This window comes from Pleurodeles waltl, chromosome 8, assembly GCF_031143425.1.
Source record: "Pleurodeles waltl isolate 20211129_DDA chromosome 8, aPleWal1.hap1.20221129, whole genome shotgun sequence".
NCBI classification, from domain to species: Eukaryota; Metazoa; Chordata; class Amphibia; order Caudata; family Salamandridae; genus Pleurodeles; species Pleurodeles waltl.
In genome coordinates this window covers 1,473,611,458-1,473,683,546 of record NC_090447.1, presented here as the reverse complement: position 1 = coordinate 1,473,683,546, position 72,089 = coordinate 1,473,611,458, and positions in this window count along the sequence as shown.

Sequence of the window (72,089 nt, the reverse complement as noted above, 5' to 3'; positions counted from 1 at the left end):
CAGCCATCCCTGGCGGATCTGAAAACTGCCACATGGCTGTGGAGGTCCCACAAGCCTACGAGCTATGACCAACCTGTCCTCACTCATAAACTGGTATTGCCTCCCCTCCAGCCCAGCATGTGCCTCTGCTCAAGCACAGTCCTAAGTAGTCCGGCCATTGATATCCCAATGCTATGTTCTCGGATTCCCGTGGTTTGGAAAACTCTCTCTCTCCCACCACCCAGCATTATGGCTTGTCACATTCCTTTCCCATTGAACTACATCATGCCACTTCCCAGTTTTTTGCTGTCAAAAGCTTCAGACTGTTGAGTATCATGCCAAGTTGCAGCTTTTTCTGGGCTGTCCATCACTTGCATTGGCTTTTCACCCCTACTACTGCTGCCCTCCTCTCAGTCTTATGATGGTTCAATGACTTTGATATTCCACTCTCCATTTTTGCCTGACCCTGTACTTGACACTTACTAACCCTATCACCAGCCACCGCAATTTACTCTAACCCTAACCTTAAACCTAAAACTAATCCCGTCCCTAACATTAACCCCAACATTGACCCTTATATTCACCTTGCTTTTAATTTTATGCCTCATCCTTCTCTAAGCACTACATTTAACCATAACCATGTACCTAAACCTAAAGACCTTACTCTAATGTTTAGCCAAACACAAATCATAAGCATAAACCAGATTCTTAGCTGTACCCTAACTCTCACCACATTCTCAAGCAGAAAACTAAATCATAAAACAAAAACTTACCTCAACATTAAATCTAATGCTAAACCTTACCCCAACTACATCAATACTTATGCATACCCTAAATATAGCCATAATCTCAATGCTAAGTTTTAGGCCGAGCGCAATGGAGCCCTAGTTAGATACACTAAGCGGTAGGCCGCAGTCAAAATTTTACCTTCAGACATAGGGCCTGATTACGACCTTGGCAGATTGGAAACTCCGAAAACAAGAGTGACGGATATCACGCCCGCCATTTTACAAGTTCCATGGTATATAATGAAACTTGTAATATGGCAAACATGATATCCATCACCTCTGTGACAGAGTAGCCCATATGCAAAGGTCATAATCAATCCCATAGTATTTTTTCTGGAGCTTTTTCTTTAGTCGCCAATCAAGGCTTCTCTTAAACCAGCTTGTGATGCAATGTTTTCGAATTGGCTCAGTGCAAGATCCTGGTCAACTCCTGGAAGTCTTGTCAATGGGGAAATCTCCGGAGCTTTAGTGGGACAAACCTGAAATTCAGGTTGGGTAGTGGTTTGAGGTTGCCATCTTGACTCTTGTTGACGAGTCGGTCACCTTCTTAAGCTCTTTTCCAAAGTTGCTCCCGACCTCTTCAAACTTCTGGGTCTTTTTCCTTTTTGGGGTCTTGCAGTATCCACAAACTTGATCCATGGTTACAGAAGCTCTGAGTTGCTCTTGGGAGTTGAGTCTACAATTCCCATAAAGCACCTGGTCAGAATCCTCAAGCGGCAACTAGACGCTGTACAGCTGGGCTGTTCTTGCAGGACTTGATGCAGGGGGCTCTTGGTAGATTCTTTGTACCTGTGACTTACAGGGAGTTCACTCCTGAAGCTTGAGAAGCAAGGCAGCGTCCTTTCTGTGGTAAGTCTCAGAGTGTGCAGCTGGTGCAAATCTTGTGAGTGCAGTCCTTCAGGTGTAGACCAGGGGAATCAGCAGGGCAGTCCTTTTTCTTCTGATCGTCTTCCAGCAGGGATCTGAATTGCTGGGCAGCTCTCCCATATTTATCCGTGCTCCTGGGTTGGCAAGCAGGGGGACACCCCTGACCAATGGGCTGCAGGGTGCCACCCTTTGGAATGACCACTTCCTGTGAAGTGTGGCAAAAATCAATCCCAGGAATCCACATTCTTCAAAAATCCAAGCTGGAGAAAGTCTCTCCTGTGAGTTTAGATCTGGCTGAGGCCACCCACTGGTGTGGCTAGGTTTTCCTAACACACCCCCTTCAGCTCCTCTCTTAATCTAATTACTGGGGCTCCCATCTGGCTGGGGGAGCAGGAAATGGTGGAGGTGTAATTTCTGCCCCAGGTGGCTTTCTCTCCTTTGAAAACCAGTTTGGCCACCCTACCCCCTTCTTATTCTGCCATCTAGAACAGCAATTACCCTCCCACCAGCTGCTTCCTTTGTTTCAGCCCAGGCCACTTCACACCTCATTAAAGTAGCTTGGTCCAGGCTGCCAGAGGCTGACCAATAAGGAAAGGGCACTACAGGGCTGATTATGGTAATTTTCAGAAAGAGTTCTAAGAACTGTAATAGTTATACTAAAGCTAACATTGGTAAGTGGTTGGATGCATTCTAGCTATTCATTTGATATCAAATATGACATATTTAGCTCTTTCCCAGTGAAAATGAGACTTTATTATTTTGAAATAAATCGTCCCAATGTTAACCAATGGAGTTAATGCACTACAATATGGTAGAGGTTTTCCCCCAACAGGGTTTATAAATCGTCTTTTATAAAGTCCCTGCTTATATTTGCACTGCACCCAACCCTTGGGGCACCTAGGGCACACTTTAGGGGTGACATATATTGAAAAATAAGGTAGTTTAAGGCTTTGGGAGTAATTTTAATTTCAAAGTCGAATTTGGGAGGGATTATTCGCACATAGTATGATGTTTATTCTGTGACCACTTGGCTCATAGCAAGTATTGTTGGGTTAATTGTAATATAAAATCAGCCACCAAGGCAGGTCTGCCTTTAAAATGACATCAGACACCAGAGCAGTACACCCATGGGTGCTCTAACTCCGTTGGGCTCCTTAAACCTACATACCATACCTAATACTAGGGATTTACAGGTAGGTTATCAGAGCCAATTTTAATTCTGCCTAACTTGCATATACCTTTTAAACAGAGCACTGGCCCAGAATCTGGTTAGCAGTGCCCAGGGCACAGCCAGAGTCAATAACCAACAGCATCAAACAAAAAATTGGGGTGATCAGCATACACAATTTGACAAATAAGGAACCTGAAGCCCTCCAGAATAATTGATTTGCAAAGGATCGTACAATGCTAACCCTCAAATGGTTCCCCACTGAAGCGTGGGCCCATCTCAAAATCCCTTGCATGACCCATAGAGCCATGCACTCCCCCTCACTCACCTATCTAAACAAGAAACTGAAAATCTCTGGAGCAAATAGAGGTTCCAGAAATGCCCAATACCCAATCCTGAAATCCCCCCACCTTCAGACAAGAACGATACATGAACCAGTCCTTCTCTAATAGCGCCACTAGAATCTGGAACTATCTGCCTCCCTCACTCCATCTAACCATCTGCCTAGAAAACTTCAAAAGGACCTCCAGCTCCTCCTATTTGATAGACATCTTGTTTAGTTCACCCTTGACCAGACTGGTTTGCTTTCTCCACTGCACCCTGATCTGCCTTCATTTAACTGTTCATGTCCTCTACACCTTTGTTGTAACTGTCTCGTGTGGTACCTCCTATATACATACACTGATGTAAACACCCAAGTTTAACTACCATTAATTTAATCCTTTCCAACCCTGTATCCTGTGTGTTGTAAAGCCTTTAAAGCCTTTTGGCTATGTCCACACCATATAAATGTGTTAAAATAAAAATGTAGAAAATGGGGTTGCATCAATTAAAATGTGGCATCTCTGTAAATTCATGTCTTAGCTTAGACCTTCAGGAACATGTGACTCAAAAACGATGAGTTGAAGAATATTTTCAAGTATTGCCAACTATTTTTCAAAAATAAACTTTTGATCAATATCTTACCCGACCCCAACAGTATTCCACTGTGCTCACAAATGAATGCATGAAAACCTGACAGAAAGACTGCTTCGAGAAAGAAGTGACACAAAGAAATGGAACATTAACTAACGAACATATCTGGGAGGGATTAATCCCAAATGGAATGATGTTTATCCTATGACCGCCTGACTCAGAGCAAATATTGTTGAGTGGTTGAGTGGTAAGAAAACCTAATTTTGCCTTAAAGATGGTGCATAAGAAGGGTATGACAAAATGTTGTTGACACTATTTTAGCAGAAATCCCATTATCTCTATAAATCAGTAAACTCTGTATTTCTTGGCCATTTAACACGCATGAAAGAGGTACTACAAAATTACATCAGGTATGAGCGAACATATAAAAATGAGTGAGTCGGTTTAGGTATAAGAGTTTGGCATATATGATCTAAAATGTATCTTTTCCATGCAAATATTTTGTATGATGAATACAATAGTTTTGGCTAAACATTTGGCGATAAAATGAGAAAAATAGAAAAGTGAAAGTGAAAGAACGGACTTGCTTGGTCTCTTATCAATTGATTGGGGTCAAAAGTGAACCAAAGTAAAAATAATAATGCAAACATTTACTAAACTATTCACAAATCTTAGGATATGAGAGAAAAGTGGATATACTGATTATAACCCACTTGAATGAGCTCAAGGATGTTAAAAACAAGACAGGGACATCACTTTATTTTTAACTATAGAAGTAGTGTCTTTTATGTAACTTTACATTTATGGAGTGAATTCAGTGTAGTTGGGTATGGCAGGTAAAGGCAGGGAGTTCTACAGCAAAGCTTTTGGGAAGCAGTCCACTGATCTGGTATTTATATTTAAGGATGGAAGATGCTTTGAATCTCTAGTAGGTGCATGGATGTATGGCGAGTTGCAGTTCAGGCCACAATTCTTGTTTTTGATGAAATAATGTGTGGGCAAATACGGACAGGAGAATATTCGTAGGTGTTAGAAATGGGGTCTTTGGTTGACAGTCAGGGTACCCCCTGTTCACGCAAGGACCCTCACTCTAGTCAGGGTAAAAGAGAATCACCCTCAGCAAACCCTTGCTTACCCCCTTGGTAGCTTGGCAGAGCAGTAGGCTTAACTTCAGAGTGCTAGGTGTAAAGTATTTGTACCAACACACATAGGTGGTCATTACAACCCTGGCGGACGGTGTTAAAATGGCGGTAAGACCGCCAACAGGCCGGCGGTAAAAATTTTGGAATTACGACCGTGGCGGAAACCACCAACAAAGACAGCCACTTTAACACTCCGACCGCCACGGCGGTACAAACAAACAGTGAGGCCGTCACCGCCAACAGACAGGCGGGAGACAATGTACCGCCCACACTTTTATGACAGGCCAATCCGCCACCTTTTCCGGGGCGGATTCACCGCGGATAAAAACACGGCGGAAACAGGCATTTCGAAGGGAAAACGCTCACCTCTACACACTCCACGAGGAACGACGACACCATGGAGCCGGAACTCCATATTCTTCCTGCGCTAGTCTTCCTGCTCCTATACCAGGAGCACCAACGCCGGCGGCGAAGACCACGGTGAGTACTGCACCTACAACATAGGTGAGGGGGGAGGCAAAAAACAGGGGGACATACACGCAACACCCCAACCCCCACCCTCACCCACTACAACACACACACTAATGCATATCCAAACATTACAGTAACACCCCCCAATCCCCCCGGAAGAATGCAAAGACAAAAGGAAATGAGTGTAACCATTGTAATATATCAAAATTCAATAAGCAAATATATACATATATACACTATTAACATAATATACACCACGAATAGTAGTCCAGGTATTGCACCATTCATAGTCCGTGGACCACTGGGCCCAAAATGCATGGGCGAGGCCCACACAAGATACCAGAACATGACGGAGAGAACACTGCAGGGGCATCAGATAGAAATACAACAGGCACCTCAGGGGGAAGGGGGGGCACCTCAGCCGGATGAGTGCACGACGCCAGCTCCACGAGGGGGCTCCATGCCCATTGATGTATCCTGGGGAGTGCAAAGCCATAGTCTCTCAAGTCTCTACAGTGGGTGGTTTGCCCACTGTTCAATCCTGGAGAGTGCAAAGCCACAGTCTCTCAAGTCTCTACAGTGGGTGGGTTGCCCACTGTACCATCTTGTGGAGTACAAAGCCACAGTCTCTCAAGTCTCTACAGTGGGTGGTTTGCCCACTGTTCAATCCTGGGGAGTGCAAAGCCACAGTCTCTCAAGTCTCTACAGTGGATGGGTTGCCCACTGTACCATCCTGGGGAGTGCAAAGCCACAGTCTCTCAAGTCTCTACAGTGGGTGGTTTGCCCACTGTTCCATCCTGGGGAGTGCAAAGCCACAGTCTCTCAAGTCGATAACAGTCTCCACTGGTTCTGGAGGGGGACTGGTGCCCAGAGTGCTTCATCCTGTGCAGGACAGACGGAGTGGATGCAAGTCTCCACTGGTTCTGGAGGGGGACAGGTGCCCAGAGTGCTTCATCATGTGCAGGACAGACGGAGTGGATGCAAGTCTCCACTGGTTCTGGAGGGGGACTGGTGCCCAGAGTGCATCACTCACCCCGTGACGGTCCCTGTTGCGTCACTGCCCCTGCCGCTCATGGGCTAGCGCTGCTTGAGTTGGTGGTGCTTGCCCTGTTCAGCGGTGCTTGCCCTGTTCAGCGGTGCCTGACTTGGCGGTCCTTGCCCTGTTCAGCGGTCCTTGCCCTGTTCAGCGGTGCTTGACTTGGCGGTCCTTCATTGCCCAGCTGGGCTGGGGCTGGCGGTCCTTCATTGGTGAGCTGGGCTGTGGCTGGCGGGTCCTCCTGGTCAGCTGGGCTGTGGCTGGCGGGCCCCCCTGGGCAGCTGGGCTGTGGCTGGCGGGGCCCTCCTCGGCAGCTGGGCTGTGGCTGGCAGGGCCCTCCTGTGCAGCTGGGCTGTGACTGGTGGGTCCCTCGTGGGCAGCTGGGCTGTGGCTGGCGGGGCCCTCCTGGGCAGCTGGGCTGTGGCTGGCGGGGTCCTCCTGGGCAGTGACGATGGGGCTGGCAGTGGCATCCTGGCCTGCGGGGATGATGGCGGTCTTCTCCGCCGTGCTGCTCCTCCCAGACACTGGGACAGGTAGCTGGAGGGGGATTGGGAGTGGAGGAAGAGGTGGTGGTTGTAGGAGGTGTAACTTTTGTGGCTTTGGGTGCAGGTGCATGCGCTGGAGTCTGTCGTGAGGTGGATGTATGTTGGGTGGGTGTGTGCCTGCGTTTGTGTATCTTGGGAGGGGGCGTCACAGACACACTGGGAGACGACACAGGGGACGTGTGAATGGTAGTCGGGGTGGTGACTGCACGTGAGCGGGGTGTGGTGGTGGGTGTGCTGGTGAGGGACGTAGCGGCTGTAGTGGTAGTGCATGCAGGTGTGAGTGTAGACGAGACTGGGAGGGAGGAGGGAGACGAGGAGGGGGACACAGTGGAGGCAGTGGATGTTGGTGTGTCTGTATGTGTGTGATGCTTGCGTGAGCGCCTGTGGGATGTGTGGTGCTTATGTTTGCCTGAGCTTCCCTTGTGTGGTGAGGTGTGTGCAGGCTGGTCTGATGGTGTGCTTGGGATAGGCAAAGGTACAGGGGATTAGGTCTGGGTGGAGGAAGTTGGAGGGGGGAGGCTAGACACAGTGACAATGGCTGCCATCAGTGCTGAGGCCAGAGTTTGAACGGTTCGATGAAGGGCAGCCTGACCAGAATGAATGCCCTCCAGCAATGCATTTGTTTGTTGCAACTCCCTTTCTACACCCTGGATGGCATTCAAAATGGTAGACTGCCCAACAGTGAGGGACCTGAGGAGGTCAATGGCCTCCTCACTGAGGGCAGCAGAGGTGACAGGGGCAGGGGCTGAGGTGCCTGGGGCGAAGGTGATGGCCACCCTCCTGGGTTAGCGGGCACGGGGCACACGCTGAGGGGCTGCTGGGAGGGCGGTGCTGGTAGGGGGGGGTGGCGGCTGTACCTGTAGTAGTGGGGGGCACAGTTGTTGCCGCCACCACAAGGGAGCTCCCATCGGAGGACGAGTCCGTGTCGCTGGTTTCAGCACCTGTCACTGCTGTGGTGCTCCCCTCGCCCTCCGTCCCACTGGTGTATTCAGAGTCCGTAGTGTGGCCCTCCATGGCCATGTGGGACGCAGCTCCCTCGTGCTCCGGTGCCACTGCTCCTCTGCCTGATGATGCTAATGTACACAAGAACAGGGAGACCGCAAAAAAGGTGGGGGGGAAAGAGAAAAAAGACAGGTTGAGTGCATGGCTTACCGCTACCGTTGGCGGACAAGACAGACACAGCAGCCCCCTGCACTACGTTGCATGGTTGGGCTCTACAGTGCAATTCCTGGGAAATGGCCTACAAGGCTATGGACGACATCTGCACACATAGATGACACAGGTGCATGAATACCTGTACTTGGCACTCTACAGAGGTGGGGTGGGGGGCCACAGGGCCATGCCTTACGAAGGGGCCTAGCCTACGGAACTCGCCCTGGCCTATGGAAACCCAGAGCCCTCCTCCCCCACCCAGACCCCTCCACTGCACGCAAAGTCAGCTGAATGAGAGTGTACTCACCCCCTTGTGTCTGCTGTGATGCCCTCAAGCGCCCATCCAACTCCGGGTAGGCCACTGCCAGGATCCGGAACATCAGGGGGGTCATGGTTCGACGGGCACCCCTCCCACGTTGTCAGGCCATCCCCAGCTGAGCCTCCGCCGTCTTCTTGCTCCAGCGGCGAATGTCCTCCCATCTCTTCTGGCAGTGGGTGCTCCGTCTGTGGTGGACCCCCAGGGTCCGGACGTCCTTGGCGATGGCACGCCAAATATCCTTCTTCTGGTGGGCGCTGACCTACATGAAATGTACAGGGGAAGAAGAGAAGTCATTACCAACTGCGCCGTCAAAGTGAGTGGCCCCCATCCCTACCCTTGCCATATTGCACATGCACCCACCGTCTTTCATGCACTCAGAACTCTGCCCCCTTCCTTCTTACAACCAGCCCTCTCCACACAGGCATAGCCCATGCAACATGCCCCCTGTGTACTTACCTGTTGGTCTGAATGACCGTAGAGTAGCGTGTACTGGGGGAGGACCCCGTCGACAAGCTTCTCCAACTCCTCCGATGTGAAGGCAGGGGCCCTTTCTCCAGATGCACGAGCCATTGTCTCTCCCAGACCGAGGTCACAGCAGCACTTGCAGTGTAGGTCCTCTCCTGTCGAAGATCAGGTATTGAGTGATTCAACAGCTAGAAAATGGCGGTCACGTCCACGGCGGTCACGACCGAGGCTGTGCGTACCATCACCGCCGGCGTACATCGTCATTGGCTCCTGGGACCCATAGGGTCCAATGTTAACCAATGCAGCATTGCGCCGCGGTCTTCGACCACCTACCACGACGGTGTACAACGCCAGCACAGTTACCTCACATCCCATTGTCCCACTTTAGAGGTCAGGCAGCCGCCATTTCAGGGGCCCACATGGCCTAATTACCAACTGCGTCACACATACTAGGCCTACTCTCAACACACATACAGGCCAGATTTTGTGTATGAATCGTGTTCTGTGTAGACTGTGGGTGCATACCTCTAACTTGTTTGACTCTCTGGTCGCTGTTGTCCTTCATAGGCACCGTCCGCTGGGACATGTGAGGAGATGGCGGAATCCTCCGGTGTACCGACCGCTGGTGGACCTGTCGACCTGTCGACAATGGAGGAAAGAAATCTGATAATCACCTACAGGTTTGACCGTGCCACAATCCAGGAACTGTGCACCCAGTTGGAGCCAGACCTGATGTCAGCAATCCGCCATCCCACAGGAATCCCCCCTCAAGTCCAGGTGCTATCAGTGCTCCATTTCCTTGCTAGTGGGTCTTTTCAAACAACTGTGGCCATGGCATCAGGGATGTCCCAGCCTATGTTTTCCAACGTATTGTCCAGAGTGTTGTCTGCCCTGCTGAAACACATGCAGAGCTACATCGTTTTCCCTCAGGTGGAGGACTTGCCTACAGTGAAAGGTGACTTCTATGCCCCTGGACATATCCCCAACATAATAGGTGCCATTGATGGGACCCATGTGGCTTTGGTCCCCCCCCACAGGAGTGAACAGGTGTACAGGAACCAGAAGAGTTATCATTCCATGAATGTACAGATGGTATGTTTGGCAGACCAGTACATCTCCCATGTGAATGCCATGTTCCCTGGCTCAGTGCATGACGCCTACATCATGTGGAATAGCAGCATCCCTTATGTGATGGGTCAACTCCAGAGGCACCGTGTGTGGCTATTAGGTGACTCTGGTTACCCCAACCTGTCATGGCTACTGACCCCAGTGAGGAATCCCAGGACAAGGGCAGAGGAACGCTACAATGAGGCCCATGGGCGTACTAGGAGGGTGATCGAGCGGACCTTCGGCCTACTGAAGGCCAGGTTCCGCTGCCTCCATATGACAGGTGGATCCGTATTCTACTCACCAAAGAAGGTGTGCCAGATCATCATGGCCTGCTGTATGCTTTATGACTTGGCTTTGTGTTGACAGGTGCCTTTTCTGCAGGAGGATGATCCACATGGCGGTGTTGTGGAGCCTGTGGACAGTGATGAGGAGGAAGCAGAGGAAGAAGACATTGACAACAGGGACTCAGTCATCCAGCAATATTTCCAGTGAAACACAGGTGAGAATACATTCCTGCCTACTACAAGTACTTTTACACTTCTACCTCTATCATGTCTGTCGATTTCACCCAGTGTATGGTCACTGAGTTGTCACTTTCCCTTACGGTTTCACAGGTGTGGGTCCCAACGTGTGTCGTCTGCTTAGATTCCTCAGGGACTAGAGCTGTGTGACATAGGTATGTTGACATTACTATTTCCTGGTAATTTTGTCACTGTAATTGCAAATACACTATTTAAAAATCACAGACAGACTCCAGAAATTTTGGTGCTTTAGGTGTGTTTATTTACATACAAAATATTGGAGGGGGAAGTTAAATGGTGAGGGGTGATGACGGAGGAGTGTCCATGGCAGAGTCCAGTCTATTTGTCTCATAGGTGCATTGCCCATATGGGCATAGGAAGTGGAGCTGGGGCAGTTTCAATATGGACAGGGTGACAAAGTGGGACAGTGGGTTGGCAATCAGGGTGGTCTCATTTGTTGGCGGGGGTCTTGGCATCGTGCTCTGTCTTGTTCCTGGATCTCAGGGACCGTTTGCAGGGTGGTTCTCTGTCTGCAGGGGGTGGGGTGCTGGTATGGTGTGGTGGTCCTGTGGCAGTGCCTCCTGTCCACTAGCGCCGGCGGAGGTGGTGGGCAGTTCATCATCCATGCTAGTGTCAGGAGCCCCTTGTAGTGCCACTGTGTCCCTCCTGGTGTTGAGTATTTCCTTCAGCACCCCTACGATGGTGCCCAGGGCGGAGGTGATGGTTCTGAGTTCCTCCCTGACCCCCAAATACTGTTCCTCCTGCATGCGCTGTGTCTCCTGAAACTTGGCCAGGACCGTTGCCATCGTCTCCTGGGAGTGGTGGTATGCTCCCATGATGGAGGAGAGAGCCTCGTGGAGAGTCGGTTCCCTTGGCCTGTCCGCCCCCTGTCGCACAGCAGCCCTCCCAGTTCCCCTGTGTTCCTGGGCCTCTGTCCCCTGGACTGTGTGCCCACTACCACTGCCCCCAGGTCCCTGTTGTTGTTGGGGTGGTGGGTTATCCTGGGTTCCCTGTAGTGGTGGACACACAGCTGATTGACGTGTCCTGGGGACGGATGTATGGGCCCACTGGGTGGGTGCTGTGCTGGTGTTACCAGAGGGGGGAAGGTCTGTGGTGGCCTGTGCCTGTGTGAGGGGAACCGACTGTCCCGAGGCCCACGATGATCCGGGCTGGTCATCTAAATTCAGTTGGACAGAGCTGCTGTCATCACTGTGGGCCTCTTCTGTGGGGGGAGTGGAGATGTCTGGACCCTCCTGTCTGGTGACATTGGGTAGTGGTCCTGCAGGGGTGGAAAAGCATGATTATTGCATCTGTGTGTGTCATGGTGTGCAATGGGTGGGTGAGCGTGTACCCCAGTGCTTGCATTCCTGTGTGGGGGCTTGTGTGATGATGGTTTAGGGATGTGTATGGGTATGTGCAGTGGGCATGCTTTAGTGATGGGAGTCCATGCGTTGGTGTTGCATGCAGGGCTTGGTGTTGGGATGTGTGGTTTGTGATATTGGTACAGTTGTGAGGAGTTGGAGTGATAGGGGAGGGGGCGAGGGTGGGGTTATGTGATGGCATGCATGTAGGGTGGGGGATTTGGTAGTTAAAGGTTTGACTTACCAGAGTCCATTCCTCCACCAACTCCTGCGAGGCCCTCAGGATGCAGAATCGCCAAGACCTGCTCCTCCCATGTTGTTAGTTGTGGGTGAGGAGGTGAGGGTCCGCCGCCAGTCCGCTGAACCGCCTGGTGGTGTCTTGAGACCACGGAACGCACCTTCCCCCGTAGGTCGTTCCACCTCTTCCTGATGTCGTCCCGATTTCTTGGGTGTTGTCCCACTGCGTTGACCCTGTCAACTATTCTTCGCCATAGCTCCATCTTCCTTGCAATTGAGGTGTGCTGCACCTGTGCTCCAAATAGCTGTGGCTCTATCCAGACGATTTCCTCCACCATGACCCTGAGCTCCTCCTCCGAAAACCTGGGGTGTCTTTGCCGTGCCATGGGGTAGTGTAGGTGATGTGTGGGGTGGTGTGTGTGGTGATGAATGTGGTGATATGTAGTGGTGTGTGGTGTTTTGTGTGTGGAAGTTGTGTGGGTGATGGTGTTGAGTGCCTGTGGATGCTAGTTTGTGGATGGTGGTGTCTCTCTCTGGCCTTCTTTCGGAATTTTTTGTCGTGGGGGTTTGTGGGTGTGTGTTTTATATTGTATTGGGTGTGTGGGAGTGGTGTGTATTTCGAATTGTCCAATGTGGCGGTGTTTTGTAGAAGTGTGTGTATTTTTAGCGTGGCGGTGTGTACCGCCAATGGAATACCGCGGTTGAAAGACCGCCGCGTGGATTCGTGTGTCGTGATAGTGTGGGCGTATTTCTGTTGGCGTGACGGTGGAGGTTTTGTTTTCGCCAGTTCATCACTGACCTTTGGTGTGGCGGACTTGTGTGGGTGTCTGAATTTTGTTGGATTTCTAGATGTGGGTCATATTAGCTGTGGCAGAATTCCGCGGCCCCGGCGGTGTGTTGGCGGTCTTCTGCACGCCGGTAAGCGCCTTTTACCACCAATGTTGTAATGACCCCCAAAGTAACTTAAAGAAAACACTACAGAATGACACAACACCGGTTTAGAAAAATAGGAAATATTTATCTAAACAAAACAAGACCAAAACGCCAAAAATCCACAATACACAAGTCAAATTATCAATAAAAAATCAAAAAGAGTCTTTAAGTAGTTTCAAACACACACTAACACTGTTAGCGTGAAAATGTACCTTGTGTGTGTCAAAAATAACCCCGCACAGGCGAGTGTGCGTTAAAAAGGGCTTGCGATGCATCGATTCCACTCACGAGCGGGACCTTGCATTGTTTCTCCTTTCGTCAGTTCGTGGTGCGTCATTCCTTCTCTCCGCAGGAGAGCGATGTGTCGATCTGGTCAGCACTCTCGGGTCCGGGCAGGCCTTGCATTGTTTTTACACGCCCAGCAGTACTTGCATCGGAAATCCAGCTGCCTGATGATCCAAAAACCATGCAGCGCGGGTTTGCGATCTCCCAGCCTCCGTCACCGATACTGCACGTCTTTGCGTTCCCGGCGTGCGTCGATTTTCAACCGCGGAGCTGGCGGCGCGTCGTTTCTTCAGCCGCAGATCGGTGTCGTGTCGATCTTTTCCCCGCACGGCGCTCTGTGCGTGGATTTCCTCCTCTTAGGCTGCCAGATTCTCCTTTCAGGGTCCTAGGAACTGGATGGGCACCACAGGGCAGAATAGGAGTCTCTCCAGAGACTCCAGGTGCTGGCAGAGAGAAGTCTTTGCTGTCCCTGAGACTTCAAACAACAGGAGGCAAGCTCTAAATCAAGCCCTTGGAGAATTCTTCTCAAGATGGAAGGCACACAAAGTCCAGTCTTTGCCCTCTTACTCTGGCAGAAGCAGCAACTGCAGGATAGCTCCACAAAGCACAGTCACAGGCAGGGCATCTCTTCTTCCTCAGCTCTTCAGCTCTTCTCCAGGCAGAGGTTCCTTTTGTTTCCAGAAGTGTTTCTAAAGTCTGTGGTGTTGGGTGCCCTTCTTATACCCAATTTCTCCTTTGAAGTAGGCCTACTTCAAAGTAAAGTCTCTTTTGAATGTGAAATCCTGGCTTGCCCAGGCCAGGCCCCAGACACTCACCAGGGGGTTGGAGACTGCATTGTGTGAGGGCATGCACAGTCCTTTCAGGTGTGAGTGACCACTCCTCCCCTCCCTCCTAGCACAGATGGATCATCAGGATATGCAGGCTACACCCCAGCTCTCTTTGTGTCACTGTCTAGTGTGAGGTGCAACCTGCCCAACTGTCAAACTGACCCAGACAGGGAATCCACAAACAGGCAGAGTCACAGAAATGGTATAAGCAAGAAAATGCTCACTTTCTAAAAGTGGCATTTTCAAACACACAATCTTAAAATGAACTTTACTAAAAGATGTATTTTTAAATTGTGAGCTCAGAGACCCCAAACTCCACATGTCCATCTGCTCCCAAAGGGAATCTACACTTTAATCAGATTTAAAGGTAGCCCACATGTTAACCTATGAGAGGGACAGGCCTTGCAACAGTGAAAAACGAATTTAGCAATATTTCACTGTCAGGACATATAAAACACATTACTATATGTCCTACCTTAACCATACACTCCACCCTGCCCTTGGGGCTACCTAGGGCCTACCTTAGGGGTGTCTGACATGTAAGAAAAGGGAAGGTATAGGCCTGGCAAGTGGGTACACTTGCCAAGTCGAATTTATAGTTACAAATGCACAAACAAACACTGAAGTGGCAGGTCTGAGACATGAATACAGAGCTACTTATGTGGGTGGCACAACCAGTTCTGCAGGCCCACTAGTAGCATTTGATTTCCAGGCCCTGGCACCTCTAGTGCACTTTACTAGGGATTTACTAGTAAATTAAATATGCCAATCATAGATAAAACAATTGCATACAATCTTACACAGAGAGCATATGCACTTTAGCACTTGTTAGCAGTGGTAAAGTGCTCCGAGTTTAAAAGCCATTAGCAACAGGTCAGAAAAAATAGGAGGCAGGAGGCAGGAGGCAAAAAGATTGGGGATGACCCTGCATAAGCAAAAAAGTCCAACATTAGGCAGTTGCTGCAATCAATGATGGATACTCATAGATTATAAAAGAAGTACGTTTACTAGCTTAGTTGCAGGTTACAGATAAAGCCCCAGCAGGAGCAGCATTCTGCTGCTCAGTCCTTCTCACTCCAACTGTCCACTCATCCAAGCACAAACACTCTCAACATTCCAACCATGCAATGACCTCACAAACTGGCTGAGCACGCATGGAACCTTAAGAGTGTGGTGAGAATGCATAAGATAGCAAGAGGCCACAACAGCAGTATAGGAGTGTAAGTTCCAGTGAACAATTTCTCATCAAGAGCCAAACACTGCTTGAGGTTCTCTGGTACCTGTTTCAAGGAGACACAAAAGTGTTAAAGTAGTATCATATAATAGCCCACACCTGTGTGTCTATGGAAGAAGTAATTATTTTCTGTAAGGAAAGCCCTCAACCACTGTGTAATTGGTGGGAGAAAGGAGAGTAGCCTGGGTCGATATCACAGGAATGCCCAGAGGGCACAACTGGCTTTGTGCACCCCTGAAGCTCTTTAGTATCACATCACAGAAGGGGCTGAAAATGATTGTATGGCCCCTTCTGAAATAGTGCAGGTGCACATGTAGTACCAGTACTATTGAGATAGGGTGTAGACTCAGATGCAAGAGGACATGGCCTATGCAAATCAGGGAATCACTTTGTTTCTGTGGCTGCACCTTATTACCGAGCTGGGCACATAAGCAAACATGAACTTAGGAGGTGCACTGGAGAGTGCTACAAAAAGGTTGCACCCTATCAATGTGCCCCCTGAGGACAGCCCTCTCAAGGCATGAAAGGAGTCCTCATGGTCCTTCCAGATGTCCTCTTGCAGGTGGGTGCAGTGACTCACTGCACCCACCTGCAAGGGGATCTCTAACCCCTTTTGAAAGGGAGGTGGGTTGCTTCTTGTAGAGAGAAATAGGAAGCAGCTTTTAATAAGTTGTTCTGTATTTCTCTTGAATGCGCTGGCCTGGAGCAGCTGAAGTGTGCAGCTGCTCTGAGGGCAGGGCATTCTTCATAATAGGGTGTAATTTCTGAGTTTGTATCCGGCACACCTGCTGTAAGATTTTCCATGCCACAAACAGGAAAAATGTGTCCTATCTGTAATAGGGCCCTGGGGGTAGCACATTCAAGTGAAAAATTGAGTGGCTGCTTCAAAGTCACTCCATGTTTCATTGCGCAGGTGGCAATCCACCAGCAATTTTAAGACAGTAGAGAGATCCCCTTGCAGGTGGGTGCAGTGAGTGACTGGATGTCTGGGGGGGGCTACAGGACCCACTGACCCCCTCCATAGGGCTGCTATCAGAGGCGCACTGACATTACACCACCTTTTTGCAGTGCACTGTCAGTGCACCTCCAGACAACTTCTTTGCCTTTATGCCTGCATCCATAATACAGCATGGGCGCACAGCTAAAGATATTCCCTCATTTGCATAAGACCATGCCCCCATGCAAATGAACGCCGCACAGATGTCTGTGGCCCCTTCTGTAATACCAAAATGCTCCAGGGGTGCACAAAGGGGACACACATGCCCGTTGCACCCTGGGGCATTTTCTATATTACATTCTCTGGTGCCTCACCAAATCCTTTTTATCTTTTCACACAGCAAACATCAAGGCAAGTAGTTCTTGGAGATTTGGAAGTGGGTCTTCTTTACATCTTTTTATTTGTTAGCTTCATCCATGGGAGGACATGAACGTACTTCTTGCAAAAACCAATACTCTCCCGTTTCTCCCACCTAAGTAGTAGGTAAATGGAAACTGCACCCCATCAGAATACCTGATTTCCAAAACATTACACCATGTAGCTCAAAGGGACACCCTCCATGTGAACTTAGCTGTAACAGTTACATTAGTTTAACCTCCAGGCACTTAAGTGCCAAGCACTGTGCTTTCAATATCAGTCTCAGCTACTTTCAACAACTCTTAAACTAGAGTCTGGAGGTTGCAAAAATAAGGGGAATGGACTTTGTACAAAACACCTATTTTTTCAAGTGTTTCCCAAAATGTTTGCTATTCGTAGATCTGGGGTACTGGCATTTTGACCTCTTGGTATCTCTGCCTGTGCTGCGTCTCTGAACATGGTGACTAATGGAATACACCAATTGACATTTTTGACTTTTAGGTAAATTCACTGTAAAATGTGCAAAAACTCCACAATTCAAATCAATAGTAAGCATCGAATTTGGGACAACGCTGTGTGGCTACATACCAACCATATGGCATGTTTATACTCTGTTTGCTCCGTTTTAGCGTCATTTTGTTTTTACGCTAAAACGGCGCAAACTGAACTCCATATTTATATTTTGATGCTAGACACGTCTAGTGTCAAAATATTGGAGTTAGCGTCATTTTTTGCATGTGTGAACCCACCTTGTATCAACGAGATGCAAGGTAGGCGCTCCCATCCAAAAAATGGCTCTAAGCCCATAGCGCCATATTCATTCCCCTGTGCAAAAATTGCGCACGGGTGGGAGGCAGACCTAAATAATGTCAGTAAGCCTGCTTAGCGCCATTATTTATGCCTGGGTCAGACCACGCTTTAAGGTACCCCTGGACCTATTTTCATGGCCAAACACCATGGAATGGGCTCACGGGTGCCCACCCCAAGCCCCAGGAACACCCCCACTCACACCAGAGGGACAGCAGAGGACAGGGGACCACATCCTCGTTAAGTAAAGGTAAGTATTAGTTGAATATTTTTCTGTGCCATTGGGGGCCCCTTACTTTGACCCCCCTGCATGGCACTGGATGTAATGGCCATGCCCAGGGGACCCTGTTCCCCTGGGCATGGCCACTGGTGTGGTGGGCATGGCTTTTGCCTTTAATAAGACAGGAGTCATTTTTGGTTGCTATTGTGTCAAAATATGACGCTAGGCTGGTTAATGCCAAATATATTAGCATTAACCAGCCTAGTCTCATTTATGGTGCCCTAACTTCATATAGCCCTACTGTCCAACCCCCTGCCCCCTCACAGGCTAGCATATTTTCTTTTGATGCTAGCTTATCTTTAACACCAGCTTGCACCATTCCATAAATATGGCACACTGCTGGCGCTCAGGAATGACGCAAGCCGGTGGTAAACGTTTTGGTGCAAAACTGTGTTCGCGCAGTTTTGTGTCAAAAAGTATAAATATGCCACCATGTGTGGAATAAAACATGGCAGTATGGTGAGAACCATTTCTGATATATTTAGTTCTACATATGATATTAATTAAATAATTTGTTTAAAGTGCTTGGATACCAAGAGCCTACTGCCTAATTGTCAGAAGAGAAACAAAGTGGTTGTTTAGCAGCAGAAAAGACACCAAAGTAGAAGTGATGCATCTGTCCATTCACAGAGGCAGCCTGCCTTTTGCTAAAGAGACCATTTTTACTTCAGTGAGTGGAGAAGCTACTTTAATGATGTTTCTACAAGAAAGGAGGCCGAGGACTGATCAAGGATATCTAGTACTGTGCTCTAGAATTCCATAGGACTCAAATGGGGAAGAGCGCCTCTGAAACTGGGTGCACCGTGCTTCCTTGGAGATTACCCGCAGGTAAATTTGGGACATGATGTTTGATGGTGGTTCTAAAGAAATCGGTTGATAGGTCTGTCTCCCTCTCAACCATATCTAAAACAAGCATTTGCAATGCAATGGGTCTCGCGTTTACTCAAGTTAGAGCTATTAGCGTTGTAAACTCCTAACAGGACTTTTCTTGCCACATAAACTGAAAATGAAAAGATAAAGAGTTTCACATAAGCGAGCTGACGGCGGTCATGACCGTGAAGCAGACACACAAAAGGAAACAGAAGTTTGCTTGCAGTGAAATGTATCGGCAAAAGTGCAATTATCCATGTTACCAGCAAAAGTGCAATTATCCATGTAACTGGCAAAAGTGCCATTATCTATGTAACAGGGTTGATGTCATGCAAAGCGTGTGACTATTGCTCAGCGAGATTGCACTGCCTACAAAATAAAGAGAAAAAGTAGTCCCGAAACCACACGAAAACATGGAGCCTCATATGTTTTGCAGTAGTTGGCCGGTGTGCTCAAGGAAGGCTAAATACAGGAAAAGGCATGACATATGCATGCCTTTCTCTAATCAAATCAAGCAAATTTTAAAAGGCAAGCCCATGAACCAACCAAACTGATGGGCGTGCCATGGGCTTGGTTACAAGCCCGTAGAGAGATTACAACAGGGACAGAGTGCTTTGCGCTCTCAACCCTAAAAATGGAAATAATAGACAGCGCTGCCAAGTGCCACTTATTGGTGATTAGACTAACACATTCTGTGAATTTCCTCGCATTATTGCGAGGCCTCAGAATACTTGCGCATATCAGCTGTTGAGCCAACAGGATGTCATGTACTCTGATCACAACCTCTCACACCTAATTCTTGTTCTGCACTTTGCGGGCTCATGCAGCCAATAGGGAGGATGTTCACAGGATTCTGTACTGATGGATCTATCTCTGAGTGGGCCTGAGTTACTGATTGGACCTCAGCTAGCGCCACAACCTGTGCATTGGCACATGCAGCAGTTTCCTTGTTATTGCTGGTGCCACTACTCATTGTCCAGACCCACACTCTAGTTCATGAGCAGACTACCCTTGTCCTCCGGCTCCCAAGAATATTTGACCTTCCCACTGCCCCTCACAGAACCAGCAAGAGACTTCCTGCTTGCTGTGGTCCTGTTTCACTCCTTGCAACCCATGTCTAACAACCGACTGCCAGAGACCGAGCCCGGTTCACACTTTGTAAGTGATGAGATTTTCAATATCACAGATGAGGCTGGTTGATGTCTGCACAATGCCGTGAACAACACTGATGGGTCGCTGAGGTACACTCCTGGGGAGATTGCATGCGTAAATGATGGTTTCTTAGTCTAAAAAAACACTGGATCAATAATACTGCTCACATTAGTTTGGCTTTAAAGACCACTACAAAGGGTGGTTTAAGCTTAGTGGGTTTCTCTTTCAAGAAGGTTTTTTGTTTGTAAATGTGCGTTTTATCACACACTGAGCAGGACGAGATGCGGTTTAAAGACGACTTCACGGATAAAGAGGCAGCTGTGATTGTTATCCCAAAGAAATTTCAAGGCCAGTGTGTTGTAATAAAAGATGGATGCTCGTAGATTATAAAAGAAGTAGGTTTATTAACTTAGTTGAAGGTTACAGATAAAGCCCCACCAGGAGCAGCATCCTGCAGCTCAGCCCTTCTCACTCCAACTGTCCACTCATCCAAGCACAAACACTGTCAACATTCCAACCATACTATGACCTCACTCACTGGCTGAGTAGCAGGGAACATTAAGGTAGTAGGGAGAATGCATAAGATAGAAAGAGGCCACAGCACAGTGTTTCCCCATCTCTTCCACTGACTGCTAATGCTTATGTGTCTGAGCACTATAGGAGTCAAAGGTCGAAGTTACGTCAAGCCCTCTTGACTAATTGGGCATTTGAGACTTGCACTATACCTCAACCCGCTCCCAAATCAGCACCACTCAACCGTGACCACAGCTATGAACAGCAGTATGAATCATGCCTAGAAATAATGCTGCTGAGTTCTGGGTGTGAGTACATGTCTGCGTAGTGTCAATCTATAAGCACCTCAACTTTGAAAGTAACAGCGCCAGGCTGAATGTGCAATAGACAGGCTTCCCTAGGGAATTCATGAGGGAAGCATGGCACAGACAGATGAGGAGAGACAAAACGTGGAGGAAAGATGCAATAAGAGAGGGAAAGTGGAAAGAAAAAAAGAGGATGAAGCTTGTAAAGATGAGCGAAGAAGATGGCACGAGCAAAAGGATTATAGAAAATCAATGAGGAAAGAAACACGAGAAGAAATAGAAGCAACAAGCGAGATCGAGCTGCGAACAAAAGATAACAAGTAGTCCACAAACCTGACGGGAAACAGCGAGCCTCGCACGTTTTCAGTACTTGGGCGCTGCGCTCGAGGAGCGCTAACCACCGGAAAAGGCATGAAGTATGCGTGCCTTCCACTATTGAAAGCAAGCAGATTTTAACAGGCAAGCCCAAAAACCCAATGAAAGACACTGACGTGACGTGGATGGGGCTCCGAGCCCTTTTCTAACTTCTAAAGCGTCTTGCAAGCGAAACGCATGAGAAAGCGCATGCAGCCCAGGCTCGACCCTAAAAACCGAGTCCCTGAACAGTCCTAGACATGTGGAGCTCCAGCACTAAGTATGTAAGTTATGCCACACGAGCCACACATATTGTACAGAGTACAAAGCTCTTCTTTGTTCAGTTTTAAAAATGATTGCAATGCTTCCCCTACTAGCTGTTTTGAAAAGAAAAACCAGGTCACTGTTGTACTCAGGTTGATACCTCAGAATTAAAACCTTGTCCCTTCATCAGATCTGTTTAATTGTGGTGCAATTTTAATAATTAAAGTGTTTTTTTTTATTGAATGTGTTTTGTAATTTCATTTGCTTCAACTATAATATTGAATCGGTGATGCTAAATACTGTACTTTCTTGCGCCCAGTGCTTTAAATGGGCCGGTACTCTCCGGTACTGAGTACCGGCACTTTTTTGTTTTGAGAGGGAGAGTACCGGCATATCTCAAGAAAAACGTAATACTTTTAATTGGAGAGTACCGGCACTTCTCAGAAACAAGCAGGTACTCTGATAGAGAGTACCTGCACTTCTATTTTTCCATTTAAAGCACTGCTTGCGCCTACATACCAGGAGTAAGCCCAGGGCTCCTCACAGAATCCTTCAAGGCAAACAGTTGTTTAGCTTTTTTGGAAGGTTATTACAACTTGTGTCTGGGCTGGGGCATCTCTTTAATTTTGCAATCTATTTCCTAGAAACTCAGATTTTGTACATACTTAGGAGCATATTTATGAAAAGTGGAGCTGCACCTAGTGCAGCACCACCTTTCTTGCGGCCCTTAGCACCCCTCCCAATACCACCATCTTTCCACCGTATTTAATATATGGCACACCATGGCAGTAGTTAGGGAACTAGCGTCAGAATTTTTTACACTAGTTCAGCGCTTTGCAGGAGTAGCATCAAAAATATTGACGCTAATCCTGCAAAGCACCCAGAGGCCCATTGTAGCCAATGGAACCCTCCTTTGAATGCCTGCTCAGAGCAGATGTTTTAAAGGGCCCAAAAAAAGACACAAAGAAATCTCTTAACAGGGGAACAGCCCCTTTGCCTACATTATGGCTGGCGAAGGCATAGTGTAGTGCAAAGGGTTACAAAGTGGTGCAATGCATGCATTGCGCCACTTTGTAAATATGGCTCAGCATTTTTGGCCATCTAATGCCACATTAGCGTAAAAGAAATGACGCCTATGAGCCGTTAGTATGGTGCTAGGTCCTCTTAAATCTGGGCCTTAGTGTCACACATAGAAACTGTCTGCAGTTTCCCCATCCGCCAGTAAGTTGAATGAGACTTAGGGCTCTTCACAGACGTCTACTTCACGTGGTCTAGAATCCTCACTTCGACGCAGATTAGACTTTGCCCGTGAATGGCAGTATCTGTCTCACATGTAGCAAAACTGAAAATGAGAGTACATTTTTAACGCTAACATTTTATGCATCAGTCTTGAACTCTCTTCTTTCTATTCTTTTAAGGGATGATGAAGTCTGAGATCAAGACTGAGGTCTGAATGAGTTAAAGCAAATGTCTTGAGGGCTAGTGGAAGGATCTTTGAATTAAAACGTTGATGTCGGGGGTCACTTCTTACATCCAGACTTCAAACTGTATTTCGATTGCAGCCAAACTTGAAAGCTAGGTTTCAAGTCCCATTAATCTGTGTGCTTGACATACAGGTAGCTCAGAATGTGCAAAAATATACTTTGCTGTAGGGACGTGGACGGTGTGTGCATATATTGCAGAGTTGGGGGTTAGACTAGATAGCAGTTCAATGTGGCACATTCTGATAAATTAAAAATGTTCACTCCTGGTGCAGGGCGATAAACTACACAGCGATGTATAAACAAAGTTTTTTCTAACTCACAATAACCCACAAAGGTCTCAGAGTCCATAGTATTTTGTCTCTCCTTTTTATTCATGAAGAAGTCAGTTCGTTTTTGATGCTGCGGTTGTTGTCAGTGCTTAGATTGTTTATATTACTAATGATGTTGAAGGTGCTAAGGCTACTGAAGCCTTAAATAGCATGAACAAAATCTTTAGCAAGTGCTACACACAGTCCAGGTACGCTCTCTCCCTGGTGTGCAGAACCAGGGCCCATATTTATGAAGGTTTTGCATCGCCCTTGAGCTATGCAAGGGGAAGCAGGGCGACACAAAACCTAAAATGAGATTTACAAAGGCGTGCAAGTCCACCGTGGGTGACCCTACATTGCTTGGTAAATCTGGAATAACGCATGGCAGTGGAAGGAGCTGCTTCACGTTACTCTGTTTGCTGGGGGCATTACATGGGTGGACCTTGGGTGTTCTCATGCACCCACCCTTGTATTCTGAAGCATTCTCAGATTTACCAACATTTGTAGTCCTGGGAATGCATCGCAATTGTACGCCTTCCCACTAAAGGCACAACGAGCAGAAATATCTTAACCTCACATCGTTGTTTCCTCTTTCTAAGTGTGCTGCATTCTGCATTACACTTAGAAAGAGGAAAATGCCTATGAGGATTTTTTTTATTTCAGGAAGGCCACCCTACCTGCACAAAAAACAATCCTGACTGTAACTCAGACACCCCTGCACCATGCTGGAAGGGTGTCTTCGTTGGCTCTAGGCAGCAGATTTTGTGCCAGCTTAGGCAGAGGACCGGAATGCACCATATCTTGATAGATATTGTATATTCCTGCCCTCTCCCTTTGATGCACCGCAACACGTTGTCTTGCTGAGTTCCATTGCATGACAAAATATTAAAACTGGCCCTTCAAGTTTTCTTCTTTGTACTCCGTTTTAATCACACATCATTTGTCAGGTACATTAAAACTGACTTTATATTTACAAAAAAGGTACATGACTGAGCAGTCACACACATATTTTTTTGTTATTTAAATAGGTTTTAATCATAGCACAAGTAAGGCACAAAGATGGAAAATTGTATTCTTTGATAAATGTTTTTGAGCTTTGGTCCATAACAAGGATATCATAGATCCTTCAGGAAAGTCTGGCACTGCACCTTGAACACCCCAGACATTTGTCAGGGGTGGCAAGAAATTAGGATGTCAAAATGCTTTCATCCACTCAGACTTTTTAAACTATGATGATATTTTTAGTGCCTCTATGGCTGCTTCTCCAATCACCTGTGCAAGTGCTCTGCACATTACAGGTCACTACTGAAAAGTATATTTGAATCTCAATAGCTTCCTTCAACAAGCTTTCAATGAGTTAATTAAATATGTGCTTCTACCATTTAAAAAAGTTAAGGACATATCTACTGTATAACCTTATTTGCGATGCGTTTGCACAACGCAACGTGGCCTATGTGTGATGCAAACCTTAAGTGACATTTATAAACCATGCAAGGCTACTTTGGGTAGCCCTCAGTGGCTCTAGAAATCTAGAGTAAAGCAACGCAGCTCAAATTGCTGCGTTGCCTTACTCTGTGCTGGGGAGCCATTTCATAGGCATTGCTTGGTTGTTCCCATTCAACTCCCATGGTTTTTGATCCATTCCTAGATTTACTAGAAGTGGTAAACCTGGGAATGCAGCTGAAAAGATACACCTCCCCAGAAGAGGTGCAACAAGAAGAAATATTTTTGTACTGCTCCTTGTTTTTTCCCTTTTCTATGTGTGCTTCATTCTGCATTCCTGAAAAGCGTCAGGGGATGGTTTCTGTTTAGGTAGGTGCCCCTTCCTGCACAAAAACAATCCTGCTTGCAACAGTGGCAGCCCTGCAACATACTGCAAGGGTGCCTGCATCGGAGCTAGGCATCCCAAAGGGCACCAGTTCAGGGGAAAAGGTAGGAATGAACCTTATTCTTTTAAATACGGCACACTTCTACCTTTTTCCTGTCCTGTAGTGCAGTGCAGCAAGGTGCCTATCCCTATAAATATGCAGGCACAGAAGAACAATAGGTTTAACTCCCTTCGTGGTAACATTCAGCCCACTTGGGCAAGATTGTAACATGAAGAGATGTAGTTTAAATTGCCATTGTTATTATCAAATCATCAAAAAATAGCCATTTAAAGATTGCCGCAATTGTTTTGCTCCTGCTTCGAGTATAAGGTTTTGTAGTCTGTTTTCATTGTCAATTGGACTTAGAAGCACTGTAATATTAACAGAAACTGTCATGGCGTTTGTTGTCCATGATCAAGGAACCTTTGTTTCCGAAATGCGTCGAGTTTTGTGTTTACCATTAAACTACTCACTATAGCAATTTCTATGTGACTGGGACTTTCGTTTTACCCAGCGGAATATGGATCGCTAAGAGTGAGAGGAATCCAATTGTAATATATATATATATATATATATATATATATATATATATATATGCAAAAAACAAAGGAGAACTCTGGGAAGTTCCCAATTTTAGGTGGAGAGCTGCTCTAGTAAGGAGCACCCTGCAACACCAGCGACACTCTAGATTTGCTCACCTCAAATGTCTGCTTATCTAGCAAAGTTTTTAAGCATAGGATCAGCACAGTGCTATCCTTGCCGAGCCAGATAGTGACAAAGTCTTTTGCCATTTGTACAGCAAAATCTTTAAGCATAGGATTGACATAGTGTCATCCTCGCCGAGCTGTAAAATGACAAAAGCCATTTACCACTCCAGGCACAGTATTACAGCTTTGGACTGGTCAAATACCGTCCAAGCCAACCTGGAATGAGTAAAGCAACCCCTGACACGTGTTTCGCTCTCATTAGAGCTCTTCAGAGGGGTATAGCTTTGTCCAGACAAATATTGATATATATATATATATATATATATATATATATATATATATATATATATGTGGCCTGGTGGCAGTCATCAGTAGGTAGTTATAATTAGGACCATGTTTGCATAGAAAAAGCATTTTTTGACCTGCCTATATCTTTGGCACCATTTGACAAATCTTCAAAAAAGATTCTTGTTGCGCACAGGACGATTCGGGGTGATCCGTCAAGCGGGGGTCAAGAAAAAGGGTGCTCATATAACGTTGTGTTTCCCATGTTAATTCCAATAGGACCTGTCAACACATCTACAGCCTGAACCACACAATGGAATTACACCAAATTTAGCAGAAAGCTAACTGCTGGTACGCAGATTGTGCATTTTGTTATTTGATCCAAATCCGTTCAGTAATTTAGGAGATATTTAAGGGCAAATACATTTGTATATCTCTGGCCGTGAACATTTCGCAAAATTCATAAATGTTTGCGAAAACATGTACGGAAAGAAGCTTTGTAATTGGCTGACCGCAACCTGACTAGAAAGTTGCAATCTGCATTTTATTTCACGTTACACGGTCCCCCAGGGCTGAAAATTCAAATTGAAAGTGGCATAAGGGGTCAGGGTAAAGGTACCCTGACACCAGGGGTGTGATATAGGTGTGTTTTAGGGGCAAATTATAGGTTTATTATAATTTTGCATCACAGAGCGTGATATTTGTGAACATTTGCAAATGTTTGCAAATTTCTGTGAATTCTTCACAAAATATTCATGATTATGGAAGAAATTTGAAAGAAAAACTACAGACATTCATACACTAATTCATTTACTCATATATGCACTTGATAGAGCGTCAGAGCCTTAATAAGTAAACTTACAAGGAGATGCGTTTAGGTCGACAAACCTTTGGACCACGTTTGGGGACTTCCTAGTACGAGATATTTCCTTGGCATCACCAACCAATAAATCAATGAGCAACCAATAATGACAATCAATTTCTCAATAAACAATCAATAGGGATCAATAATTAAACACACCATGACCTTTCGGCCATGAATAACCACACCAATTTAGTTAAGTGTTAAGATATTTATTTCCCTATTAGTTACAATCTAATACCATGTCTGTTAACTTCAATATCAATAAATCACACCAGAAGCACTTCTAATTTGCAATCAGAACACAACTTAATCAAGACATAGACTATAGTAATTCAGTATTTAGACACAACATTTAAAATTAATCAACTTAGCAGAGTATCATTAGTACATGGTTCAACAAAGCAAGAACTCAGTCATTTGTCTATTTGCACACGGTATTAGTGAATGCCATAACAAACCTCAAATTAGCATTAGCATGTTGGGCTTCATGCAAAACATTTAGTGAACACAAATTTAGAAAACATCTATACTAAGGCTTCTATCAAAATAGCAGTTGGTACCTGGAAAGAAACGGCAAACAGACAATCACAATTTGCATCGGATAGTTACCAATCCAACAGATCAGCAATCATCGTCAGTCTTCGTCCTCAGGACGCCAGTCGATTCACCATCGCCAGAGATAGGGCGGGACATAGTCTCGGAATAGCATAGCTAAGAACATATTATTTTCCTCAGATAGAGAAGAAAATAGCATCAAGCAAACGGTGGGCAGGGGATGGTTTAAATGATAGGACAACTAAAGTACGGGCTTGGAGTGTCCGGAGTGGAGAGTGGAGAAAATGGAAAAAGTGGATGGATTCTTCTTGAGTCACGCCGTTAAATCAAAACTAACTATTCCCTAATTGCTCATTGGATAAAGTTTGGTGCATCATTATCTCTGTCCAATAATTTGGTAAGCACCTTTCTAGAATGTTCCACAGTTAACAGTTCCCATGTCACGGATTGGTCCATGTTATTGACGTCTTCAACGGTTGGAATGTCAGGTAGGAAATGTTACACTTTTCGCTCCAGTCAATGACTTAATTGTCTTCTCCTAGTACGTTTAACCTTGCACCTGTTACGAATTAAACTGTTCGATCTAGCAAGAACATCGCCTTGAGCATGTTGGTTCTCATGAGAAAGAATTTACTACGCTACACACATAAAGCTCTTGGAAAAATCCAGCTTTGTGTCCTTCAGGAAAACAACACATTACACGTCAGAAAACACAATTCAATATGAGGTCAGGCAGGTAGGCCCAAACCCTCGCTAAGCTAAAGCCCTCCGTGTTAAGTAAAGCAACTCTCAGCACATAACACTAATTACGATATACTAATACAAATTCAAACATTATTGCATACAATTCAGAATTAATAAGCCTTTTCCATTAGTCTTCGTATACATTGATAACCACAATTTCAAACGTGTGCATTATTTTCTTTGTTAGCACATTTTCTATGCAGCTTCATCACACAATATATTGCAAGTTTTTTGTATTAATATGGCTTTTAAAAGACACACTCCAACACACTTAGCGGCTCAAGCGCCCACTCACACACCCACTCAGACACTCTCGCACCCACTCACACATCCACTGACAGAAACAGGCCCTGTGTCCAACCTGCCCTGCACGCGGCCAAAGGCCATGCCTGGTGCAGGATTGTGTGATTATAAGGGCTGGGCTGTAAGGCCAATTCTAGCGACCAACCCCCTCCCGCCGCGCACAGACGAAGGGGGTTCACGGTGGGGGTTGGAATAAAGTTTAGTAATTAAAATTGCTTTACGCTAAAAAAACGTAGTACTTCACTGAAAAAAAACAAAGATTACAGAGACATTATAGTTAGGTTCTGAATTTACTCCTTCAACACCACAGAAATTCAACAGTTATAGTTGGAGTTCTTTCAAGTAACTATAACTTGTGCCTTAGGTTAACTCGTGCCTTTCACAACAACACACACAGACTGAATAAGCTGTTCACTGAGCTAAGGATTCTGATCCAGTCCCAGACTCTAAATAACACAAGCTGTGTGTGTTTTTTGTGTATACACATCCTTTATATGCAATACAAACTATCACATCTCTTTTTTGTATGGACGTGGAGGACCCAGATCATGTCATCTTTTTCTCCCTCCTTAGTCATTTAAGTGCCAAATACTGTTTAAATACCATGAATCTTTCACACCTCATTTTGATCGAAAAGTGAATGGATTTCTATCATAATCTTTGAAATGAGTGAGGTAACCTTTTCTCATTTACATTGATTGTTCACAGTCATTGATGTGCTGATCATCTATTCAACTAATGTTTTTCCTAAATCAGCCCACAGTGAACCACTGTTTGTTATATACATATATGGAAACCCATGTTCCCCTTGGCATATTGAGTTACCCTTGTGGATTCTGAAGATAGTGAGGCAATGGTAGGACACTTCTCCCCCTATTCCCCTATTCTGCAGCCTCCTTCTTTACCATCTCCTAAAGGTTGGAAGAAAGAGGAAGGCCAGGTCTAGCAGTCTAACCTCAACGGCATTCAGCAGTGGGGCTTCATGTGGGTAGGGCAGTGCTAAGGGTAAAAGGCCCTAGGACTTCTCAGTGTTCAACAGGAAATCAGAGGTTGCCTTTCATTTTTAATAATATTTTATTGATTTGCAGACAAAACAATTCCCAACTAAAGTGAGTACCAGGCAGGATCTAATACACAGCGATGACAATCAGCAGAAATACAATAGTGGAGGTTGCCTTTCATAACCTTATAGACTGTCTTTATCAGGATAAGGTCCTTTCCCTGGAATGTAACATAATTCCAGTAAGGTTCAGTTTGGAGTAGCACATGCCTAGCACTATGTATCCAGACATAGGCGGTCATTCTGACCGCGGCGGTCGGCGGTCGCCGCCCGCCAAGCGGTTCCCGCCGAAAGACCGCGGCGGCCATTCCGGCTTTCCCGCTGGGCCGGCGGGCGACCGCCAGAAGACCGCCGGCCGGCCCAGCGGGACAGCCCCTTCAACAATGAAGCCGGCTCGGAATGGAGCCGGCGGAGTTGAAGGGGTGCGACGGGTGCAGTGGCACCCGTCGCGATTTTCACTGTCTGCACAGCAGACAGTGAAAATCTTTGTGGGGCCCTGTTAGGGGGCCCCTGCACTGCCCATGCCAGTGACATGGGCAGTGCAGGGGCCCCCAGGGGCCCCACGGCACCCGTTTCCGCCATCCTGGTTCTGGCGGTGGACACCGCCAGAAACAGGCTGGCGGGAAGGCGGTCGGAATCCCCATGGCGGTGCTGCAAGCAGCGCCGCCATGGCGGGTTCCCTGGGCCAGCGGGAAACCAGCGGGAAACCAGCGGGAAACCGCCGGCTCCCCTTTTCCGACCGCGGCTTTACCGCCGCGGTCAGAATCGCCCAGGAAGCACCGCCAGCCTGTTGGCGGTGCTTCCGCCGCACTCCATCATGGACCGCCAAGGTCAGAATGACCCCCATAATGTCTGAATGGTGGGAATTTTAGGAAGTGATGTCCTGAACCGGTGAAGTGGTTTCGAAGATCAGGATCATATTTGTTTATTTATGTGTGGGCTTCTCCGCAATCTGGGGTTGGAATAATGCATCTGATGAGATATCAGTTGCTGATCTACTCACAAAGTTTTTCCTTTCTATTCTAATTGGGACATTAGCTGCTCAACACACAGGATACAAATACCTCCTACTAAGTACTCCAAGGTGAAACTGTAAGCTTCTGTGTCTTCCCAGATCAGGCAGCTGATCAAAAATATATGATTTTCTCCCCACCTACACTTATGTACACATGTGGAAGAAAGTCCCCATTTCTAGAAGTGTGGTTGGCTGCCGCATGTACAATTGTGAACCAGGTAGTTGTCTGGTGTGTGCACCCTTAAGTTAATCAGCTGCTACCCGGGTAACCACTGTTGAAAGAACTCCAGACTGCTGTGGTGTGGTGGAAGTCCTGCACAATCAATATCAAAAGTAATAACTTTGGAAAACCTCTCTGTAGGAAGTTGTTTAATTGGCCTTGGGAACTTGGATGTTCAGGACTAAAAAGGGGGGATTGTTCCTTTCATTTTAAACGACTATTCCTTCAGTGCAGAAAAGTGGTCGATTCAAAGGTCAGGGCAGAGTATGTATTACTGCTTCTAGGTCCATGAGTAAGATGGCATCTAATGTTTGCAACTGTCCAACAGCTGCATACTCTTTAGTCCATGAAAGAAAAACCGATCTTAGAATAGATAAGCTTGACAATAAGAATAATATATACCAGGTCAGATAATGCATACATACATAACTCATTGTTTTGAAAACGTTACGTCGATTAATGTATTGGACTAGCGTTTTTTCAAGAAAAAGCGGAAAAAATAGATACATGATGTACTGATAGAAAGATGCACAATGATGCACGCCTGACCCCCAGTAGGGTAAAACCCACTTTAGGATAACAAATGCAGCACAGCATTCACATTTGCTGCGCTAGCTGCACAAGGAGGAAAAAGTGCAGAGCTTGCTAGACCTGAAATCTTTGGCGTAGTTTTTCCTAACATTTTGCCTTCTGACCTCTTTAGAATTCTGTGTACTTTACCACTGCTAACCAGTACTAAAGTGCAGGTGATTTGTACCCTAAAACATGGTGATATCGTCTTATCCACAACTGGCATATTTAATTGACATGTAAGACCCTAGTAAAGTGCACTATATGTGCCAGGGCCTGTAAATTAAAGGCTACCAGAAGGCCTGTAGCGCTGATTGTGTCACCAACTACCCTTTAAACATGTCTTCCGCTGCAGAGTCTGTATGTGCAGTTTTAAACTGCCATTTCGACCTGACAAATGTACCCTCTTAAAGGTCCAAACCTTTCTTTTTATTACATATAAGACATGCCTAAGGTAGGCCCTTGTTAGCCCTGAGGGCAGGGTGCAGTGTATTTAAAAAGTTGGACATGTATTTTTAAGTTCAATATGTCCTAGTAGTGAAAAACGATCACATTTGTTTTTCACTACTGCAAGGCCTATCTCTCCCTAGGTCAACATTGAGGTTACCTTGAAGCAACCTTTAACTGTGACTTTCAATTGAGAAGGGATACAAATTTGGAGTTTGGTGTCTCTGGACTCTCAATTTAAAATCACAAATTATTGTGAGGTCGAATTTTAAATTGTAAGTCTAAAAATGCAATTTTTAAAAAGCTGTCATTTTCTTACTTTAACCATTATGTGACTCAGCCTGTCTCTAAATACACGTCTGAGGTGGGTGACAGCTCGGCTTTGTGCATTTCCTCTAGATAGTCACACACAAAGCTGAGCTGGGGTCTGACATTTCCATCCTGATGGCCCATCACCAGGCTGATGGGTCTTCCTGGGCTAGATGGGAGGGAGGAGCTGACACTTACACCTAAATGGGGCTGTGCCTCTCCCTGCACAGAGGGCTGCATAACCACCATGTAGAGTTTCTGGAGCCAGAGAAGGAAGGGCAGGGTCCTTGTGCACTTTAAAGGCATCTCTTTGAAGTCCCCCCACTTCAAAGGCTCAACTGGTTATAAGTATTGGACCCCAAACCCCACCAAATTAGAACACTGCTGGAACTAAGGATATCCTGCCAGGAGGAACAGCTGCTGGGCAGCCAGGAGGGACTGCCACTTTGCTAACTGAGTTGCTGTATTGTCCTGCTGCTTGTTGCCAGGGAGTGAGAATGACTGGACCTGCTCTCTACATCCTTGAATCTAGGTTCTCCAAGCACTTGTTGGTTTGTCTCCTGTCCTTCAAGTCTCCCGGCTATCAAAGACTTCCCTCCACTTTGCTTCAGCTGCTGCACTGTGCCATCTGTGAGTCCTCCCTTGCCTGAGGTGCTAATCCAGTCCTTGACCTCAGAAGTGGTGTTCTGAAGCTGTTTCTCTGCAAGAATCGGCGCATCCAGGCTATTGCACTTCTCAAAACTGATGTAATGCCCTGTGATGCAGTGCCAATCCGATGACAACCCAGGACCCGACTACGAGGTTTGACTGTGATGCATCTACCTGACTGCTTGGATCAGAATTAACACCAACACTTGCTCCATCCAAGGTACTGTTTCAGTGTGCTCTCAATGAGTCCTGTAGCCGAACTGCCCTCTGTCGTGGTCAGCCTGAACTTTGAATTTACCCCGGTCTAGTGCGAACTCAAGTGACCTTTTAGCACTATTGACTTCTAAGCACTGCTTTTGGATTTCATCTTTAAAAATTCATCTCTCGACTTCTATTTATTGGATTTTGTAATTTTGGTCTTGTTTTACTCATATAAATATTCTCTATTTTGTAAACTGCTGTGGAGTCTTTCTGTGCTGTTTTCCCTGTGTTACTTTAATTTAAGTGTAGCATAAATACTTTAAACTTTGCCTCTTAAATTAACCTGACTGCTCAGTGCCAAGCTACCACAGAGTGAGCGGAGGCACATTTAAGTTGTGACTTACCCTGACTAGGATTGTGATCCCTACTTGAACAGCGTGCATAACTCTGCCAACTACAGACCCAAATTCTAACATTGGTTATCAGTGGTGAGGATAGGACCTGTTTTTGTGCAGTACCTTACAGTACTTTGGTGTACAATACGATCTACATCTAGACCAATTCAAATCAATTGTCTCTGATCCCCACTGGCACTTTTTTCCTGATCTCTTTAATTGTCATTAAAAAAATAAAATAAAATTATTCTCCCTGATTGGCATTTTTGCTTTTTATCCTGAATCATGTCTCTGATTGGAGGTCCCATAGCTGCATCTGGAACTGCAAGCATGGATTGTGCGATGTTCTTGTTGGAGACGTACACATTGAAACAACTCAAAGATTTTTGCAAGGGGTTTAAGGTCTCTTCCAAAGACTTCACCAAGAAGGTGGAGCTGCAAAAGGTGCTGAGGGACTGGCGGAGATCTAGAGATGCAGCCAAAGAGACCACAGAGGATGATGATGAGGAGATAGAGGATAATGACAAGCTGGAACAGAATTCAGTGGAGATCTAGGACTGCCTGTGGGAAAAGGGAAACCAGCCTGTGGGGAGAGATGGACCTCCTCCAGGGCCCTGTCCTTTAACGCCCTGTCACCAGAGGAGCTGGCAAGCACAAGTGAGGAGAGGAAATTAAAACAATTAAAATTAGAGCTGGCTAAGCTCTAATTGGAACAGGAAAGAGTCTTGGATGAGAAACAATTGGAAATTATAATTATTTCAGCTCAGGAACTGAGCTTGGGCTCAACGCCCGATCCCTCTGCAAACATGCCACATAAATGTGGGATACCATCACCTCCCTCTCACCAGATGCTACCTTCATCACCAAAACCTTGCTAAACCCCTCCTTGGACCCCAACTTCACCTCAGCAACACCTAACAACTAAAAGTTCATACACTGAGACAGCACCTACAAACGTAGTGGGGCATCGCCATCCTATTCAAGAACAACATTCAATGCATTTCCACCAACGATGACACCTCATCCTTTATGAAACATCTCAATTTGCAACTAAAATCCAATACCAAAACTACCCTAAGAGGCATCCTCATATACAGACCCCCAGAACCCCAACCAGCCTTCTGCTACGTCATCCCCAACATCATGGCACCACTAGCCATCGACTCCAACCACTCCATTCTGCTCGGTGACCTCAATTTTCACATTGACGACCCCAACAACGCCAAACCCACCACCCTCCTCAAGAACCTGAGCAGCATAGGCCTCACCCAACTAGTCAACGTACGTACGCACAAGGCCAGACACACTCTCGACCCTCTCTACACCTCCTGAGACATATTATGAGGACATATATTTAACCAACACGGGGGGATTAAGTTTAGTTTTTTCTCTTCCACAAGGTATTGAGATAATAATCAGGGGATCTATATGCACTAGTTTAATAATTATTTTTTCCTACACATAACGGTGAAGGTTTGGGGAGAATCACAAGATACCGTATTTCAATGAATTTTGGGTATCAACCCTATTTCTCCCCACAGATAACTGAGAGTGCTGACAAACTACAAGTGTACCTAGCAGCACAAATCAGTTTACCTCCTGATCAAAGGACAGGTAGGGACTTATTATAAATACAGGGACAGGACGATGGTGCTGACGAAGGCAGCATGACCCAAGTTGGCATTGTGAATAGGCCGAAACATGTTGACCTTTTACAGAGATTGGGGTGTACGGGTAACTAATTCCTAAAAACACCACCAATAACATTTGTAATCCTGTCCAGGCTGCACTAGAATAAAATAGGATAAATGGTGAGCCTGAGTCAGTTTTATATATATTTTTTTCTGTTGTTTGTCTTTGGTCCCTGTGCCATTAGTGTTGGTCTTGTCTTATGTGCTTTTATGTTCCCCCACCCTAACTGCTCCACTCTGAAGGGGATTTATATCTCAGAGTGTGTTAGCAGGGCCCTATGATGAAGCATGCCACAAGTTGTGGGTGAGGGCCGTTTTTTCCACAAAAAAAAAATAGTTTGAACTAGTCTGGTTTTGACACCAGACATCATTCCTTGTCCTTTTTTGTGAGATTATTAATCCACCCTGGAATCCTTATAGTAGAACAGCCCACAAAACAGCCCTCAGGAACTACCACTAACAACTCAAGGAGGCCAAGAGGGCAGCCATCACGACCCGAATTGACTCAGCATCCAACCGCACAAAAGAGCTTTTCAAAATAGTCAAAGAATACTCCAATCCAGCAGCCACAGAGAACACCATCCATCCCTCCAAAGAACTTTGAAACACCCTCTCAGACTACTTCCACAGCAAGGTCATCACCGTCTACAACAACTTTGACACCCCAACCCACGATCTCTAACCTCAGCTCTCACAACCCCTCAGCGCACACCAACAGCATGATCTCCACGTGTGCACAGCTCACCACTCAATCCACCTCAGCCATTATGTCATCCATTCACTCCGGGGCACGCACCGACCCATGCCCCCACCACTTGATCAACCTCGGAATCAACCTCATCAGCACTTAACTCACCAGCTTCCTCAACACCTCAGAAGTATTTCTGGACAAATGGAAACATGCAGAAATCAAACCCCTCCTGAAAAACCCTCCACCAACCCCAACAAGCTCAAGAATTACTGACCCATCTCTCTACTGCTCTAGCCATCCAAAGTAATAAAGCAGGGCATCAATCAGCAGCTCACCAGCTACCTGGAAGAAAACAACCTACTGGATACCTCGCAATAAAGTTTTTCTTCCAGCCACATCACCACCACTGAAGACATCAGAGCACTCCGAGACCACAGGAAAGCTGCTGCCCTGATCATCCTTGACCTAGTAGCTGCGTTCAACAGACTCTACAGCATTGGAATACAAAACAACACCCTCAACTGGATTGCCTCCTTCCTAACAGGATGCACTCAGAGCATCCGAATCCCTGCTTTCACCTCCGCACCCAAGGGAATCATTTGTGGTGTACCATAAGGTTTATCCTTCAGCCCCACTTCGTTCAATACCTACATGACCTCCCTGGCCAACATCGCTAGATCCCATGGACCCAACATCATCTACAAATGACTGATTGATTGATTGATCTGGGCACCAATGCCAGGCGTGTTGAGTCCAGCAGTGACAGTGGCAGCCATTCTTCTGTGCCTTCTGAGAGGTGGGTCCACATACCCACAGGTCTGTTGTCTGACTTTGTGGCGGGCGACAACATAAACAAATGGTTTGAGGCCTATGAAATTGTTTCTCAGATGCACCAGGTCCCTGAGGAGGATTGGGGAGCTAGTCTTTGGAGGCACATTCAAAGGGAGGTGAGAAACACTCTACTGGCCCTAGAGGGGAGAGACAGGATGTGGCATTTTCCCATGAAGGAGGGCCTAATCAGAAAGTTTGGTCTGACCCCAGAGAAGAACAGACAGAAGTCCAGAGACAGTCAGAAGCTTTCCTAACAGATCTGGGTGGATTGTGTAGATTCCTTTTGCAAGAGACAGAGGGGGTCATTCTGACCCTGGCGGTCTTTGATCGCGAATGACGGAAGCACCGCCAACAGGCTGGCGGTGCTTCCAAGCCCATTCTGACTGCGGCGGTAAAGCCGTGGTCAGAAAACCGTGGCCGGCGGTTTTACCGCCGTTTTTCCCCCGGCTGGGCGAATCCGCCAGGGCAGCGCTGCCCTGGGGATTCTGACCCCCTTCCCGCCAGCCTGTTCCTGGCGGTTTTCACCGCCAGGAAGAGGCTGGCGGGAACGGGTGTCCTGGGGCCCCTGGGGCCCCTGGGGCATGGGCAGTGCAGGGGCCCCCTAACAGGGCCCCATGAAGCTTTTCACTGTCTGCTTAGCAGACAGTGAAAAGAGCAACGGGTGCAACTGCACCCGTCGCACGCCCGCAACACCGCCGGCTCCATTCGGAGCCGGCTTCTGTGTTGCAGGCCTCCTTCCCGCTGGGCCGGTGGGCGGTAACATGGTTAGCGCCCGCCGGCCCAGCGGGAAGGTTGAAATGCCGGCAGCGGTCTTTTGACCGCGTAGCGGGCAAATTGCGGTTCCGGCCTGGCGGGCGGCAATCGCCGCCCGCCAGAGTCAGAATGACCGCCAGAGTCAGGTTCAACCACAATGGTTCAGTGAGTGTCAACAGGAAGGGCTCTACAAGGGAGATGCCAAATGTTCCAAACGGGCACAGTACCCCACTGGTGACCAGTCTCTGGGGTTGGTTAATGTAGCGCTTGTGGAGGAGATTGTCTCAGGTAGTTTTGAAGAGAGTGTAGAATTGACCCTCGTTCCCCTGGGTGATAGAGAGATGGTACAAAGAACTCACATGCCTGACAATACTAAGATGTACAGTCAGAGGGTATCCATAAATGGCCAGAGGGTGGAGGCTTTGAGAGCAAGAGGATCCAGCATGACTGCTGTCAGGTGTCATCTGGTGTCTTCAGAGGAGGTCGTCCCTAACAAGTTCCACCAAGTTGTTGCAGCTTCTAAACCATGAGAGCCACTACCCAGTGCTGGTTCCCTTTTCTAGTGGTGGGGGGTTCTCAGGTCTGCTTAAGATAGCTGTGAGTCTGCCCAATGCCTCTGGATTGTCTACTGGGCAATGACCTGAAGCATACCATCTGGAAGGAGGTGGAGCTCAGGTCACGCTTGGGAATGTTGTGGTTGCCTGAGTGTGTGTGCCTGACCAGACTGTCCATGGCAGCTAGAGAGAGTGTTCAGAAGTACCTGTAGCCTGGAAAAATGGCCCAGGGTCATGCCAAGAACAAGAAGGTCAAGGGTTATGGGAAATCCCCTCCTGATATTTCCACAGTCTGAGAGGAGGCTGAACCTGATGGGGAGGGCCCAGTACCTACGGTGGAGATAGTGGGCGAACTGGGGAACCTGTCTGAGCTCTCCAACTGGCAGCAAGAAGGGGTTCCCACCAGGGAAGAGTTCTGCAAGGTGCAGAAGGAGTGCCCTACTCTTGTGGGTCTTAGGCAGCAGGCTGAGGACAGGCAGATGGTGACATCCCGGGCAAGCACCTGATTTACTGGTATAATGAGCTCTTGTAAAGCAAGTCTAAGGTTCCTGAGACCAGTGCAAAATGTGTGTTGGTGGTCCCCCAGTGCTACAGGGCCTTCATACTGGGTCTGTCTTATGATATGCCACTGGCAGATCATTTGGCGCAAGACAAGACCTTTGTCAGGCTTGTCACCTACTTTTAATGGCCTACAAATGAGGAAGGCCTTAGCTGCGTACTGTAGGACCTGTCCTACCTGCCAGGCCAGTGACAAGTCATGGGGAAAGTGCTAGGCCCCCCTGCAATCTTTATCTGTCATTGGCCGCCGTTTTAGGAGGGTTTGCATTAACATTGTGGGGCCTCGGGATCCCAAAACAGCCATGGGAAACAAATTTGTTCTGGTCCTGGTGGACCATGCCGCCCAGTATCCTGTAGTTATGCCTCTGAGAACAGTGACTGCACTTACCATGGCCAAGGCACTGATGGGGATCTTTACCCATGTGGATTTCCCCAAGGAGGTGGTATCTGACTGAGGTACCAACTTCTTGGCTAACTGAATGAAGGGCATGTGGAAGGATTGTGGGGTAACCTACAAATTCTGCACTCCATAACACCCCCAAACCACTGGGTTGGTGTAAGGAAATGCCTCCTTGGCATGGTTACCCCCTGACTTTTTGCCTTTGCTGATGCTATGTTTTGATTTGAAAGTGTGCTGAGGCCTGCTAACCAGGCCCCAGCACCAGTGTTCTTTCCCTAACCTGTACTTTTGTTTACACAATTGGCACACCCTGGCATCGAGGTAAGTCCCTTGTAACTGGTACCCCTGGTACCAAGGGCCCTGATGCCAGGGAAGGTCTCTAAGGGCTGCAGCATATCTTATGCCACCCTGGGGACCCCTCACTCAGCACGGACACACTGCTTGTCAGCTTGTGTGTGCTGGTGAGGACAAAACGAGTAAGTCGACATGGCACTCCCCTCAGGGTGCCATGCCAACCTCACACTGCCTATGCAGTATAGATAAGTCACCCCTCTAGCAGGCCTTACAGCCCTAAGGCAGGGTGCACTATACTATAGGTGAGGGCACCAGTGCATGAGCACTGTGCCCCTATAGTGTCTAAGCAAAACCTTAGACATTGTAAGTGCAGGGTAGCCATAAGAGTATATGGTCTGGGAGTCTGTCCAACACGAACTCCACAGCACCATAATGGCTACACTGAAAACTGGGAAGATTGGTATCAAACTTCTCAGCACAATAAATGCACACTGATGCCAGTGTACATTTTATTGTAACATACACCCCAGAAGGCACCTTAGAGGTGCCCCCTGAAACCTTAACCGACTACCCGTGTAGGCTGACTGGTTTTAGCAGCCTGCCACACTCGAGACATGTTGCTGGCCACGTGGGGAGAGTGCCTTTGTCACTCTGTGGCTAGTAACAAAGCCTGCACTGGGTCGAGATGCTTATCACCTCCCCCTTGCAGGAGCTGTAACACCTGGCGGTGAGCCTCAAAGGCTCACCCCCTTTGTTACAGCACCACAGGGCATTCCAGCTAGTGGAGTTGCCCGCCCCCTCCGGCCACGGCCCCACTTTTGGCGGCAAGGCCGGAGGAGATAATGAGAAAAACAAAGTCACTGGCCAGTCAGGACAGCCCCTAAGGCAACCTGAGCTGAAGTGACTTTGACTTTTAGGAATCCTCCATCTTGCTGATGGAGGATCCCCACAATAGGGATAGGAATGTGACCCCCTCCCCTTGGGAGGAGGCACAAAGAGGGTGTAGCCACCCTCAGGGCTAGTAGCCATTGGCTACTGCCCACCCTTACCTAAACACACCCCTAAATTCTGTATTTAGGGGCTCCCCAGAACCTAGGAACTCAGATTCCTGCAACCTAAGAAGAAGAGGTGTGCTAGGCTGAAAAAACCCTGCAGAGAAGACGGAGACACCAACTGCTTTGGCCCCAGCTCTACCGGCCTGTCTCCCCACTTCTAAAGACACTGCTCCAGCGACGCTTTCCCCAGGGACCAGCGACCTCTGAATCCCTAGAGGACTGCCCTGCTCTAGAAGGACCAAGAAACTCCCGAGGACAGCGGCCCTGTTCACCCCAAGACTGCAACTTTGTTTTCAAAGAAGCAACTTCAAGACAACTGCGTTTCCCGCCGGAAGCGTGAGACTTGCTACTCTGCACCCGCGCCCCCGGCTCGACTTGTGGAGAAACAACACTTCAGGGAGGACTCCCCAGCGACTACGAGACTGTGAGTAGCCAGAGTTGCCCCCCCTGAGCCCCCACCGCGACGCCTGCAGAGGGAATCCCGATGCTCCCCCTGACCGCGACTGCCTGACTCCCAGATCCCGACGCCTGGAAAAGACTCTGCACCCGCAGCCCCCAGGACCTGAAGGATCGGAACTCAAGTGCAGGAGTGACCCCCAGGAGGCCCTCTCCCTTGCCCAGGTGGTAGCTACCCCGAGGAGCCCCCCCCTTGCCTGCCTGCATCGCTGAAGAAACCCCTTGGTCTCCCATTGATTTCAATTACAAACCCGACGTGTGTTTGCACACTGCACCCGGCTGCCCCCTGCTGCTGAGGGTGTACTCTCTGTGCTAACTTGTGTCCCCCCCGGTGCCGTACAAAACCCCCCTGGTCTGCCCTCCGAAGACGCGAGTACTTACCTGCTGGCAGACTGGAACCGGGGCACCCCCTTCTCGATTGAAGCCTATGCGTTTTGGGCACCACTTTGAACTCTGCACCTGACCGGCCCTGAGCTGCTGGTGTGGTAACTTTGGGGTTGCTCTGAACCCCCAACGGTGGGCTACCTTGGACCCAAACTTGAACCCTGTAGGTGGTTTACTTACCTGCAAAAACTAACTAACTCTTACTCCCCCCATGAACTGTGAAAATTGCACTGTGTCTACTTTTAAAATAGCTATATGTGATTTATATGAAAACTGTGTATGCTATTTTGATTATTCAAAGTTCCTAAAGTACCTACCTGCAATACCTTTCATTTAAAGTATTACATGTAAGATTTGAACCTGTGGTTCTTAAAATAAACTAAGAAAATATATTTTTCTATACAAAAACCTATTGGCCTGGAATTGTCTCTGAGTGTGTGTTCCTCATTTATTGCTTGTGTGTGTACAACAAATGCTTAACACTACTCCTTTGATAAGCCTACTGCTCGAACACACTACCACAAAATAGAGCATTAGTATTATCTCTTTTTGCCACTATCTTACCTCTAAGGGGAACCCTTGGACTCTGTGCATACTATTCCTTACTTTGAAATAGTGCATACAGAGACAACTTCCTACAGTTGGTCGAGAGATTCAGCTCAACCCTCAAGGGCAGGATAATGGGTCTACTGGGTCTAACTGAAACCATGAGGCGTAAGTTGGACGTCCTCCTGCCATGCCTGTTGTTCTCCTACAGGGAGGTACCGCAGAAGGGGGTTGGCTACAGCCCCTTTGAACATCTGTATGAACTCCTGTGAGAGGGACCCTCCCTCTGGTGAAAGAGGGCTGGGAGCAAACGCCCGGGAAAGTCACCCAGGATGTTGTCAGTTACATGCTGGCCTTCTGCAACCAGCGACTATATTTCAGGAAACTTGCCCAAGAGAACCTAGAAGCCTATCTCCTGCATGATTCCTGGCCGAAGGATTAATCTCCTATTAACAGTCCATCTTTGTAGCTGCATTCGTGCTGGCAGTTCAGATTTTAACTATGGTGCTGTGTGATCTGTTAAATGAATGGGAGAGAACTCTATCTCTAGAATTCTCTCACTACTATCAACAAAAAATAGTCAATCCTTGAGTAGTGCCCATTCTTCTTACTAAAACATTAGTAATCCCTACGGCTCCCATTTAGCCTGCACTAAATGTTGCATACATTGAAATTATATCTTACCACTTCGACCTCTGCATTTCCCTTGAATAGAATAGCTACTCCCTTTGTGCATAATTGCTGGTCTGTGGCTACGATGCTCTCAATCCACTTGTGTTTTGCAAAAAGCTCCCTACACTCTGACTTCAATAAGTGGGTTTCCTGCAACAAAATGACTTGGGCTGAACTATCTCTCAAATACTGAAGAATCAGACGCTTCCTCCTCCTTACCCTCAACCCAATCTAACACAAGACTGACTGGGGTTGTCCCCTCTGCCTGTCATCCCTTTCCCCCATAGTTTCCAGAATCTGTCTTTTCCAGATCTTCGCCAATGATTATACCCTACCTAGACTAAATGAGGATTTTTTTTATTTTTCTCCTCATTCTCCCCACCTTGTGTTCTTCCTCTCCCAACCCTCGGAACCCTCCAACCCCTTCCTCGTGGCATTCTATGCAAATTCAATCTCACACCTGTTGGAACTACTTTAAAACATTAGGTTTTTCCTCTAAATAGACTTCTAGGTTTACACCCCTTTTTCCCTTCAGTTGCATTCTGGGCTATAAAGTTGTCCAAATCTTTTGGGGCTAGTAAGTTGTTCATTTTAATATCCCACATGACTTTCAAAATTGCTGGGAACCTCAACGGAACCACTGCCCCCATTCTTTTAAGGTCCTCCATACATTTAGTCAGTTTCCCACTGCATGTTTGCTGCAGCACTAGACATGTCAGACCTTATGTTGAATAAGGTCTCTTGGACTTGCAGAGACATTTCCTTTAATGCTGCACCCAGAATTTTCTCTTTGACCACATATGACTGAAAGTTGTCCAGTATCTTCCTAGGCCTCTTATATCATGGATTCAGTTTAAAGGGATCCTGATGCACTTTTTGAATTTCAGTCCCCTCCACTCCTGCCTTGACTTCCAAAATTCTGCTATTATGCCTTCTTGAGCTATTTTCCATTCTTTCTGGTTTCTCTGACATCTCCTTCTCTCTGTGCCTTCGTTGGGCTACCTCTTGTGTACTCCCACTTACTGCTAAGCTTAATTCCTGAACCGTGCTCTCAAACACACCTGTGCGCTCAGACAAACTCAACATTTCCTCCTCCAAACTTAAACATGTTTCCTGTATCGATTTTTGGTTCACTCCAGAGGTTGATAAGAGCTCTCTATTTTATTGCGACAGCTGAGATAAACATCTCCTGAACTGCTCCCCAATGTGTAGAATTGCTCCCACCACTAGCAACCATCTGATCTGGTGGCATAGATGAGAAAAGCCCTTCTCTCACCTATCTTCATTTTCTATCACCCTTCCATTCCCACTTGCTTGCACCATGCTCACTCCATCCAAGGGTGTAAATGTATTTGCAATAGGAACGTCTGGATGAGTTATTGGGGTTTAAGCATCTATTTCCACCATCTTCTCCTCACTCAGGGCCTTACCATTCCTCCTGAGATCCTGGTACTGTTCACGGTGTTCACCTTGAAATAGGACTTCAGTGAAAGTGTCACTCTCGAGGGGCTTCGTACATCGCTGGTTATTTCCTTAACCACAGGGTCCGGCCTCAAAGGCACTTTATTCAATGGCTTCCTTGTATGTTGTGGGCTAGATCCTGCTGATTGCTAAGCCTGTTGGCTGCTTCTCCCTTTCCCACCTGCAGTCCGAGTACCTGGTACTTCTAGCAATAAGGTTTTAGACAGTAACCTGTACCATTTGCCCAGTACCTTGCCCCCTTGGGCCACCTTACCCTCAGTTGACTGCTTCTTTTTGTATGCTTTGCCCCTGGGCCAATTGCTGTCAATTTTCCCTCTTCTCTGTTCCTCAGTGCTCCACCACCGGCCCTGCTCGACACTAGAACACCACACTGAGCCTCCCAGGTAGCAGCCTGAGTGCCACAGCGTGTGCAGTCTTTGCCAATGCTCCCCGCAATGGCTCTGCTTCTGCATCAGAGGAGGAGACACTGAGCTGCCCTGGTGTTGCTGAGCACACTCGCTGTGGCAAACCAGTACAACTCGGTTTCCCACTTTTACATTGACATGTTGTTGGATGACTCGATTACACATCCCAGCAGCCCAGAAGCTGGTCTTGACAGATTGAGAACAGGTTACGGTGCTGCGCTGAACTACTCTGTGTCCCCAAGGGCAGAGCTACCAACCGGCTGCACTAGCAGGCCGCCATGTTCCCGCCGCATCCCAAAGTGGCTAGTATTTGAAGTGTTCCCAATTTTCCAAAGGTAGCAGGAATATAGGTGTGTTTACCAGTATTTTCTGGTCCGGAATTGTTTACTGTTTATTCTACTGTGTGTTGGTCAGGATTATACTGTTTCACTCTTGCTGCAGACACCACATAGAAAGCCACTAGCCTATTTCAGTGCCCCTGAGTTCACAGGAGAGACACATCCTAAACCATTCACCCACAGACTGAGGTAGCACAAACTGGAGGGCACTTAAACCACACCGCATCTATCTAATCATGTCTTCTGCCACTTAGTGGACTTGTCATCTCCAGCCAGGAAGGTGAGCAAGAAACCCTGTTCACTGCCTCAACATGCCTGGTTCATTCCACCACCAGCCACACAAGAAACTCAAAGACATCTGATGTGATAAATTATTAATGTTGCTTATTTGCTAGTTAAAAATATTCAAAGAACAATGAAATGTTCAGGTGGTGGTTTTATTTTGTGTTCATTAGTGCTCTAGCCTGCACAACAGATGCTGGTGTGAAGTGAAACGAAGAGACACATAATAGACTAGGTGAAATAAGGATTGTAGAGGGTTAGAGGGTTAGCAGATTCAAACAAAAAGTGCTTATAAGTGACCTGAAGTTTGCTTTCCAGGGTTAGTTTGAAAACATGTGGCACTTATAGTACACATTTTTCTTTGTGGCAAAGGCTGTTTTATTTGGAAGACTGTTAAGTTCACATAAACACCATTCTTTGGCTTACTCATACACACTATCAATGCCTTATCTATTTTCTAACAGGTTTGCCTTTCCCCCTTCCTCTAAAATACAATCCTTCCTCTGTGTCTCCAATAAACATTCGATTGACTCTTCAAGTTGTATCTTTAGGATATTTGACCTTTAATTCTTCATCTAATTAACCTTAAACACGTCAGTCTTTTTGTAGAGCCTAACCACACTAGGCCTAGGACTTCCTTCTAGTTCACTCCATACAGATCTCTCTTCCCTCACATTTTTCCTCCCTTCAGTTTCCTTCTTATGAAATTCACCTATTCGACGGTCCCTCTTTGCTTGCTTCCTGTAGTAACCTTATAGAGTTCCTTAATTGCGTAAAAGAATGAGGTGGACTGCAATGTGCGGAAGGAAATATATTTTCCTTGAGTGCATGTATAACATTTCCATCCCTCTATTGGGTGGCCAACCGACTGACTATATCATGTCCACTATTCGTTCCTCTGTCCTTCCCCAATCTCCCAGGATGCAGAGAGTTCCCTCCCCTCCAACTGGGGCCCAATATTTAGTGGACAAAGGTAACCAGATTGCTGACTTCTTGTAAAGTAGGCTAACATTAGCAAACTTTCTTTTCAGGACTAGAGTGTGATGTTGTTTGGACTTTTTTTTTAAATTCTACCCTGTTCTATTGAGACAAGTGTATCTGGACTCTTCTTTTAGTCTTTTATGGTAACTTTCTGTCAAAAAAATATAGGATTATATAAGGAATTACTTATCATTATTGCAGTGCTGAAAGGCATCTTGCACCACCTCTCTTACTCTTCCCTACTTTTTGTTTACTTAAATCTGTTTAGTTCTGCGCATCTGTTCTTTTCTTTTCTAATAGCCATATTGATGGAGTGAGGGCCTCATTTGGAGGCTGGTGTGGCAGGTACGCATCTATACATCAACACATCTCCCAACCTACCAAAACCTGCAGTTCTCTCACTTTATTTAAAGTCATATGATATGCTATGTTTACACCAGTGGAGCTTCTGCTGGCTCTTATGGGGTTGGTCTTGGCACCATTTACCGGGTCACCCCCAAACATGCTGCCTTTACCCTCCTATTTTTCTGAAATGTGTTTTAGTTGATGTTAGGACTCTGCACTTTACCACTGCTAGTGTTAAAGTGCTTGTGCCCACTCCACTACAGATGCGAAAACTGGCTTACACCTGATGGGCATGTTTAATTCACTTACAAGTCCCTTGTAGAGTGGTACACCATATACCTAGGACCTGTAACCTAAATTCTACTAGTGGGCCTGCAGCACTTATTGTGCCACCCACTTCAGTAGCCTCTGGAACATGTCCCAGGTCTGCTATTGCAGCCTGAATGCACTATCAGACTGCCAATTTGACTTGTCACTATAACCCCCTTGCCAAGCCTTAAACTCCCCTTTTCCTGTATATACATCACACCTAAGGTAGGCCCTGGGTAGCCCAAAGGGCAGGGTGCATTGTAAGTAAAAGGTTGGACATGCACTTTTTAGGTTTTACTTGCCCTGGTAGCAAAAAACTGCTAAATTTGTTTTTCATGACTATGAGGACTACCTCTCAGATAGGATAACACTGGTTTGTCTTATTATATTTAACAAGTGCAACCTTTTGATTGGAAACCTGTGCCTATTTCATGTTTAGTGTCTGAGAAATTGTAATTTTAATCCCTCTCTAATGGTAAAGTCAAATTTTAAGTCACAAGTTTAAAAATGCAACTTTTAGAAAGTTGGCATTTTCGTATTTTAACTATTTGGTGCCTGCACCCTGTTCCCAGATCACATGACTGGGTGTAGTTAGCAGGTTGGACTTTGTTTATTTGTCCCACACATCTACATAAAAGAAGGATTAGGTGTGCTGGATGGCCCATCACTGGCAGGGTGCGTGGGGCGAGCTGAGCAGTGCCCCACTTGCACCTGAATATGCTGCATCATGACTTCACCCAAAGGATCTGTCACCCCTGCATTGCTTGTGCAGACAGATAGCAGCCAGGGCAGGGGAAGCAGGAAATGTCAAGCATTTCAAAAGGAATTCTCTAGAATCTTCTCTTATTTCAAAGAAGGCACTAGATATAAAAATAGAACCCTCAGACCCATTCTTCAGTTCACTTTCTGGACCAATAGAGGACTCTCAGAGGATTGCCTGCTGCTGTGGCTGCTTTGTACACCACAAGGCTGCTTTTCTGCACCTGGAAGAACTGCTTTGCAGTCTGGATCCTGCTTTTAACCCTCAGAGGCCTGCCCTGCAGCCTGAACCCTGTTCCACTGCTTGAGAATAGTACTACTAGAGTGACACCAAGGGCTGGTTGGCTGGCCTCCTTATCAGAACCTCAGGGACACAAAAGGATCCAACCATCTTGAACCTCAACCTGGACCTGGCCTGAGTGAGTCCTAATCCCTCAAGTGGCGCCCCTCTAGTCCTGGACTCTTGGGTCTGGTTTTAAAAATTAAGGCTGGCAGATAGCCAAAGCCAAAACTTGAGAGGAGACCAGGACCAACCTGCTCATCAATCCACCCAAGGTGCACAGTTGACCTGATTTTGAGGCAGTGCCCACTATGTTCTTCTCTGCAGCAGTAAATCCAGTTCAATGATCCTTCGCCAAACGGGAATCTGAGCTTGTGAAATTGAAGTCAGCTACAGTTTCCAGCCTCGTCCTGCTGGAGATTTGACTTCCAAAAAAGAGACTACGTCTGGACATGGAAATGTTCACTGGAACTTTATCTAGCTGCTCCTGGAGAACTATGCCTTAGAGACTTTTTGCTGTCATTTCTTCTAAGTCCAAAGGTAAGCGTTGACTGGACCTAATCTATTTTTTTGTATCTGACTCGCTCTCCATCGCAGTCAGCCATATTTTTCTACTGGATGTCTACGGTTGGTGCTTTGATCTTTTAAGCACTAGTTTTTACCTCAATCTTTAAAAGTTCATAAATTCATTTATACTGACTGATTTATGTTTTCATTTTGGTGCCGAATCATTTAATACTTTTTCTAAATTAGTGTGGAATCTTTCTTGTATTGTGTTTGCACTCTCTTACTATCTGTATGCTGTCTAAATACTTTACATATTGTCTCAAAGTTAAGCTTGATTGCTTTTGTGCAAAATTGAAAGAAGGTTAAGCACAGGTTAATTTATTAACATTTGGGGTTCACCGTGACAGGGATTGTGACTGTTGTATGAGCAGGGTCAACAGCCCATTCAACCAATAACCCAATTTCTCACAAATGGCACACGTTTTTGATCATGTTAAAGATAACACACCATGGACTTGCGTGCAGGACAAGAGCTCCATGCACATTAGGGCCATTGTTTTTTTATTTTCAAGAAACAAAGTCTTGCTGTGGAAATATGATTCATGAAAAGAAAAAAAAAACATTTGCTGAAAAGGCACATAGAACATGGCACCCTCTGTGCATAGTTTCAGCACCTTCAGTGGAGCGACCACAGTGGCAACTCTGCAAAATGCAAGATCCCCACCTATCTTAAGTACATCATTACATATGGAAGGAGTTCCTCTGCCAGGAGAGTGGATGCCATAGCCTCCACTGATCCCATGGCCAGTAGGCTGCGCCCAGAGCCAAAATGCCTCTCTAAATTCTTAGAATAGGGCTTTGTTTAAATATTTCAAAACATTAGGGCGGTCATTCCAACCGCGGCGGCCATTCTGGCTTTCCCGTTGGGCCGGCGGGCGACCGCCAAAAGGCCGCCCGCCGGCCCAGCGGGAAAGACCCAGCAACGATGAAGCCGGCTCCGAATGGAGCCGGTGGAGTTGCTGGGGTGCGACGGGTGCAGTGGCACCCGTCGCGATTTTCAGTGTCTGCAAAGCAGACACTGAAAATCATTATGGGGCCCCCAGGGGCCCCACGACACCCGTTCCCGCCATCCTGTTCCTGGCGGTAAAAACCGCCAGGAACAGGATGGCGGGAAGGGGGTCGGAATCCCCATGGATTCCCTGGGCCAGCTGTAAACCGGCGGGAAACCGCCGGTTCCCCTTTTCTGACTGCAGCTTTACCACCGCGGTCAGAATGGCCCAGGAAGCACCGCCAGCCTGTTGGCGGTGCTTCCGCGGTCGTTGGCCCTGGCGGTTGGTGACCGCCAGGGTCAGAATGACCCCCTAGATGTTTGACTGCTTGTTTTTTGTTTCTCTTTCCATTGTTCTGAACATTTCTTAAAACTAATGTGAGCATGAAACTTTATATTATTTTATATATTTATGATAAGGTGTCATGTAATAGGGTAAAGACATTAATTACCCTTAGAGGTCGACTCAAATCTTTGAACTCAGACATGAGGTAGAGAACATTCAAACAGACAATATAAGCCAGTAGACATACAACATATCATCTATTAATCAAATATTTAATTTGGAGTCATTAATTTATACGCACCATGACCTATGTGACCATGAATCACCACACCAGTTTAGTAAAGTTTAAACATTCATTGCTCTTAGATTAACAATGCTAAGATCATGTAAATCATCCACAAGACATGATATATGTACAAAAGCAACACAGGCAGACCTAAGCGCCTAAAGAATGTCACTTTAGTTAAATCATTAATCATTAGACACTCAAGAATAACAATGCAGAATAACAACAATATCAGATGAAAAATAGAAACAGTATACATTTAGTTATTCACAATCAATTAATTTTGGATCAGACAACCTTAACTATTTCTCTGATTCGATAAGCATGTTTGGACTTCATTCATGCAAAAAGAAAAATGACACCAAAATCAGTTTGGAAAACATCTAACAATGGCACTAACCATAATAAGCGGTTGGATTTTTTAAAAGAGAAAAATCTGCAAGAAAGGCACATGCACATTTGTTCGACCTCTCATAAATGGATCAGCAGACGGTGATGTCTTAGTCAATGGAGCATCAGATCTTCATTAGGCAGCATCAGTATTAGAACAGAATACAGCCAAAGCACCACAGGCACCGCCACTGCGGTCTGGCCGCCATGGAGGACAGTAGCCACCTGCAGGCCGACGGAGACCATGTTTCTGCTGGACAGATTGAGAGGTTGCACACCTCCATGATTTCCGTCGTGGCCGCACCGTCAAGGAAACCCAAGTGGAAACAACCTGCATAAATGGAGACCCCACTTTCAGGAAGCCATACTCGTCCAGAGCTGCCATGGAACCTGAACTAGATATCATTCCACAGCGTCTGCTCACCCAAATCTTAGTAATTGTCGATAAAAGCAACCTTAAGTGCACACACTCACCTGTTATTGTTGTATAGTACCAATGCCCCTTCCCCTGTCATTTTTTTTTTTTTTGCAAGCTGTAGACTTCCTGACAGGGGGAGGGGCATGGGTACTTGCAGGAGGGGGTGGGGCGGTCTTGCAGGTAGAAGGGACGGACTTGGGGAAGGACACGAACGTCTAGGTGTATCATAGGGGGGAGTAGGGAAAAGGGCAAACTCTGAAAGGAAAGACTTTCTCCCCCCAAGATGTGAAAGTAGGGGGAGGAGATGGGGATGCACCACCAGTCTTGAGGACCACCAGCTGGTGCCTGGATGCCATGGAACGTACCTTCCCCCTGAGGTCATTCCACCTCTTCCTGATGTCCTCCCTTGTGTGTGGGTAACTGCCTACAGAATTCACCCTGTCAGCTGTTCTTTGCCACAACTCCATTTTCCTGGCTATTGATGTTTGCTGGACCTGTGCTCCAAATAGGTGAGGCTCTACAATTCGTCTACTATGACCCTCAACTCATCATCAGTGAAACGTATGTTTTTTTGTGGGGACATGGTAGTGGTGGTAAACATGGTGAGGTAGTGTAAAAAAAAAGATGGAAAGAAATGTTAGTGATGAGATGTAGGGGTTGTGATGTGACTGGGTGACAATTGTTGTGAATTATGTGTGGTAGTAAGTTGTGAGCTGTGTATATTATTCAGATATGATATGTATGCGTGGTGAAATGTGTATAGATGCCAAAAGTTATTTCTTCAAAATCTGGAAAAAAAATTCCTTGTCTGTGGCTGTATGAAGCATTTTGGCTGCAAAGGATTGTGGGTTGTGTAGGGTGTGTTATATAGTGCAGTGTGTAGGTATGTCAGTGTGGGGATGTGTTTCAGGTTTGGGGTATTCAAGCTATCCGATGTGGTGTGGTGTTTTGTGTAATGTGAGTTCAGATCGCCGCAGTTCACATCGCCAATGGTTTTCTGCCATGTAAGAACTGCTGTTGTGATTTGTGGATCATAATCTGATGGGAGGATTTTTGCCGGGCTGGAAGTGCTGGTGGTGGAACCGCCTCTTTTCCATCCTCCAGTGTCCTGACGGTTTTGGAATTTTGGCTGTTTTTTGGCGGACTTCGCAGTGTGACTCTTAATATGATGGTCAGATTAACGCCAACTTGGCGGACGTTTGGCAGCTGTCTCTGCAGCAGAATTCCTAAAAGACTGCCAAACTCGTAATGACCCCTAAGTCTCTATTGGAAAAGACTATAGGATGAGAGTGTTAATAGCCAATCAAGTTTAACTTGCGTCTTTGGTGTAACTTTTCTTCGTGCAGAATATTTCAGATTGGTTCACATTGTCACTCTTCTCTTGTCTCTGGTCAGCAGCTTCTGCAAATTAAATGCATTTTAATACTTTCAGAAAGCAACATGAAACATGACATTGAGCACTGAGGCCCATTGTTAAAACTTACAATTTTCTCAGGAAATATGACAAGTGAAGCAAATGCAGAACATAATTTTTCACTATGTGCAAGTCACACAGGATGTTAAATAACTAAACTAGCAAATATTTTAGTAAGGTCAGCAACAATTGAACATCTTGCTTCTAGAAAATGCTAAAAATGCTAATGCCTTTAGATGCTAAAACGTAGGCCCTTTCACTAATGCTAACACATGAAGAAAATAAAACATTTTAGTAATAGTTTCAAACTATTAATTTTAAAATTCATTATTCATTAATTTTCTTTAGTACATATAATTATGAATAATCAAAATATTTTTGCATTAGACATTGTCAATTCATTTAAGACAATGGGGGTGATTACAACTTTGGAGGAGGTGTTAATACGTCCCAAAAGTGACGGTAAAGTGACGGATATACCACCAGCCGTATTACGAGTCCATTATATCCTATGGAACTCGTAATACGGCTGGTGGTATATCCGTCACTTTACCGTCACTTTTGGGACGGATTAACACCTCCTCCAAAGTTGTAATAACCCCCAATGTGTTTTATCGTGTCTTGGAGCAGATTGTGAAAGAGACTGCACTTTTTTCCAGAATTTTCGCTGAAGCATTATCATGTACTCAATGTTGCTGTGGAGCAGTGGCGTAGGGAAACTGGAGAGGTCCCCTCTTCAAACAATATGGAGGGGTGCCCCCCTCCAAACTCACTCAGGCCAGGTGCTGTGCTGTGGGGGGCCCTCAGGAGCACAGTGGTACTGACCCCTCGAGGGTGCGGGGGCCTTTGATACGCCGCCGCTGCGGAGGACCCACACTTCTTTGATCACGCTACTTTTACAAAGTAGATATCTACCAGATGCACTAGCATTTTTCTGAAGTATTTATTGATACATCTCAGAATTCCACCAGCTACTGTTTCTGTTATTCCTGTTGCTTCTAAGAATTAGTGGTAATACCCTGTTTTTTGAGACCCAAATGGCCAGTTAGTGAAGTAATCTCATTTTGTAATTTTCTTTTGAACGCATTTCAATGTATGATTTTGAAATGATCTGGTGTATGTGTGTGTTCCTAGAATATTTCAAAAACTGCTAAATTTGATTCAGAAGCGATAAAAGGGGTCTTCTTATCATCAGGGCATCGTCTGTAACACCCCGGCAAACAATCTTTTGGTTACAGGAACAATTGGGCAATATATATGTGCTGTTGCAGGTAATCGCTACTAATATGGATGCTGTGACAGAAGGTTTTTCTCCCAAGCCCCTGTTGCTCTCCAGACAGCTTGATTGTGAATAGGTATTGAAGACATTTCCAGTTACACTTGCTTAATTTGCATAATCCTTGTAATTTGACACTACACACATTATGCACAATTTCCCCCAGTTTTTTTGTTTGGGTGCAAAAGACCGGTTTAAGCAGAAAATGTTTGGCTGGAGAAGGTTGTTAGCGGAAAACGTTACAAGATATTTTCTCAGTGAGCTCGTACACTTGTCGTTATCTTGAGTGACGTTTGAAAACCTAGCTCTGCCTAACATGCCTTTTTTCATCTGAGATACCTCAAATCATTCTTGGTTAATTTATAATAATTTCCACTAATCTCCTTGGAATTTCAGATCATTTTGAGAAAGTAGTATTCAGTTTCGTACATCTGCATGTAAGAAGTCAAGGCATGCCTCATTGGATGTAGGCTGACGCTTGAGTTGAGGTAAAGTACAACACACTTATTACAATGGATGAGAATGTATAGCAAGAGCTGTTTTTTTGGCTAAAATAACAACTCTTTAATAAGAACTCAAAATCTCTGTATTTCGTATCTACAGTGAAAATGATAACTCAACAATTCTGTGCAGAAAAAGATTATGAAATCCTCTGACCAACCTACGGTAGCTCATTGAAGCAATTTGCTTATACCCACTGGCAAACAACAGATATTTTTCAAAAATTGCAACCTGTCTGGGAAAAGCATAATAACAAAACTGTGGACTCAAGTGTCTGGGCGTTCCCAAGAGTCAAAGAAGAGCAAACCTAATTCATTATGTTGCCAAGAGTCCAGAATCATCTAGGTATCATCAGCAGAAATGTATGACGCCCTGCAAATCTCATTAGGGTTTGAGACTAAACGATGCTTGAATGAATGTCGGATTGTTGAAGCCCTCTCCAAACGTATGTCTTTTTTTCAATATACAAGTCTTTTTTCATTGTGAAACCTCAATTGTGATGTGAAAAGTCACATGCTCTTATTTGTTACCTTTGTTTCAACATACCAAAATCATTGTAATCCTTCAGGCTAATAGTTGAGAATAATATACTCCTTCCATCTCACGAAAAGGTTGCATCATTTGCCCTGCTTTTCCTTCTTTAGAAAGAATGAGAGGTTGGATCTTGTTTACACACTAGAAGGAATCACAATTTAATTGTATTTTTCTTTGGTCTGGACTAAACCGCTGATTTTTATTTATTCTAATATCACATATGACAGGTTCACCTCAGATGAAGACAGGACTGTAAAAAGTCAGACATCAGAGGTCAGATTTCTATGGGTGTCATTCTGACCCCGGCGGGCGGCGGTCGCCGCCCGCCTGGAGGGAACCGCCATTCGGCCGCCCCGCGGTCAAAAGACCGCTGGGGCCATTCCAACTTTCCCGCTGGGCCGGCGGTCGCTACCTAAGGTAGCGCCCGCCGGCCCAGCGGGAAAGGGGCCTGCAACACAGAAGCCAGCTCCGAATGGAGCCGGCGGTGTTGCAGGTGTGCGACGGGTGAAGTTGCACCCGTCGCGCTTTTCACTGTCTGCTAGGCAGACAGTGAAAAGCATGCTGGGGCCCTGTTAGGGGGCCCCTGGCATGGGCAGTGCAGGGGCCCCCAGGGGCCCCAGGACACCTGTTCCCGCCATCCTGTTCCTGGCGGTAAAAACTGCCAGAAACAGGCTGGCGGGAAGGGGGTCAGAATCCCCATGGCGGCGCTGCTTGCAGCGCCGCCATGGAGGATTAGCCCAGCCGGGGGTAAACCGGCGGCAAACCGCCGGCCCCGGTTTTCTAACCGCGGCTTTACCGGCGCGGTCAGAATGGGCAAGGAAGCACCGCCAGCCTGTTGGCGGTGCTTCCGTCGTCCCCGGCCCTGGCGGTCTTTGACCGCCAGGGTCGGAATGAGGGCCTATGTGTAGATTGCCCCATTGTTTTGCATGATGTGCAAAAGTAACCATTCTTTGCTTTCAGCTTTGGTGCTCCTAGAAATTAAACTTGCAATCCTAATTTAATTAAGCAGTCAAATTGGTCCTCAAAAGCAAATCCATTCATTCCTTGATTCTTATCATCATCCAAACCCCTCTTTCTTATCATAGCATATTGGGACTGTGATTGAACTTGTCACCAAAAGTGATTACCAGTGGTCATGCGCTCATGCAACTTTCAGGATGAAATTACTCAAGTACTCTACAACAGGCATTTAGAAATACTAGTAAAAAATACGCAATTTCATTAAGACATTAGGGGTCATTCTGACCTCGGCGCTAAAAGGCGCTTACCGCCGGTCAGAAGACCGCCATAACACCGCCGCGGTCGCGGTAAACCGCCACGGTCATTCTGACCCGCAACTGGCAAACCGCCAAAAACCCGACATCAAAAAAAGTCCGCCACACCAACGGCCAGCGAAAAACTGGCGATGACCAAACCTCCACCGTCACGCCAACAGAAATACGCCCATGCCATTCCGACCCACAAATCCCTGCAGCGGTCTTTCAACCGCGGTATTCCATTGGCGGTACACACCGCCGCAGTCAAAATACACACACCTTTACAAAACACTACCACATTGGACAATTCAAAATACACACACCTGAGACACATACACAGACCACTCCCACACACCCAATACAATATAAAACACACACCCACATCACCCACAAACCCTTACGACCACAATTGCGACTGAAGGCCAGAGAGAGACAGCACAGAATAGAGTACACCATCACACAGAGGCAAATCACTACATCATCCACACAATATCCACGCACAAAACACCACACACCAACACAGTCACCACACTCTACAACACATACCCCACCCCACACCTTATCCACACCACCCCATGGCACCCCAAAGACACCCCAGGTTCTCTGACGCAGAACTCAGGGTCATGGTGGAGGAAATAGTTCGGGTAGAGCCCCAGCTCTTCAGGTCACAGGTGCAGCACACCACCATTGCCAGGAAGATGGAGCTATGGCAAAGAATAGTGGACAGGGTCAACGCTGTGGGACAGCATCCACGAAATCGGGACGACATCAGGAAGCGGTGGAACGACCTACGGGGGATTGTGCGTTCCATGGTATCAAGGCACAACATCGCGGTGCAGAAGACTGGCGGCGGACCCCCACCTACTCCCCCAGAATTTACAGCATGGGAAGAGCAAGTCTTGCACATCCTGCATCCTGAGGGCCTCGCTGGAGTAGGCGGAGGAATGGACTCTGGTAAGTCAAATCTTCACTACTTCATTCCCCCCACCCCACCTGCATGGCAAATCATACCCCCACCCTCACCCCCACCCCCATCACACCAACTCCTTGCAAATGGCTCACCATCACAACCCACCCATCCCAAAACCTAGCCCTGCATGCGTCCCCAAAGCATGGACACCCATAACCAAAGCATGCCCACTGCACATCCCCATCTCCCCCACAAGCCACCGTCACAACAGCCCCCACAAGGGAATGCCAGCACTGGGGTACACGGCCACCCACCCATTTCACGAAATGGCACACACAGAAGCAATAACCATACTCTTATACCCCTGCAGGACCCGAACGCCACCACACCACCCAGGAGGGTCCAGAGATGTCCATCCCACCCCCAGAAGAGGCCCCCAGTGATGACAGCAGCTCTGTCTCCCTGGACCCAGATGACCAGCCCGGCCCATCGGGGACCTCGGGACAGTCGGTTCCCCACAGACAGCCACAGGCTAGAGCAGACCTAACCCCCTCTGGGAACACCAGCACAGCTCCCACCCAGCGGGCCCATGCCTCTGTCTCCAGGACACGTCAATCAGCGGTGTGTCCACCACTACAGGGCACCCAGGTTGACCCACCACCCCAACAACAACAGGGACCTGGGGGCAGTGGTAGTGGGCACACGGTCCAGGGGACAGAGGCCCAGGGAAACAGGGGAACTGGGAGGGCTGCTGTGCGACATGGGGGGGACAGGCCCAGGGAACCCACTCTCCAAGAGGCCCTCTCCTCCATCATGGGAGCATACCACCGCTCCCAGGAGACGATGGCTACGGTACTGGCCAGGTTCCAGGAGATCCAGGTACTGCAGGAGGAACCGTACATGGGGTTCAGAGAAGAACTGAGAAACATTAGTTCCGCAATGGGGACCATCGTCGTGGCTCTTAACCAGATAGTCACCACATTGCGGGACCATGTGGCACCACAAAGGGCCCCTGTCACTAGCATGGACCAAGACCAGGCTACCACCTCCGCCGGCGCTAGTGGACAGGAGGCCCCCACACAACGACAGGCCACCAGAACCCCACCTCCTGCAGAAGAAGAACCACCCCGCAAGCGGGGCCTGAGATCTCAGAAGAAGACAGAGTAGGATGCCAAGACCCCCACCAGCAAAGGATACCCCCTGATGTCATCCCACTGTCCCATTTTGTCACCCTGTCCAACCTTAAACTGCCCCTGCTCCATCCTTTCACAGGCATATGGACAATGCACCTGTGAGACTGAAAACTGGACTCTGCCATGGACATTACTCCACCATCACCCATCACCGTTTTTCAACCATGTCCCTAAATTTAGCACTTTAATAAAATCACTTATTGAACTTAAGAAATCTGGAGTCTGCTTGCATTTTGAACAAATGTATTAGACATAACGGTGCCAAAATGTTCAGTTACATTGTGATGACAACATACCACTGTCACACAGCTGTAGTCCATGGGCAAACAAAGCAGAGGTCACGCAGTGGGGCCCACAGCTCTGAAAACGGAAGGGAAAGTCACAACTTAGTTAACAGAAACTGGGGGGAAACACAGACAGTAGAGAGGCAGGAGACTTTAAGTAAATGTAAAATGGCGGGGTTGATTCGTACCTGTGTGCTACTGAAAATACTGTTGTAACACTGTGTCCCTGTTGTCTGTGTCGTCCCCGTCGTCTTCCTCCTCTTCACTCTCCACAGGCTCCACAGCTGCTACAACACCACCATCTGGACCATCCTCCTGCAGGAAAGGCACCTGGCGTCGCAAAGCCAGGTTGTGAAGCATACAGCAGGCCACGATGATATGGCACACCTTCTTTGGTGAGTACATTAGGGATCCACCTGTCATATGCAGGCACCTAAACCTGGCCTTCAGGAGGCCGAAGGTCCGCTCGATCACCCTCCTAGTCCGCCCATGGGCCTCATTGTACCGTTCCTCTGCCCTGGTCCGGGGATTCCTCACTGGGGTCAGTAGCCACGACAGGTTGGGGTAACCAGAGTCACCAATTAGCCACACACGGTGTCTCTGTAGCTGTTCCATCACATAAGGGATGCTGCTATTTCGCATGATGTACGCGGCATGCACTGACCCAGGGAACTTGGCATTTACATGGGAGATGTACTGGTCAGCCAAACAGACCACCTGGACATTCATCGAATGATAACTTTTTCTGTTCCTGTACACCTGCTCACTTTCACTGGGGTGAACCAAAGCCACATGGGTCCCATCAATGGCACCAATGATGTTGGGAATATGTCCAAGGGCATAGAAATCACCCTTCACTGTAGCCAAATCGCCCACCTCAGGGAAAACAATGTAGCTCCGCATGTATTTCATCAGGGCACACAACACTCTGGACAAAACCTTAGAAAACATAGGCTGAGACATCCCTGATGATATGGCCACTGTTGTTTGGAATGATCCACTTGCCAAAAAATGGAGTACTGACAGCACCTGCACCAGAGGGGGAATCCCTGTGGGTTGGCGAATGGGGGACATCAGGTCTGGCTCCAGCTGGGCACACAGTTCCTGTATAGTGGCTCGGTCAAGTCTGTATGTCAGTATGACATGTCTTTCTTCCATTGTCGACAGGTCCACCAGCGGTCTGTACACAGGAAGATTCCTCCATCTCCTCGCAAGTCCCAGCGGACGGTGCCTAGGAAGGACAACATGGAGCACAGAGCCAAGCAACCCACAGGTACGTAACCACAGCTTGCACAGAACACGATTCGCTATGCATTGAATGGCTTGTATGAGTGGCAATGCAAGGCCTAGGCCTGTGTGACGCAGTAGAAATTAAGCCATGTGGGCCCTTGAAATGGCGGCTGCCTGACCTGTGAAGTGTGACAATGGGATGTGAGGTCAATGCGCTGGCGTGGCACACCGTGGCGGTAGGCGGTCGAAGACCGCGGCGCAAAGCAGCATTGGTTAACATTGAACCCTATGGGTCTCAGGAGCCAATGACGATGTGCGCCAGCGGTCGCGGTACGCACCGCCGCGGTACGCACCGCCGCGGGCGTGACCACCATTTTCTATCTGCTTAATCACTCGAGACCAGATCATCAACAGGAGAGGACCTATACTGCAAGTGCTGCTGTGACCTCGGTCTGGAAGAGACAATGGCTGCTGCGACTGGGGAAAGGGCCCCTGCCTTCACATCTGAGGAATTGGAGAAACTTGTTGATGGGGTCCTCCCCCAGTATGCGCTACTCTACGGTCCTCCAGACCAACAGGTTAGTACACTGGGACCATGCTTTGTGGGCAATGCCTGGGTTGAGTGGGGTGAATGAACGATGGTGCGGAGGGGAGCGTATGAGGCATGCATCAAACGACAGATGAGAGCATGTGCCACATGGCAAGGGTGGGGATGGGGGGACACTCACATCGAGCATGCAGAAAATTCTGATATTGTATTTTCTCTCCCTGTACGTGTCACATAGGTCAGCGCCCATCAGAAAGTCGACATTTGGCGTGCCATCGCCTAGGACGTCCGGACCCTGGGGGTCCACAACAGACGGGGCACCCACTGCCGCAAGAGGTGGGAGGACATCCGCCGCGGGAGCAGAAAGACCGCGGAGGCTCTGCTGGGGATGGCCTCCCAACATAGGAGGGGTGTCACGCGTCAATTGACCCCCCTGATGTCTCGGATCCTGGCGGTGGCCTACCCAGATTTGGATGGGCGCGTGAGGACATCAGAGCAGACACAAGGGGGTGAGTACACTCTCATTCTGCTGACTATGAGCGCAGTGGAGGTGTCTGGGTGGGGGAGGAGGTCTGAGGGTATCCATAGGCCAGGGCGATTTCTGTAGGCTAGGCCCCTCCGTAAGGCATGGCCCTGTGCCCCCGCCCCCCACCTCTGTAGGGTGCCAAGTACAGCTATCCATGGCCCGTGTCACCTGTGTGTGCAGTTGTCATCCATAGGCTTGTAGGCCATGTCCCACTGATTGAGTAGTGTACCCCAAGTGCGCGGCGTAGTGCAAGGGGCTTCTGTGTCTGTCCTCTCCGCCAACTGTGTTGCCAATGCATGCACTCAACATGTCTTTATTTCCCCCCCCCCCTTTTTTGGTCTGCTCTTCCTGTTCATGTGTGCATTAGCATCATCTGGCGGAGGAGAAGTGGCATTGGAGCACGAGGGAGCTGCATCTCACATGGCTCCGGAGGGCCATGCAACGGACTCTGATTTGACCAGTGAGACGGAGGGCGAGGGGGGCTCCACAACGGGGACACGTGGAGACATCAGCGACACCGACACGTCCTCAGAAGGGAGCTCCCTTGTGGTGGCGGCAACATCCGTGCCCACCGCAACAACAGGTACAGCCGCCACCCAGCGCACCAGCTCCGCCCTCCCAGCAGCCCCTCAGCGTTCGCCCCGTGCCCACTCGCACACCAAGGCGGGCATCTCCTTCGCCCCAGGCACCTCAGGCCCTGCCCCAGTTACCCCTGCTGCCCTCAGTGAGGAGGTCATTGACCTCCTCCGGACACTCATTGTTGGGCAGTCTACCCTTTTGAATGCCATTCAGGGGGTGGAAAGGGAGGTGCATCGGAGCAATGCATACCTGGAGGGCATTCATTCGGGTCAGGCTGCCCATCAGCGATCGTTCAACAAACTGGCCTCAGCACTGACGGCAGCCATTGTCCCTGTCTCCTGTCTCCCTCCGCCAACTCCCTCCACCCAGTCCCACTCCCCTGTTCCTCTGCCTATCCCAGACACACCTACAGACCAGCCTGCACACACCTCAACACCCAAGGTCAGCTCATCCAAACATAAGCACCACACATCACAGAAGCATTCACACAAGCAACATCCACATGCAGATATGCCAACAGCCACTGCCTCCTCTGTGTCCCCCTCCTCCTCGTCTCACTTCTCCCTCCCTGTGACGTCCCAACTCACACTTGCATGCACCACTTCTTCAGCCACTACGTCCATCACCAGCACACCCACCAGAACACTCCGCACACATGCAGCCACCACCCCCACTGCCATTTACACGTCCCCTGTGTCCTCTCCCAGTGTGTCTGTCACCCCCTCTTCCAAACCACACAAACGCAGGCAGCCACCCAACCAACAGCCATCCACCTCACGACAGCCTCCGTCACAAGCACCTGCACCCGTAGACAGCACACTTGACTCTCCTACAACCACATCCTCTTCCTACACTCCCATACCCACTGCACCTACCCTTCCCATTGCTCCTAAAAAGTTTTTCCTCTCCAAAATTAACCTCTTTCCATCACCTGACCCACCCCCTCTATCTCGTAAAAGTCCAATCTGCACCTCAGCCACCACAACCCCTGGACCTACAAGGACCATAGTCCAGGGATATTGGAGTCCCCCACCTTCGAGGGCAGCCACATCGGCCAGCAGCAAAGGGACAGCCAGCCCACCCCCTGGGAAAAAATAAAAAAAAGCCAAGGGCCGGCGCGAGAGAACAGAGACGGCAGCCTCCACAGGCACCACCCTGGCACCGTCAGGGAGTGGGGTGCCACCTGGCACATCTCCAAAGGGAGGCAAGGGCCACAGAGGATCAGGCAAGGATGGCAAGGGCAGCACGGCCGACAAGTCCGGCAGCAGGTGAGCTGCCCAGGAGGGCCCCACCAGCCCCATTCCGGGGGCGAAGGAGGACACCCACGGGCACGGGACACCAGCACAGGAGGGCCCAGCAAGCGAGAAGTCGGATGGCGAGTGAACACCATCTATTACCCGGATCTGGTGCCCTGGAGACACATGTGAAGAACCGCAGATCAGGGCCCCGCCGTCTCAAGAACCGCTGAACAGGGCCCTTCAAGACAAGCACCGCTGAACAGGGCCCCGCCGTCTCAAGAACCGCTGAACAGGGCCCTTCAAGACAAGCACCGCTGAACAGGGCCCCGCCGTCTCAAGAACCGCTGAACAGGGCCCTTCAAGACAAGCACCGCTGAACACGGCCCGCCGTCTCAAGAACCGCTGAACAGGGCCCTTCAAGACAAGCACCGCTGAACAGGGCCCCTCCGTCTCAAGAACCGCTGAACAGGGCCCTTCAAGACAAGCACCGCTGAACAGGGCCCCGCCGTCTCAAGAACCGCTGAACAGGGCCCTTCAAGACAAGCACCGCTGAACAGGGCACCGCAGTCTCTGCACCGCTCCGCTGGGCCCTTCATCTCAAGCACCGCTCCGCTGGGCACCGCCGTCTCTGCACCGCTCCGCTGGGCCCTTCATCTCAAGCACCGCTCCGCTGGGCACCGCCGTCTCTGCACCGCTCCGCTGGGCCCTTCATCTCAAGCACCGCTCCGCTGGGCCCTTCATCTCAAGCACCGCTCCGCTGGGCACCGCCGTCTCTGCACCGCTCCGCTGGGCCCTTCATCTCAAGCACCGCTCCGCTGGGCACCGCCGTCTCTGCACCGCTCCGCTGGGCCCTTCATCTCAAGCACCGCTCCGCTGGGCCCTTCATCTCAAGCACCGCTCCGCTGGGCACCGCCGTCTCTGCACCGCTCCGCTGGGCCCTTCATCTCAAGCACTGCTCCGCTGGGCACCGCCGTCTCTGCACCGCTCCGCTGGGCCCTTCATCTCAAGCACCGCTCCGCTGGGCCCTTCATCTCAAGCACCGCTCCGCTGGGCACCGCCGTCTCTGCACCGTTCCGCTGGGCCCTTCATCTCAAGCACCGCTCCGCTGGGCACCGCCGTCTCTGCACCGCTCCGCTGGGCCCTTCAACTCAAGCACCGCTCCGCTGGGCCCTTCATCTCAAGCACCGCTGACACATTGGCAGAAGGGGCAGGCCCGGATCAGTGTCGGACAGGGCTGCACGATACACTCTGGGCACCAAGAGTCCTCCAGTACCGCTGGAGTCTGTCATCCACTTGTGAGACTGTGGCTTTGCACTCCCCAGGATGGCACAGTGGGCAAGCCACCCACTGTAGAGACTTGAGAGACTGTGGCTTTGCACTCCCCAGGATGGCACAGTGGGCAACCCACCCACTGTGGAGACTTGAGAGACTGTGGCTTTGCACTCCCCAGGATGGCACAGTGGGGAAGCCACCCACTGTGGAGACTTGAGAGACTGTGGCTTTGCACTCCCCAGGATGGCACAGTGGGCAACCCACCCACTGTAGAGACTTGAGAGACTGTGGCTTTGCACTCCCCAGGATGGCACAGTGGGCAAGCCACCCACTGTAGAGACTTGAGAGACTGTGGCTTTGCACTCCCCAGGATGGCACAGTGGGCAAGCCACCCACTGTAGAGACTTGAGAGACTGTGGCTTTGCACTCCCCAGGATTGAACATTGGCCGTGGAGGCCCCTCATGGATCTGGCGTCGTGGACTCATGTGGCTGAGGTGGCCCCCCTTCCCTTCCCCCTGAGGTGCCTGTAGTTTTCCTATCTGATGCCCCTGCAGTGTTCTCTCCAATGGATTCGGGTCTCATGTGTGGGCTTTGCCCATGTGTTGAGGACCATTGGCCCACGTACAATGACAGAAAGCCAATTCTGACGGGACAATATACATATGTGTATATAGTTATGGGATGTTCGTCTTACTTATTTACTTTGCCTTACAATATATTTGTATTACAATAACTTATTATTTTGTCTTTGCATTCTTCCGGGGGGTTTGGGGGGTGTCACTCTGAGTTGTTGCTCTGCATTGGTGTGTAGGGAGTTGGGGGGGGAGGGGTGTGTCGCGTATGTGTGTGCCCGTAATCTTTTCTCCTCCCCCCTCCCGTGTGTCGTAGGTGCAGTACTCACCGTTGTCTTCTGCGCCGGCGTTCGTGCTCCTGGTAGAGGAGCAGGTAGACAATAGCTGGTAGGATGTGTAGTTCTGGTTCCATGCTGTCCAGATTCCTCGTGGAGTGTGTAGAGGTGAGCGTTTTCCCATTCGTAGTCTGTTTCCGCCATGTTTTTATCGGCGGGGCTCCCGCCCCGGAAAAGGTGGCGGATTGGTGAGTTGTGATAGGGTGGGCGGTACATTGTCTGCCGCCTGTCTGTTGGCGGTGACCGCCGCGCTGCTTGTCTGTACCGCCGTGGCGGTCGGAGTGTTAAAGTGGTGGGCTGTGTTGGCGGTTCCCGCCAGGGTCGGAATTCCATTTTTTTGGCCGCCTGCCTGTTTGCGGGTTGGCTGCCACTTTAACACCGACCGCCAGGGGTGGAATGACCCCCATTGTCTGTTGCGTTACTCATTGTGAGAAAACAAAACTTTTTGCAGAATCCCGCCCCCAACACACACACACACTTTTTGCCCGCATTTGTGACTGATACTGGTGTTTTCTAACTCACATTGTGCCCTGGGCTCTGCTAACCAGGTCCTGGGCCAACACTGTAATTAAACTATATATCGTAATTAGATGTAATTACAATTGGTACTAATAGCCTGTCTCTAAGTCCCTGGTATATGGTAGAGCATATAGGTTTAATGGCCCAGTAGATTTAATTCACTTAAGTGTGCACTACTGTGGTGCCTGCTGTCATTTTGAAAGCCAACCCTGCCTTAAAGTTAAAAGTACTTGCAAAGTCAACAACTACCTTAGTTATACATATGTCACCCTAAGTTATATCCTAGGTGCCCCAATGGTTGGTTGTACTGTAGGGGCATTATAAAAGATATTTGTTTTGCCCTGGTGAGGGGAAACTGCTAATTTTGTTGTTCCCCATTGTAGCACTGCTAGCTCCATAGGCTATCATAGGGAGGCTTTACTAAACTTCAATAAAGTCTGTCTTTTGATTGAAATGGACTTGAACAGTGATTCAAAGTGTCAAAATAATAGTTCAAATAAATCCAATAACTTGCCAAGGTTAGATTTATCATAAGTATTACAGGAAAGAGTTGTAGAACTCTTTCCTAAAGTAGCCTAACATCAGCCTTTTAGCAGCCTCTTCCAACTGGTCAGCCCTATACAGGCTGAGCTGCTCTGATGAGGTGCGAGATGGCCTGGGCTGAGATAAAGGAGACACCTGGTGGGAGGAGAGCTGCAGCAGCAGATGCCAGGACAGGAACGGGGCTGGGTAGCCAAACTAGTCTTCTAAGGAAGAAAGACAGGACAAAAACCAGACCCAGTCCACTTCTGCCACCCCCAGGCAGATGAGAGCCCCTGTAATTGAATTAGGAGGGGGCTGTGAGGGGAGGGTAAGAGAAAGTTGGCCACACCTGTGGGTGTGCTTAGACAGACCTGGACATCCAGGAGAGATTTTCCCCATTTCGGATTTTTGTGAAACATTGCTTTCTGGGACATAAATGTGTCACACTTCTAGGGAAGTGGACTTCACAGAGCGTTCCACCCTTTTCCCCATTGGTCAGGGGTGTCCTCCTGCTTGCCAGCCCAGAAACCTGAATAAATGCTGGACTGCTGCAGAGCAACTCACATTCCTGCCTGGAAACAAGAAGAAGGCGTGCCATGCTAAACCCCTGGTCTGCACCAAAAAGGATCGCACTCATAAGGTCTGCACATGCTACACACTCTGGGCTTAACAAAAGAGGACTTTGCCTTTTCAAAGGAGTACCTGTAAGCAATAGGTACAAAGAAGCTTACAAGAGTCACCTGCATTAACTTCTGCCAGAAGTGCCCAGCTGACTAGTGTCCAGTGAACCTTAAGGATTTGACCAGGTGCATTGTGGGAATTGTAATTCCTACTCTCCAAGGAGCACCTCAGAGCTTCTGGAACGTTCGCTGGTGTGGTGGACACTTCAAGGCACCAAAAAGATCTTCTGGAAGAAGATCCAGAAGTTTGAGTTAATTAGGGAAATTTTGTTAAAAAGCTCTATAAGTTGACCAACCCATCGTTAAGAGTCAAGCTGTAGATGTCAAACCGTGACCCGGTCTGGATTTCAGGTTCATCCCGCTGAGAGCTCCAGTGCTCCAGGATCTCCAGGACTTTACTGCAGTGAAGCAAGCCACCATCGTCGACTCGAAAGTCGGCCTGACGAGAAGACCCGCTCGAAGTTGAGAGAAAAAGAATTAAAAAATAACTAAGTGAAAAGGAACAATGTTGCCCTGCTCTGTGTATCCGACCTGGGATCCATTGTGGTCAGCCTCAAAGGTTGACTTTGCCCCGGTCAGGTGTGACCAGATGGCCGCAGTTGACGCTTTTCACTGTTAAGCACTAAAAAAACTCATTTTTTGATTTAATGTTTAAAAGTTCACATCTCCAGTTCTCTATATTAGATTTTTGACATTTTGGTGTCATTTTAAAGATAAAAAATTTCCTATGTTAATATATTGGTGTTGAATGTGTGTTACCTGTTGTACTTATTTACTGTTTTGTTGTCATAAATGCTTTACAGACCTGTCTTCTAAGTTAAGCCTGACTGCTTTTATTGAGACCTTTATTAAACCTTGTGTGAGATTTTGTCCTTGTTACTAACTGTACGTTCCCACCTGCACCTACTAATAAACCACTTTCGAACACTAATATTGAAAGTATAGTAAGTCTGATAATAAAAGAAATTCATCCTTGTTAGCTGCTAATATCGTCAAAAACCATAGCCGATCTCCTAGTGCCTAGCACTAATGTAATTTAATTTGGTTTCTCTCAGGGTTCCAGTTCACATACATCACTTAATTTGCACAAACATGGGTTTCTTTTTAACAGCAAAAATACCTCCTTAAGCTTCAAAATGTAAATCCATTTACTGAGAATGATGAGATTCAGTAATTCAAGATCCCATATACAAACACAGAGAGCAGCTGACTTCTGTTTCATCTATGACAACTTTTTCAAGGCTGTATTTTGAATAATGGTTCTGAAACCAAGATGCAAAGTACAAAAGTCAATATCAATGTCAATAGGTTTCAGTGTGCAAAGAGGTTCCATCTTTGAAAGTAGGTCCCTGTTGGATGTGCCCCAGTCTGTGGAGGTGGAATGAGCTAATAAAATTAACCAAGCAAAAAAAACAGAAGCCAGGCTTCAGAAAACAGCATATACATAATTGTTGTAGTGAAGTAAATGTTTTCAGGTCGTAGCAGTAACAATAACAGAGGGGAAGCTGCGATACGTCCCTCTGAGTGTTCTAAAAGATCAATACAGTACGTAATCACCAAAGTAGCGCATTGTTAGGGTAAAAAGGATGTGACTGGAGGTTTGAAAAAGATGACAGAATTTACCAGACAAAAACCAGCATTCTGTTTCGGTTAGTGAAAGTCAACAGGCACCACAGACTCGGACGCTAAAAGCGTGTGTCATCGAACATAGAAAGTGGACTGGATTGTGCCGGTAGCTGCAAAAGGGGGTGTGGGTGGAGCCATCTTTAAGAGTATGTAATCTATAATACTAAAGCAATAAGCAGCAGTTATTCAAATGTTGGCTTGTCAAAAAAGTAATATAACGATGGAAAAATTACCCAATAAGTACCCAATGTTAGAATGTTGGTGCTAAAAGAAAGTGACTGTGAAAGTGCCTTTTAGCCACTATATCATAGCATATAAAGTGAACTTCAAACAAGCATAAGTACCAGGAATCAGAAGTGAGGCTGAAACAATACCAGCAGAAGAAGTGATCAACCAATATTTACCACCATATCTTGAAACAGAAAGTAAGGTGAAACTTATCAAGGTATGAAGATCAGTGAGGTGCAAACAAAGGTCAGCACAGAAAAGACCCCAACAAAAGATGAGGCAGTATAGGTTTACGGATACTTCATAAAATAAGACTGCAGAGCTACAAACAGCCTGTGTGATCTAGGGTTGAATGTCAATGATTGTCATACGTCTAAAAAAACGACAATTGACAAGCATTTGCATTCAACCCAAGATCACACAGGCTCTTTGTAGCTCTGCTACGCTTTCAGTAGTTTATCTGTCTAGTTTTGATGTCCATTATTTTGGGTCTCTTCCCACATGGTTGTGTTTTTACTATCACAATTTTAAATGATGTGCTTGTCCATTTTAGAAGTCCACTCACTGTTTTCCCCATATGAATGTGTTTGCTCTCTGTCTCATACATCTCAGTGTTATGCTATCCTTTGAACAAGTCTTAGTATTAGTCCACCACCCCTATTTATACAGGTTTAATCATATTCGCTGGGTGCCCCTAATGAGGCGGGACAGACATTGAACATGAGGGCTTAGGCACGTGTTATATAATTTGGATTTATGGTTAAGCTTAAGCCTGTTATCCCATGGAGGCACAACATAGCCTTCAGGTTGCCTGGTCCCAACTCGACTTGGGCGCCAAAGCCCTAATCACGATTGTTACATCGCTAAGCCTAAAGATGTTAGCTTCCTGCCCTGTGGTAATCCCCCTTCCTTTGTTTGTTGCTCTCTCCCTCTTGGGTCAGCCTCTAGAAATTTGCTATATGGATCCTGTAAGAATAAAACATTTACTTCTCTCTATACCTCCTAATACCTAACCAAACCGTCCTCTTTTCCTTTCCTTGCATATGACCTACCTATCTATCAATTGAGGTGAGGCGTCTCTGCAAGACCTACTAGAGTAGTTGGTTAGACCACTAGAAAATGCCTGTGAGTCAGTATTTGGTACAGGTACACACAATATACAGCTTTAGTACATTCAGTAATTAGTATTAACAATACAACAAGGTAATGTTCAAGCACACTAAGGGGAGGGTGTGAACCCAGGGACTCAATGTTAACCGCACACTAATGCTGGGCTATAACAATATTAATGGCATATAAATCATAGCAGGGTTATGCCTGTGTAAGTCACCCATAAAGATCAACATTCATATTGTACATATAACTTCTCAAGGGCTATGCCAACGGTGCTGGTTGTTATTTAATATTAACAATGAAACCAACAACTCTCAACTCTCATTTGTAACGTACAGAGAATCAACATAAAGAATGAGGGCAATACTTGTACTGACAATCAGCAAAAAAAATGAGGGCAATGTTCTTGGTTTGTAACATACAGAGAACCAACACACACATTGCATGCATCAACCAGAATGAATGTGATTCAAAAGGATGCTGTCTCTAAGAATGGTGTCAGCGCTATCGCAAACAATCAGTGGGTATGTTTCAGGTTGTATTTGTGTGAGCACACTCAACTTCTCTTTCTTGTTTCTTCCAGGTTTCTTGATACTTCTGTCCAAAGTGGGAGAAAAGGACCGGCACAGCAGCTCAAGGCAAGGCGTCAGTTACCTTAAATGCAGAGACGTGCTCTTTCTCAGACTGTTTCCAGTCAGGATACGAGCTGCTGTTCCCAGGAGAATCTCTGACAGCAAGCAGAGATGTAAAAAACGGATGTTGTTTATATAACCACTGTTCCTAAACATGCACATTGCCTGAGGCCACACCCACTAAAACCTCGTGAGTCAGCCAGCCCCAGGGGAGAAACAAACAAGCATAGGCAAGGTAAATCAACCACGCCTCCTAAAGCCTCGTTAGTCAGCCAGCCCCGGGAAAACAAGCACAAGCTAAACCAAGGCACAATAAATACCACTATTTGAGCATTATCATGGTCTTCAAGCAGCAAATTATCCACACATATTGAAGAATGCTCATGTCAGAAGAAACCTGTCAAATAATGTACATTGGTTCATGGTTAGTGGGGGGCACTATTGTAGTGAAATGCCTCAGCAGCCCTGCAAGTTCAACAGTACACCCCTCCCAAGGTGCCTCCTATGGGTCTGGGCTTGTCTGGGCGTCGCAAAGACCAACCGAGGGGCGTGAACATGACCGGTTGGTTCCCATGAACGCTTTTCCGACTGTAGCCTATCCAGTCCAGCAAGTAATAACGTTTTTTACGCACTTGCTTGGAATCCAGCACTGCTTTTTCCTTGCACTTGGGCTGATTGTCTACCAGTATCAGGGATGGGCCTTTAGAAAAATGCATTGCTTCAGATACTGGTTTTAGGAATGAAATGTGGAAAACTGGATACATAGGTAAATTGTGGCACAACTCCAGCTTTTTTGCCACCTCGTTCACCTTCTTGTTGATTACAAAAGGCCCAATAAATCGGAGATGGAACTTTCGTGTACCCTTTAGATTGATATGTTTGGTTGGCAACCAAACTTTTTGTCTTTCCTGGTACTCTGGTCCAGGACCCCTCTTTTTGTCTGCGTTCATCTTGTATGTTTTCTTGGCTAGTCTTAAGTTTTCTTGTGCCTGTCTTTGAATGTCAGATAGTTGCGTTAAAAGGCCTTGCACAGCTGGTGTAGTTAATGTAGGTACCATATCTATTTGTACCATTTGTGGGTGAAAACCATAAGTGCACAAGAAGGGTGAATAACCTGCAAATGCATTCAAACTCTGCAGCCCATAAGCATTCTGCTCAATCAACTTCTGAGCCTAGACGATAGCACAGAATGTTCTGCTCCATGCATTAGTTGACCCTTGCCATCTGACCATCAGTTTGTAGGTGATGGCTAGACAAAAGGCGGACATCCATATCCAATTCACTACAAAGGGATTTCCAGAATTTGGATACAAATTGAGGCCACCGATCGGAGATTAAGACCGATAGCACGCCATGGCGATGGACTATTGATTGCAAAGAGCTATGTGCCAATTGAAGTGCTGTGGGAAAGCTCTTTAGAGGAATGAAGTGTACCATCTTGGTAAGATGATTTGTTACTACAAAAATGGTGGTGAAGCCAGTCTGTGATTTTGGTAACTTTACCGCAAAGCCTAATGATACTGTATGCCAGGGTTTGAGTGATACTGGAAGAGTCTTTAAGGAAGCTGCAGGTTCCTGATGGGAACTTTTCCCTTGAGCACAGATTGCACAATCTACTATGTATGCCTTTGTGTCCTTTGATATAGATGGCCACCAAAAGTGACATTGGAGAATCTGTATGGTCTTTTTTTCTCCAGGATGGCCAGCTAGCTTACTAGTGTGACACCCCTCCAAGGCCTTAGTCTGTAAAGCTTTACTGAGTAGGTATAAGCCTTGTAGAACTGTTGTAACTGTTCTTTTTCACAAGCTTCTTGTCTCACACATTTCTTATCAAGAACTATATGAAGGCTTTAAGGTTTCACCTTATAAACGATATGTATGGTTTCTTCAGTTGTATACTACTGTTTATAATGGTTCTTCCCTTGTTGCCTCCTTATACCTTCCCTCTTCCTATTTTGCAACTGGATTGTTCCGAATTTCTTTTAGAATGTTGGCAGTGGACTCTTGTGAGGTGGTTGGGTGTGAACAGACGCTCAGGCAAGGTGGTGTATTGAGGAGTCCTTGTGAGAATAAAACTTATTCCAATATCAAGAAGTTTCTTTCGTCATTTACATGTCAGTACTTCATGTTTAGTGATGTTGGACGTCTAATACTGAAGGGTCTCAATAGCTCGGGAACTTTCTTGCTCAAGTTTTACTTCTTGTAAGAAGTTGGAATCCACTAAAGTGGCTCCTACTATCTTTTTCGTGGAAATTAGCAAAGGTGTTTCCTCTAAATCTTCGTCACTTGTGTGGCCATATCTGGAGAGCGTATCTGCCTTTCTGTTTTTTTTTGTCCTGGTTGAAAATGAATTATGAAGTCATAATCATCAAAGAATTGCAATCAATGCACTTGTCGTGAGGACAAGGCCCTCTCTCTTTTGAAGAACTGTAGGTTCCTGTGGTCTGTCAGGATTGATAGTGTTGACCTTCCTAAGAGGTAGTGCCTCCACTCTTCAAATTCCCCCTTGATGGCCAAAGGTTCTCAATCTGACACTGAGTAATTGACTCCTGCAACATTTAACTTATGAGAAAAGTATGCTACAGGATGTAATTCTCTAATGCTTGTATCAAGTCTTGAGATGACCCCTCCCATTGCTACTTGAGAGGCGTCCGCTGTCACTATGAATGAGCATGTAGGGTATAGGTGTTGTAGATTTGGGGCCCCGCTAAACTTATCTTTTAGGCGGCAGAAGGCTTCATCGGCTTTGTCTCCCCACAAAAATTTCAGCCCTTTTTGGAGTAACTTAGTGAGGGGAGACACAATTGTGGAAAACTGGTCAATGAAGTATCTGCAGATTTTGGCAAAGCCTAAAAAGCTTTGT